Here is a 72,089-nt window from a genome sequence, read left to right on the forward strand (position 1 = left end):
ATGTACAAGTGTGTTGCAAAAAAACAAAAAAAAAAAAAAAAAAAAAAAAAAACGAGTATTCTTTTTCTTAATGAACTTGTTCCGCTCGGTATCATACATAGCTACGATAACTCTGTCATCTTAACTTTGGTTTGGCAATAATACAAATAACTTTTCTGCCTCTGGAACAGCGGTTTTAACGATTGGATATTGCGTATGGGCACGTGTCTAGTACACATATCGCAGCATGTCTAATAATATCTAAGGAGTCTTTATTGACTGACATCATGCTGCTTACTTACTTCTTATTCATTATTTCCGATTCAGTAATTAAAATAACATTTACTGGTTCAATAATGACGAAGTAAACAGCTATTTATTTCCGATTCAATGAATTCACATCGAAGTGAATACCTATATCTCATTCACATCTAGTTATCCCTTATTTAGGATTCGATTTATAGCCAATTTAAAAAAAAAGAATAATACATCAAATTTGAAGACTCTTCTAGACATTCATAGCAATTATTCTAAGATAAATTGTAGAAATGCGAGTGTACTCTTTGGTACCAAATATATAAAAACCGGATACAGAGAGTTCACCGATTATACAAAAACATTCTATGATGTGAATTGTTCTTTAAAATGTTTTCAACCAAAGACCTCTCTGACAGCTTTTAGTTAGCGATCTTCTCCAACATTAGGTAAAATTTACAGGTAATTGGTTGAACAGGTTGCGATACACACACACATTCACGCGTACACACGTACACACACACACACACACATGTATAGCTAAAAGAAAGCTGTCAAGATTACTCCGTCAGTTCATAAGTTGACATTTGGAACATCCCCTCCTTCAATGAATATGATACGGACTGATTTTTCAAATGTAATATCTAGAGATAGTTTCAACCCACAGTCGAAAATGAGAGAAATAAGAGTGTACTCATCGGTACCGGCTATGTACAGAGGGTGGATAGTGGACCGATTCTGTCCAATTCTTGTACTAATTAAACTATTATTTACCTAGCACTTTCATTGCAACCCTTCATTAACAGTATTTAGTTTCGGGCCTGCTCAAATAGCATCAGCAATATTAAATCAGTATAGTGTACAATGAGTCAACCTGTCTAATTAATTGTTATTTGAACGCATTTAAAACATTCAAGGTAGATATTTTTCCTTCAGCAGCAAAAGTCTTGAAAAACTTGTTGGGTCCATTTAGAGAAATAGGGGGCTAAATATACGGGTGGAGGGCAGTCTGGGCGAAAAATGTGACAGAGACTGTAAGGTGAATAAATGTTACATATCTAACCATGAACAGATGGAGGGAATGTGATAAACATAGAGTATGTGTGATTGGTATTTACGTTTAATTAATTTTTAATGATTTTTTTGTTTGAATTTGGGGAGCTAGCTTCGGTAAGATGTTCTTCAGACAGAGTAGTTAACCAATTTCTGATACCAGACGTAGTAATCAACAGTTTTCACGACACATTATGATACCATGTATTAGTTTCACAAAATGGACCCTCCCTAATTACCTTAAAATAGGTAATTCTCTGATCATTTTACGTACCCTGCTTACTAATTTCAGAGAGAATTACTTATTTGTTTTAAGTGTTTGGATCATATGTCGTGGAACATGGTGGCACGTTCCAATAGTCTCTTTAGAAAGGAGTACTCATGCGTTATACAAATGTGTAACGACAAACGTGTCAGCTGTGAAATTAGTGTCTCGTGATCTGCTGTCATTAGGTTATTCAAATCATTAGAGAAAATTATTCGCGATAAAAGGCACTTCATTGAAAGAATTTCGAAATTTGACACTTATCTCTCGAAAGAAGTATTGACGAAGTTCGTTTAGATTAGTTGGAGAACAAAGCTGGTATTTATGGATGCCGACAGTATTAAACAGTTACAGTCTTTGGCTTGATTATAGCCAGACTCTGCAGGGCATGAATGCCTAAATGGAGATTGTGAGTTCAACACCTGTTTGAAAGTTCTTATTTAGGGATTCTGTTCCATTGGTGCGGAAATTATATAAATATCCATTGAGCCGTTTATGAGACATTGTGGGGCTGCATATATAGAAGGTTTTAACACAGGCCGTAATGTGTCATTTATCGTACGTATACACATATAGGCTCTAAGATCCCTTATTCAGTGGATTTGAATATGGGCCATTCTTCAAGAGTTTACATCTAGTGATACTCTCAACCCACGAAACAAGTCTAAACGAATTTCTTCGAGAGCTTGCAGCGAAATAATGGGCATCTTATGGTTACAAGGAATGAAATGCAGGTACAAATATTTGAACGTTTTAGCTGTGAATTTGTTTTGTTGATTCTCTTTGTTGATGTTTATACATTTCCTATTGGGCTGATATTTATAGAACGTTAACGGGCGGATATGCTGTGGATGTTTTTGTTTTGTCTTACTTGTTGTTTCTGGTATTTGGTGTACTTGTTGTTTCTGTGCTTTTGCTATTGGGTTGGTACTCTTTTGTACACGTTGAGGGCAACATAACATTTTTGATTGGTATATTTGTCCATAGAAATATTTAGATTATAGATATAAATCGCCTGCATCTTTGGTGGCAGTCATTGCTTTTGTTGTATTGTTTTTGGTTACAAATGACCATTAGCCTAACGTACAACATACAATCATGGACAAAAGTTGAGCACACCATAGAGATAGATATACATAATATACAAAAATATTTATTCTTTTCTGCTAGGAAAATAACCATCCACCGAGTCAATAAATGGCTCCATAAGGTAAATGATGCAGAAAACAATATACTATAGCACTCTGGGACAAATATAACTGTCAACAATGGAAATAAACGTTACTTCCACTATCTTTGACTATGACAGCCTGGCAACACAAAGAAGTTCTGACGACAATAGGAAATAAAAATACACCTCTGGTTTGAAAACTGACACTCGGTCGACAATATGAAGATAGCATTATTCAAAGGGTTTAACATGTACTATGACACTCTTGCGACACGGGGAAACTTAACGCTAAATATTGTATAGGTTAAGTAAGCATCACAGTACTGTGGTGACAGCGTATTCTGACAAGGCGAAATGTAATGTTAAAACTATAGTTATTATCCAACACGCTGTTTTGGGTTTCAGTTGCAAAAGACACACACAATATATAAATAAAATATGAGAAATGATTGAGTAGCATATTAGGGTTTTTGAGAAAAATGGATGGCCCTGAAAAGGGGCCTTGGAGTTGTTGTCCGGCTCATTTATATTATAGATACCCAGTACATATTCATCTACGGACCAAGTCGAGATCTGGTTTTATTCAGTCAATATTCCAACGAAGACAACGAGTCTATAATAATGAGTATCTGCCTCTACTGATCAATGCTCCACTTGTGGAATCAACGGCTATTCTGATGACTGCTGCAGTTTCTGCAGCTCCAGTCCAGCTCGATATTCTCATATTTTTGTTCTACTATTCAGAAGCAGATCTATAAAACTGCTAAGAAGAATGTTACTTAATTTATGCAGCAAACACAACCTACTATATTGCTAAGATCACTCAAAGTTTAAGCTGGAAAGTGCTTTTCGAAATTCCGAACAAGCCTATGTCAAGAGATAAATGTACATCACCTCCAACGAGCTTCTCTCTGGTCGACCTTCCATACCCGATTGCAAATTTCTTAAAACTAATATAGAGATTAGATCCAATATCGTCTTCACAACCAATGCTATCAATACTTTTCTCTCATCCTGGGAATTTCATAATATTTGAAAGCTGCCTTTGTAAATCCTACGTTGAAGAAACTGACTCTTGACCAGAACGATTTAAAGAACTACCGCCCTGTTTCTAACCTCTCATTTTCGTTTAAAATGTCTTAAAAAAAAGTTGTTCTATCTCAACGTATATCTCCTCTGAATCCAGTCATTTTATTTTAGCAATGTACAGCATGCATATTGTCCTTGCCATAGTACTGAGCTGCCATTCTGTTAATAGCCTTATTTCTGATTTTGAAAAGTGTATATATTAATGTCCTTACCCTCCTTGACTAGTCTACGGTATTTGATACAAACGAGACGATATATTACTTCACCGTCTCCAGCTTTTATAAGGTATTTACGATATAGCTTATTATGGTTCAAGTCCTACTTAGTTAACAGGACACAAAAACTGTGTCCGTAAGCGGAAAACATTCCAGCCCAGTCGATCTATGTTTTCGTGTCCCCCAGTGATCTGTTATTGGCCCCTTTCGTTTTATTGTATACACTCAGCCGCTCTCAGTGTCATTGATCGACATCCGCTGCCTCATCAATTGTACACGGATGACAGTCAAATATACAAATCTAGCTGTCAAAATGAAGTTGGGGCTGCGATCCAAAGAGACGAGAGGTGCAATTACGAGGTTAAGTCGTGGATGATATATAACAAGCTGCAGAGGAATGATGATAAATCTGCAGCCATCCTGATCGACTATTGTAATTCACTTCAGTCTAGTTTGTCTTAGCATCTACTACAAAATATTTGAAAAGTTCATAATACGGTTGATTGGATCATCCTTTGAATATAAGAACTAAGCACAATTCCCCTGCTATGTAACCTTCAATGGCTACCCATTCATTCGATCCAGAACAAAACAAAAAATATGTATACTATTATACATTTCGTTGACTGCCTCCAATCTAATATACCTATGTGACGTCACCTATGAGAAGAACCTATCCAGAAACTTACACTCCTCTTCCGGCAATCGCAATATCATTGTTTCCAATTTAAAACGAAGTCATACGGATAATGCTCTTGCGCGTACCAGGGCCCAGCTACGTGAAACTAATTGTGTACAGATCCTAGACACAACGACGATGTGATCACATTCAAGAGTGCTTTCAAAACTCACTATTTTGACAACAAGAACAAGCTCAAAGACTTAACATTTACTTCCTTATTTATTGTCGGTATGACTTGGTTTGTAATTGCATGGTGTTTCGTTTTGTAATCTTGTCGTTTTAAATGTTTTATGTGCTATCTAGTTTTGTGAGGCGTCTTAAGATTTAGCGCTGTTATGTCTACATTATTATTATTATTATTATTATTATTAAGATGATGGACCCCTGTAGGAGTAAGGGGAATTTAAAATTACTGTATATATGACGTGGCGTCTTACAATTTTAAAAATGTGGTGTCCCTTTGTTTCCTTACTGTAGAGCACAATTTTGTGTTCTAACCTCATTTCATCTGTTTAAAACAGAATGCAGATTTAATAAGAAATCATGTATATATCAGGTGACTATAACATTGCTTGAATAACACAACCAGTGTTTAATATGTTCCTGCATTTGTAACATTTTATGTTGTATTACCTCATGGCAAAGAAGAATTGCAAAAATTAAGTTTAATAAAGGTATATATGATTTAAAAATATTTTATCCAATGTATCCTACTTTGGAACTCTTTCTTAAACCTGTCTGGATTTTGTTAACGTCACTGCGCCAAAATTAAACTATATTTGGATATATTTAAACTATTTAGACTTTATTTAAATGAGCCTTCTTTCAAATATGCTCAGACGTATGACAATTTATTCTGAATAGTAAATTTTCGAAATGATTCATAAATACTTTCTTAGCAATTAACCTTTATGCTTCTGGGCCTTTTTTCAAATGAGTTCGGACTAGACATTCCCTTGTTGTCAAATGCCTCTTGGACTAACAAACATCAATTAATCTTCGAACTTATAACTTCATAGTCTTAAAACTAGCAAGCCTTACAAACGAGAGAACTTTTAATTTACATATTCGGAAAAAAAGTTATCGTACAAGCATATTTTGAACTTAGGAACATTTGGACAAATCAACCTTCGGAACATCGTTCAGTTATCTGGATATTGTGCCGTGCTACATATTATCTATCTGAACTATCCATTAGTAGAGTCTCTCTCTCTCTCTCTCTCTCTCTCTCACACACACACACACACACACACACACACTGGGAGAAAGCTGTAATGTAATTATATATAGCTTTGTTTCATCCTTTGCTTTTGCGGTTAATTCACCGTGTAATTCGGATACATTTTTTGAAGGACGAAAATTTCTTTCTATGCAAATTTTAGCAGTTCTCGTGAGAGACACAAACATTACAATGATTTATAGAGGGGCCCCAAGAGGTGGAGTGGTATAACGCGCTCTCCGTTACGGATCACTGCCATCTCACCTCTGTCTGCGTGGGCTCGAGTCTCGGATTCAGCCAATGTGGGTATGTGAGAAAGCTTGCCAGTAGCTTCTCGTGGGTCGGTAGTTCTTTCCGGGGTTTTCTCAGGTTCATCCTCCACCATTAATACTGGCCGCCATGTATAGCAGCCTATCGTGTGCTGAAAATTGGCGTTAAATCCTACAACAATAACAACATAGATTTATAGAAATAAAAATATATGTTACTATATTTTTTACTTCAACACCAAACTAAGAAAAGAAACAGGCCTTCACCGAAATCCAATTCACACCACAAGAAAACAATCTGCAGGTAAATTTGCACTTGAACGCACTGTACTAGACACGCGCATGGTCCATGACTTTATTGTTGGGAACCTAACTAAAATACTATCACACCAGAAACCGACCTTAACGTAATTGAAATTTCCTTCGATCAGAAATCATTGTACAAATTTAAGGCTTTGAGACCTTTTTTGTTTTGTTTGTCGTGGTTATAATAGTAGCATCAGCAGCAGAGGTAGCAAAAGTAGAATTGATGCTGGTGATTGTTGCATGAGAAGCAGAGTTATTAATAGGAGTAGCTGTAGCAGTAATATTGAGGAAGTTAGGAAGGGTTGAAATTATTTTAATTATGTAAACCAACAAATGTTTATATGTTAATGATGCAAAATTATGTACAATCAATTATACATCGAAACATAAATAAGTTGTGTCCATTTTATTTTATTCTCCCAAATTTACACAATTTAAAAGCACAGAATATAACACAACCTTAACAACGCCTCATACACCATATGAGCATAAGTGGGGGCAAACATGCGCGTGCTTTCACAAACGGCATGATATTAGTTGATTTTTACATCATTGAATAACCACATGATTTGTCGCAGATAATACTCAATCTTTTTTCCGATCTCTGTGGAGGCCCTGATTTATTCAGAAATGTACTTGCCTTTGCATGTAAAACTAATTCAAGGTTAAGAAATAGCTCACCGATCAAGATCAATTACTGTAATTACACTTAATCAATCTTCCGACGACATAGCTTGTAACGTTATACTTACAAAGAGACCATTGTTTGTTCAGAGATCAAGTTACCTTTATTGATGAAAAAACATTCTGACTCACGTGATACCTCAAAGTTGGATTCATTATTGAAGCAGTACAAATATCCTTACAAACAACTGGTATCAAAAGAATCATTTCATTCACCTAATTGACAAATGATACCGCATTACAGCCTGGATACGACTGAGATCAATCTTCTTTATTCCACTACTAACATATTTCATATGACCATAGCACTGACATGTAAGAAAGACTTTTGTTGAGTTAGTTTGACAATTTAAGTGAAACAACTTTGGGATAGTTGTGATAGTATTGTTCCTTGTTGCAACAAACGTGTATACGACAACATAACTCATAACCATTCATGTCGTGTGTGAAGTATTTTTGTTTAGAAAACATACCTTAAACTATGTATTTGTGTTGATTTATTGATAGGTTTCCTACAAGAACATGAATCAAAATTGAAGCTGTTAAAGTTTGGGCTAGATATTTTATTGGAAAACTAATTTCATAGATGTGAACTAATAATATACTATACTGCTGTTGGTATATGCAGTTGTAAATTCTTTTCCTTTATCAGACAGAGTTTACATTATCTGAGACACAGAATGTTTGACAGTTGAAGCATTTTAACACACGTGCCGTAAAAGACTAAATGACTATTAGCTGTAGAGCACTGTAATGACCTCAGAAAATATACAGACTTTGGAGTAGAATGCGGAAAATTTGATAATGTAGCTGACTATAGTGTATTCATGCAAAATAAACAAGAAACTTTAAGAAAATCTCTTTATAGATAAGATGAAATCTCGGAAAATTGTATAGTATATCACTCATGAGGGCTTTGTTAATTTTAAAGAAAATGGTTAGATTCTAATGCCGCCTTTACTGAGACACGGGCATTGATGCGATGTATACTATAAAATCTGTTTTATAATTGTCTATTACAGGTAATTAACAGCTTTTAGAAGAAACAAATCTTGTTTAAAACATAAGCAATACATGTATATTAACCCGAATTTGCGTTGCTATAACTTAGTGTTATATCGGATCATGTTCACAAAGTTACCCATGTATTGTCTGCATGAAAAGAATTGCACCAAAATAACATCTGATACAATTTTGGAGAATATGCCAGACAAAATGTAATGATCGGTATCTCGACAGAACAATTTACTGCTATTTGAGTTGATACATTTTGTCAACAGGAAAAAAATGCAGGTTTGGCTGATTCAAGTCTACCCGAATATATCCTGTTTTTTACATCTGATATGATTCAAGTATGTACTAAGCCAAGTATCTTTGATCAGTATGACATTGACAAAATTGACCCTTGCCATTTTTCCACGTAACATTTATTATCTGTTTGCTTCCCTATGTTTCACGTGGATGATTCGGAACACATCTTTAGCGTGTTGTGCGTGTATTGTGTGTGCGTGTTGGGATGACTCGTACTAAATATTAGAAACTGTTTTACTCGTGACATGTTTGAAGAATAACAGAAAAAATATTATTCTGACAAATGTGCAATTCAACAGTACAGTGAACAGGTAAGTCATTTTCAAAACAGAAACTGCACACGCACGCACATATATATCACACGCATATACCTTCACCCACACTATTACGTCGCACATAACATAGATTGCAATATAACGTATCATTTATTTTCAGAGGTGCTGTGAGGGGAGGGAGAGGAAAACAAGAAGTCTTGGGATTAAGTAACCACAGGTAAATTACAGTTGTTTAGATTTTGATATTCAAAATGGGTAACTTAGGCATCCTAACATTGTATGATTTCTGGAACTAATTGCCTTAAAACTTAGTAAATGAAGAAAGGTTGGAAAATAAGTTATAATTTGGTTTTATCATAATATAAATCATTAATATATACATGAGTCGTATATCAGCGTATTGTGGATTGAATAAGAAACAAATATGGTAATATTAGGATCTGTCCTCATTAACGTACCATATTTACTTACAAATAAGGCATATCTAGCTGGAAACTCCACAGATCATGATCTACTGTCGCATAATGTGCCAGCAGATCAGAGACTATGGAATTTGTTACAAAGAACCAGAAGAACAATTATGATAAACCCTAAAATGCTATCACATTATGTGTTGTTGGAAGTTGAATTTGATTTGTAAGTGAGTATCTTCGATAATTAGTATAAACTAACTGGTTTACAGCATAAATTCATTTATCAGATGTCGTTCTTAGATTTTACTGGCTGGAATTTGATTCGAACAAAATTATACTGGCATAAAGTTAGCTTTATAGGGGGAAAGACAAATGAATAAAGTTTAGGTGAACATGTAATAATAATGACTAGACCTCATGGATACGTATCTTTTATTGTATATAGCTAGCTACCATTGAAGATAATAACGTTGTTTACAAAGGTATACTCTGAGTTACCTAAAAGCTTGGATTTGAACAATCAATTTTAAATTCATGTCTCTCCTTTCTCATATTCATGAATTATTTATTTGAAATCAAGCATCAAACATGTTATTAGATTTTAAAAAAAGGAATTGTTAATAATCCAGAGGATTAATCATACTTAATATTTTCCTTTGCTACATCAAAATAAGAAGTGAATAATTAACTTGATAACCTATTCAGACAGCTACAATTGGTGTGGATATTGCAGCCCTATATATGTATTTTGTCACCATTCATGTGATACCTCAAGTATGGATCATAAATTAAAGATAATCTCGCTTGAAGAGGAGCTTAAAAATTAACATTAAATATGCAAACATTCAGGTAATTGATAGTTTAGAATCATTGCTTTACTGGAGGGAGCCACGATAACTCAGCAGGTACAGCATCGGACTCGTAATCCAAGGGTAGTGGGTTTTATATGTGTCCAAACCAGCCTGGTTTAGCTTTTTACTGTGCCAGTGAGAACGGCATTTAGCTCCCATTTCCTGAGCATGATATATTTATTATATGTGTTGAAATTGCTGTTAAAACCAGCCTTACACGAGCTTTACTGACCAAGAAAAAGAACTGAATAAAGATGTGTTTATTTATGTGTACGTGTTTACAACTGAATTATACTTATTTCCCAGATTACAGTATTTAACCAGTTCGTACACTAGCTTTAATTTCAAGACGAAGGGTTATATTTAAGCCAGATCATTAAAAATGATGTGGCTATAATCAAGTGATGTTTATCTTTCACATTGCTATGGTCATCTTGAGAGTATGTCAACAGGATTGTCCTAACCATGGTTCCTTTGAAGATACCGAGTTATCGAATATCTAAGAAAAAATCCCAATCCCTCTTTTTAAGTTCCAAACTATATATAACATTGGATATCCCTAGACCATTTTGATTTTTGATTCTGGACTTTGTACCTAGGAAAGAGGCTCCTGCATGTATTTTATGGCAGTTTTTGTTTTCATTCAGATCAACATCGAACTATCTGCTTGCTGTCTTTTGAAGTCTTTTGATTTCAAAGAGAGAGAGAGAAGACAGTGCCTTCAGCAGATGTCTTTAGTACTGTCAGTTTGTTAAGGAGACTGTGTCAGAGACATACAAAACCACCACACACTAATTAGGTGCTAAAACTTGTTATAGCGCGTGCAAACATTTCTGTTTCGTCACAGGCATAGCAGGGGACTGTTATATTCACCTGTAAAGAATTGAAATAGAAAATGATATAACGATAAATATGTATAATTAAGTATCAGAAGCTGTACTCGTTTGTCCATGGATTTACTCTTTTCATATCATAGACACCTTGATCAAGAGACTTTCAGTTGAAATTATTTGTTCTGTTTATCTTGCATTTGTTTCAAGTTCTTTGTTCTATTAAACTTGCATGTGTTATACAATTGCCATCTGGTTAAATTTTGTGTTGTTTAAAACTCATAAATACTTTTCTCTGCAGTTATGAAATGATTTTTAAGACAAACATATTTACTTAACAATTAGGGATAAATTACTCTTGTGCCTATAAATAGCAATATCTGGTAAAGCTTAAAGTGCAGGCTTTAAGTCATTGTGATTTAGGAAGAAAAATGGTTTCATCATTGTATTTAATATCATTATCAGGGGCTGAAAATTCACCTGCCTGGTTTGAAATGGTGAATGAAAATGTCTGACAGTCGAGTGAATTTTCTAATACCTAAACTCATCTAACTGACCAGGTGCTGCTTAGGGGCTAACTAGTGTTTCTTTTTGATGCAAAGGGTTTTCTGTGAAGAATATTTCCAACTTTTTGCGATGAAAATCCATACGTTCTACCCTAATTATTTTTCTATTTCTTTTCACCAAACGCCAATAAGCACTGTAATTTGGGTAAAGTCTTCAATACTAATACTGCTTTCAAGACTGGTTTCAGTTTATAATTACTTACATCTGGTGTTAGAAGCTCACATTTTAAGTTCTAGAAAGCAATCTTTCATACAATCAAATTAATGTCATTAGCCTTATTACCTTGACTATTTCTATAAAAGACAGATATAAATAATAAAACTTTTTCATAACAAAAGGATAGAATTTATACACGTTTTAAATGAGATGACATTAAATTTACATAGTTTCCAATTTCGAGTTATGCGATTTCGAGTTACGAGATCATATTTGGTAACGCACATATCGCTTACGTCGCATGTTAGCTGTACTTGCCTGATGGCTTGTATTTTGTGTTGTTTTAGCAGTACTCTTCGGCTTAACTCAGAGTAAACGGCTTTTAGTGTAGAAACAAATTTCTTCATTATTGGATCCAGAGCTCATAAGAGCAGCTATGTGTTTATTTTAACTAATCAATTTATAATGTCACAAGTGAAACATTTATTGCTGGAACCAGGGATCTCACGAAGACTATATACGTACCATACCCATTGCGTCGTCTGTGCTGATGCACCTGATTTGGTGCTACAAAATAGTCACATCGCTTTTCAGAGATATGTCTTTGTGTCTTGAAATCAGTTACCATGCAGACTTACCTTATAGGATTGAAAGTTAAAATCTTTGAGTGGTATAGTCCTTAATGTTATGATCCCAGCGCTGTCACCAAATTTCACATCGAAGAATATTTGCATATTGACTAAGTCTCAAATTCAGGACTTACATAACTCTACACCGGCACCATAATACATGAGCTGTCCTAGGCTATGTACCCAATCGAGAAATTCTTGTGAATGCTGAGAGTTGATCAATTGTATCAGTTAAGATTGATTAAATATAAACAAGCAAAAAGGTTTTGTAATTAACAGTACCCTGTCAAACACTTGATAACATAAGAACAAGTGCTCCAGGTGTGGCCAGGTTAATCCAAGTAAACAAAAATGTAATTTAGATGTGAGGTTGTGCTGCTCTATAATTGTGGTCGGTATTGATGTGATATATTAATCCTTTTGCTAGGGTTGTATGCATTACACCCGTTTCTGACCCAAGTATTCATGCATGGGAGAACAGACCTTCCGTACTTAATAACAACATATTTGATCATCGGAGTTTCCTACTAATCAGTTTGTATTCAAGAAGAAACACTTTGAGGAGTAGAACATTTTTCTCATCACGTAATGTTGTTTTTATACAAAGTATTGATTATGGCATGTGTTAAAATAGCAAGAGAGAGAGAGAGAGAGAGAGAGAGAGAATATCTGCTGTGTGATTTTTATCTCATTTGTAGACTTTATAAATATCTTTACTCTGATATCAGATATATAAAAGAGACTTTACATGGAACATATGAATGTAACTAGCTTTTGCCATTTATATTCATCCATCACTGCTTTACTGTAGAAGGTGCCTTTCGGAGTACGACAGTCTCCGCAACAGCAGACTCTAGAATTTTGACTCATTCAGTAGAATATAAACCATACACGGTGAAACATTAAGTACAAAAAGTACGGTTGTACTGCTATTTAGAAACAAGAAATAACACCTTTTTTAGAAGCATATTTGATTCCATGTCTATTTTCTTACAAGTCACGTCCTTCAGCAAATATTTTGGAACTAGATCTGCAATAGCATGATAAGCCATCAGACTGGAAATTATGCTGTTATGTTAATTACTCCTAACAGACTGCACAGACCTAGATCTGTCGTGACGTTATGTAACAGAAGATCCGAGTCTGTGCAGCTTGCAATTGGATTCAACATATGAGTACACTTTTGTATGTTTCCGAATTAAGATTATACTGTCTTTTAATTTTTTATTAGAAAGAATTACGCTGATTTTGTAGCACAGATGCAATAATAAGCACACAACATCTCAAATCCCGCATCAGACTGTTGTTGATCGGGTTGAGAAATGTTTTGGCTTAATATCACGACGGGTTCCGGGTGGCCGAGTGTTCTAATGTGCTTGCCTTTACGGAGCACATGTTTCTCACAAATTGCTTTGTCCCAGATCTGCGGGACTTTGTGTGGCAGCAGAGCTGGGTCTGTGGAGTTTGCAGTTGGACTTGACTAATAGCGGGTATATACAGTGTTTTGCATTATATTCAGTAAAAAGACTTATATAATCTCTAAAACGTTTGTATGGCTTTTCCTTATTCACGTTCACCAATTAGTTTTTCATGAAATGTGTTACTGTATTTAATGTGACAGTTGCTAAAGGAGAATAGCCAATAATGATATTAATACATAATGAATTATAAAGTTGACTATTTCATTATTCTATTGCTTTTCCTGGACATATAAATGTTTGTTAAAGCACATATAATGCTAAGTATCCTTCAGTAAAATAATTGTCTTGCGTAAAGCAAGCAAAAAGGATCTGACATAAGATATCATCAGAGAGATTCTCACTAACATTTTGCACTGATTTTCTTTGTTAAAGCATTCTAATTCGTAGTTAACCCAACGAAATCGAAAATGTTTTGATTTCTTGGAAATACCAAGACTACAGCAGCACATAAGATCATTTACCTTCAGTGACAATAATTTTAATTCATGTTGGTACTATATTAACCGCCTTCGATGATGTTGTCAAACAGTGGAAGACCCGTTTGCTTTTACCATGATCCTTTCACTAAGTTGATATGCTTCACGGCCTTTTTAACTAGTGAATTCTGAATAAAATGGGATTTCAAGAAATCAAACCATGTTATTATATTTTTCATTTTCTTGGAAATGCAACATTTCAATGTCAGTTTTTTATGCTTTATCATGTTATGCTTACAAACGATACTCGCTGATAATACTTAAGCATAAAATTAAACTAATTACAATATTTAGATGTCTTGTCAAGTGAAACTTGCCGTTGTTTGCAATTAGTTAAATACAAAGAATGATCTGATGCTGATATAACTTCAGAATGAATTTGAAATTTCCCGTTAGTTTCATTGCTTCGAGCCTGAATTGAGGTTGGTAGTACATTACACATTTCAAAACCTTGTTCAGATGAACAGGAAGTTTTATAGTCCAGCCCACTTCATTTTAGCAGATATGAGGAAGAAGTTAATGCTATGGAGTTGGTGGTTCATACAATGTCATATTAAACAAAGCAAACATCATCGCGCGTCACGGGCTAGAATCGAAAAGGTTCTTTTATCATCTGTAACATTCTATGCTTAGAATTCCTCCTTTTTCTTTGTTGTTTATATCTATATTGTGTGTTTAGCCTTTGTTCATGATCGTGCATTGTACTTTAAGATAATGGTCATTTGTAAACAATGTATTAACATGACTACATTTTGTCCATGATTGCAAGTTTAAATAAGAAGCTGACATAACTCATAAGTTCGGAACATTCAAGAAACAGACTTGTTGACTAGCAAATGTTCAAGGTCAGTATTGTTTCATAGGAATTAATAAGTGCTCATTGATTCAGATTAATAAATTAGGCTGGAATTATTGTAAACTCATTCAAATACATTCTGGATTGCATTATTGTGATACTTCAGAACATCCAAGACATCTGAAATTCTTCCGGAATATTGGATACTTTAAGGCATTAAGGAATATTTATAATTTAATTTTCAATACTGTGTTTCCTAAATTTTTACTTTGTAAATTAATTATATACATTTTTCGTTGATTTTAACAAAGTTGATGGATTCACGTCTTTATGTTACATAGTTTAAGAAATAGAGTCGTAACTTCATGAGCATAATCATTCAAACATGAATCATTTAACAACACAATGTAATAGTATGTTACACATTAAGGAATGTGTCCGTTTATTGATCAATAAGTGACTGTACCTTGAAGAGAAAGTTTGTTTGGCGCATACAAACGGCACGAAAGGTCTAGTTGAGCCACACTGGTGAGAACAATTAACTTGCAATCACAGTGTTTAGGCAGACTTATGCACATTCACGAGTAAAGAAGAAATCTCTGTACAGGTGGCCACAAGTGATAAATGAGCATATCAGATTATCGTCCATGGTCTATAATAATACAAAACATTGGTCTGTTTTCGTTTCGTTACATGAGTCAAAATGGAATGGAACAGTTTCAAACTTGAGAAAATGCCAATTCAGCTAGAGGCTGCTGCAATGTGTTCATTAATACATCAGATAAAGGCAGCTATGAAAATATAGCAGAAAACATGGTATTCAGTGCAAACATGCTTACATGAATGTAAAATTTGGAAATACAACTCGGTCAAGGTCTCAACAGCATAAGGTTGTATACCATATATGGTTATTTATGACAGTGAAGCTATTCCTCAGAAACCAAGCTGTTGATGGATTGACATATAAATGAGCAGTATGACTATTACAATAATTCACCAAAATAAATTAGCAGGCTATAATTCTTATTTAGGGCTAATGTTACGTCCCAATTCTCATTAGGGGGGCAAACGTTTCTCATCAGAAATTATGTCTTTGAGACCCTGATTTGTTACTTCAGTATTATATAAATACATTCTTGTTGCCTATTGAATCCATCTCAGATGTCATACTATTATTTAATTATCTAAAGATTTTAACCTACTCAGTGCACATAATTGACTGAATATAAATCAAGCAAACCCTTTTGTATTTTTTGACTATCGCATCATTCCAATAAAGTGAATTTATGTTATTGAATTATCACTAAATACAAATTATCGTCGTACGTATTGGTTAACGATGATAACACAATTCACATTGGATAATGGTAATGATGATGATAATACAATTCTCACTGGATAATGGTAATGATGATGATAATATAATTCTCATTGGATAATGGTAATGATGATGATAACACAATTCTCATTGGATAATGGTAATGATGATGATAATACAATTCTCATTGGATAATGGTAATGAAGATGATAATACAATTCTCATTGGATAATGGTAATGATGATGATAATATAATTCTCATTGGATAATGGTAATGATGATGATAACACAATTCTCATTGGATAATGGTAATGATGATGATAATATAATTCTCATTGGATAATGGTAATGATGATGATAACACAATTCTCATTGGATAATGGTAATGATGATGATAATACAATTCTCATTGGATAATGGTAATGATGACGATAATACAATTCTCATTGGATAATGGTAATGATGATGATAATACAATTCTCATTGGATAATGGTAATGATGACGATAATACAATTCTCATTGGATAATGGTAATGATGATGATAACACAATTCTCATTGGATAATGGTAATGATGATGATAATATAATTCTCATTGGATAATGTAATGATGATGACAATACAATTCTCAATCGATAATCATTATAATAGTAACCAGGACATTCAGAAGGCAAACGTTTTTCTAGATATTAAAAAATATATTGCCGGAAGCTAACAAACGTCTCCTTCATTTTTATATATATGACGAAGGTGAGATAAGATTATTAGTATGTACCATTTTTACATATTGTTCTAAGACCATGATGAAGACCATGTTGGCTCAAATATAAATTCACGTCACACTTTTTATTTATATATATAGTTACTAATGTTGAAAAAAGCTTCAATGATTTTCATGGAGTTCGCTGACCTATTTTGATAACTTCCTTCTTTGTTAGTGACTTGAATGATTTTCTAGTTTATTAAACCTGAACCGGATCCCTGGTCTAAAGCGTTCACCTTAGTTTACAGATCACCGCCATCTCACCCTGCGTGGGTTTGAGTCTTGGGCTCGGCCAATGTGGATACGTGAGAAAGTTGCCAGTAGCTTTTCGTGGATCGGTATTTTTTCATAGGTTTTGCCGGGTTCTGGTTCTTCCTCCACCTGTATTACTGGCTGCTACGTATGTCCTATCTTATGTTGAAATGTGGCGTTAAACTCTTCAACAACAACATTAAACCTAATAATGCAAACTAGTATTCTACCTACAGACAGTGTACATAACTATTTACATGCATACCATCCCTTATCTACCCAACAAAGAGTTTGTGGTTACATGGCACTTCACACATATGCATGACAAAGACGTGTGGAGCGAACAATAAAAGGAGTGTTGGAGTGTAATCAAAGACATTGGCCAATATAGTGCGATCTTTATCTCCAACCTACACGGAAAGACAGCTCAGAGCTTTATTTTGATGATCTCACCAACTCTACAGGGTTGTTTGGCTAGCTACTTTACTGAATAATATAGCTGAGTGGTCTCTTGTAAAGGCATCTTGCAAAATATACACTAAGTGCAAAATATTTACATGCTGCGAGGAGATGTACGAAACTGGATTGATGGATTCTGTTTTGTAAATATAATTTTTTAAAATTTATCCAGATAACCGGAAAAAAATTTCTTATTCATTCTAGAATCAATATGTTACAATTTAATTAGTGGACTACAGGTGGTTCTAATAAGGGAAATTTATTACGGATGCTACGATATAAAAGTATCATTATTATTTTGTTTATATATGTGCTACATTTTGCTTTGATTTATTTTAACCTTGGAAGTAAATATGTGTTCTAGCTGGCAACAATTATTTATATAAAAGTTGCCTGGGTACAATTTTTAAAGATTTCTATCACTTTGTACTAAAAATGCGACTGTATGTCTAACACTCCCATAGTATTCAAACTCCACTATTATAATTACGGTCAAGTAGTAATATCTTAATGTAACATGATTTTTATCAGCTATAAGATGCATAGTGATCACCGTTAAGGGCCATGATTTTAAGATACATGTTGTTGACATATGTAGCTATGGCAACAATAAGAAAACACGCATGAGCAGAATAACGATTTATTATGTCTTTCAGTTTTATATCACAGTGTACACAATTTTGTGTATGAGTTTTGAGAGTTTTCCGCGGATTAATATTGAATGTTGTTTTGGTTTATTGCAAAAATCAATCAGGTGAACATTATGAATAATGGTTTTATTATATTATTGTTGTTGTTGTTTAATAAGATACATTACTGCGTAATCACTAAATATCTCACTACATTCTGGTAAGTCGACTTAAATTGCAAACTGCATGGGCCCAGATTTCACATCCTATAATGTACGGATATATGTGGGTCTGTGCATTTTATTAGGAGTAATCAGTGGAATAAACAACATTGGCCCAATCTGCGGTCACATTATGCAATGACAGATCAGGATCTATATGGTTTGCAGTTGGACATTCAGTAAATGAGAATTCAGGCAGGGAAATAACATTACCCTTGCTGTAAAGAGATTTGTTGTAGTCATTAGGGGCACTTTTTCAAAAATTCCCAACAAGGGATATTTGAATAAAAAAGAAAAAAAAATCATTTGGGTGTATACTTATATACTAAGTATATAGTTTATGATTTTAAATTAGTCAGAAACTTTTATTCAAATAAAATTACAAAAGAAAGAACGCAATGCAATTATCAGTTGTTCTTTTTTAAAAAAAAAAAAAAAGAATATATATATTTATACATGTATGTTGTTCAGTGTTTGTTTTACTTCTTCGGTATATGTTAAAATTGAATCCTAACATATTGTATATAAGATATTCATCGTATTTTTTGTTGTTGCCATTGATAAATTGGAATGAAAAGATTATGTTTTCATCTGTTAATGTATCCCTTGCCATGCAAACCTAGCATAGCACACATTTAATTTTGGTCCTTGTGGTATTAAGTCAGAAAAGCAGCCTTTAATGAATACAGTCCACTGAACTTCTGGCTAAGTTCATGATTAAGGGTAGTATGAACCATTTAGTCCCAGGTTGCTTCTTTAATAAAAAAATTTCAGTAATTAGAGAGTGTGACAATTTATGCAACGATGTACCACCATCATGTTCACACTGGAATAATAACAAATAAAATACCTTTTCGAGATGCACAATTAAAACAGTATATAATAGTGACATTTTATGATTTAAAAAAAATAAAACACTTCAACCTAAAACAGTTTTCATATGAAGCAGTCTGACATACACAACTCTGGTCATTTACAATTTAATGATAGTATAGGACTGTTTTTATTTGGCCATCATTCTGACTTTATGCATGATGGACAGTCAGCGGCTGAGGTTTACAACATTGACCACAGACCTTGGCATGCCTCTGGAAAGTATTGAAATTTACTAAACTCTTCGACACACATTAAGGGTTTTGTTTGTTAATTAGTTTTATCTCTGCCTACATATGGGCAGGAAACTACTCAAGCGGTCCTTTCAAAATTTCAAAATTATGTTTTTGTTTTGTTGAGAAGCAGGTGATTAATGACGAATTAAGAATTAAGAAATAGTGTCATTGGCTGGATCTGGCACTTGCAAAAGTACATCTAAGAGACACGAAATCTTTAATATATCAAGAATGCCACGACCAAATGGGAATATAAAAATTATTACAAGTGAAACCATTCTTTAAACAGTTTCCTTGCAGTCTTTGATGGCAGATTGAATTTACTTTCTGGTTTCTTGTTAATCATTATTTTGTTGCATCCACATGTGGATTAACAATAAAAGAGGACTCAGTTTTTAAACAAAATGCAAAGACAATTTGTAGTTGATAACTGTACAACAATACTAAAGAAATACATATCTGTATATATGGTGTGTTCTTTTATATCCTTTTCTTCATTACTTGGAGACATTGTACAGCCTCCCAAAATAATTTTAGTAGCAAGTTTCAAACTGAATCTAAATTAAGAAAAACAGAACAACAATAAACCTTACTTTTATACATTTTAGCTGTATTACAATAAAGAGTTTTTATTTTTATGTCTAATTGTGATTATAGACGAACAACTACTCCATCTAACGGTAGGACATTCTCTTTTACTTATTTCTTTAAAAATTAATTAAAGAACAATTTACAGACACAAATTCAAAAAACAAAATTTTGGGAAAATAATGTTTTGTTAGTGACCCCTAATGGAGTTCTGCTTCCTTTATCAGTTTATCAGACACATGGGAGTTTAAGTTGACAAAACTCATCTGTAACTTTTTTTCATGTTAATGTTTAAGACACGAGTACATAAAATAGCGAGCTTGTCTTGATTTATTCATGGGTCAAGCCCATCTATCAAGATTCTAAATAATGTTATAACTGTACATTTCTTCACTATATTTACAATGCCGTCTATGGGGACACTAATGAGACTGTGTACACCTCTCTTTTGTCAAATTTATTAGATAATTTTTAAATCGCCTCTTTAATGCTGCACCAGTCAATTTATAATCAACGGTCGTTTGAAGCCGTTTACTTATATCACTGGTCAACAGTGAAATCATTACTGACTTGAAAAGGCCCTAATCTGTAGTATTTTGGTGTGCCGAACACGAATATAACCGTGAAAAATTTGTATTGGCTCTCGTTTTGAAGATATTCATATACCTCATTTTCTATGTTTCACTGTGTAAATTTCTCCAGTAGGACTGCAGCAACATCCGGAATAATGATGTAACATTGCATAATACCATCATGCTCACATCATCCACAGTTGATTGCATCATTTTCTGATGCAATGCAATACTAATGCCATGCGGCTGCTGAAGTAAGTTGACGTCAGCAGTGTACTATACATGTGTAGGCCTATTATACTAATGCCAGGCGGCTGCTGAAGCTGACGTAAGCAGTGTACTATATAAAGCCCAATCAGATAGGTTCAGCATTTAAAATATTTTAGACGTTGTGCGAGACAGTTCAAGCTACTGTTACATAAAACTTATTATTTTATCCATTTACGTACAATAAAGAACAGTAATGCCTCGAAAGTGTGTTAATACCGCGGACAATTTTTGCTATATTTGTGGGGAAGTGACATTTGCCAACCAGAAGAAAAGTATCAATTCTCAAGTGAAGAAGGCATATCATCTTTACTTCGGATGCAAGGTTGGTGACCAAGACAAGCCTTGGGCTCCGCATATATGCTGTGCTACATGTACAACACAGCTTTCACAGTGGTTGAATTGCAAAAGGTCATCAATGCCGTTTGCAGTCCCAATGGTGTGGAGAGAGCCAAGCAACCACCTAAATGACTGTTACTTCTGCTTGGTTCCTCCTCTTTCCGGCGGAATAACGAAGCGAAAGAAGTCGAGAATAGTCTACCCAAACATTCCGTCTGCATTGAGACCAGTTCCACATGGTGAGGGACTTCCTATTCCAGAACCTCCAGCAGAATATTCTCTTGATTCATCTGACGAAGACAAAGGTGAGTCGACCTGTTCTTCTCCTGGTCCATCAGCATGCAGTGATCCAGATTTTCACTGTGGTGCATCATCAACCCCACACAGAATAACACAGGAAGAACTAAATGACCTGATTCGTGATTTGGACTTATCAAAGAACAAGGCAGAATTGCTAGGATCAAGACTCCAACAATGGAATCTTCTAGAAGAAGATGTCACAATTACTGCATATCGAAAGCGCCACCAGCAATTGGAGCCTTTCTTCAGAAAGGAAAGTAATCTGATATTCTGTTCCGATATTGAGGGCCTCATGAATGCTTTAAAAATCACTCATGACCCACAAGAATGGAGACTATTTGTGGACTCTTCGAAACTGAGTCTCAAGGCTGTGCTTTTGCACAATGGAAACATTCTTCCATCTATTCCAGTAGCGTATGCTGTCCACATGAAAGAGACATACGATAACTTAAGGCAGCTACTGAATTCCATTGAGTATAACAAGTACAGCTGGCACCTCTGTGGTGATTTGAAGGTAGTTGCCCTTTTAATGGGACTGCAGCAAGGATATACAAAATACATGTGTTTCTTATGCGAGTGGGATAGCCGAGCAAGGGAAATGCACTACATGAGGAAGGAATGGACTCACAGGCAGAATGTAGCCATTGGAGAGAAGAATATCCAACACCCAGCTCTGGTTGAGGCTCAGAAAATCTTGCTACCACCCCTTCACATCAAACTAGGTTTGATGAAGAACTTCGTGAAAGCCATTGACCGGACTTTGCCAGCATTCCGATACCTGCATGAAAAATTCCCTCGACTCAGCGAAGCAAAGATTAAAGAGGGAGTTTTTGTGGGTCCTCAGATTCGAGAGCTTTTCAAAGATGACCGGTTCAACAACTTGCTGGAAGGTGACGCGAAACAAGCATGGGATGCTTTTCGCCTAGTTTCTACAAACTTCCTCGGAAATGTTAGGGCAGAAAACTATAAGGAACTAGTAGAAGACATGTTGATGAAGTATAAGAAACTTGGCTGCAATATGTCTCTAAAGATTCACTTCCTTCATTCCCATTTGGATTTCTTTCCTAGCAACTGTGGTATTGTTAGTGATGAACACGGCGAACGTTTTCATCAAGATATCGCAACAATGGAACAAAGATACCAGGGAAAATGGTCCACTACAATGCTGGCTGACTACTGCTGGACACTCCTCAGAGATGCTCCCGAACAGCTGTACAAGAGACAGGCGAAGAAATCTAAGATGTAGTCAATGACTTGATTTTTTATAGGTAGGCTATTACAGTTGACCTTTTACTATTGGAATGCATTTCGTTATGTAAACATTAATTTCTTGCAGATTACAAAAAAACTAGAGCCAATTTTGCAATTTGACTGTCATATTCGTGTTCAGCACATAAAAATTGATAAGAATTGACTAATTTTATTTCAGTAACATGACTTTTGTAAAAATTTGTTGTCCAGTGTATTCTACCAGAAATACCAAAGTTCAGAAGGTTTTTAAGACAGTAATCTTCCAAGAATAAAGACTGTTATAATTGGTAAAATTACACTTCATATAGTGAAAGAATTCATGTTTTTCAGGAGTCAGACAAATGTAGCAAAATTCGCAGGACAGAGTAAATTGACTCAGTAAGCCTGATAATTATTTCATTTATTTAAAAATACACGTAAGCTTCAACTTGCAATGAAAATATTTTGAGGGCATGGCTATTTTTTCAAGATCACAGTAACTCAAGATCAGCAGTTTTTATTACTGGTATCATACCATGTTTTTGTTGCTTCAGTACAGTGGCCCCTCTATATAAGGCACATTAATGTAACATGGCCTTTGTTCTATCAGGCACCTTAGTACAAAACGGTCCCTATGGCTATAAAGTACCTTAGTATAACATGGTCCCTTTTGTTTTATAATACCTTAGTATGACATAGTCCCATTTACTCTAAGGCCATTTAGGATAATATGGTCCTATTTATAAGCACATTTGTATAACAATCTCCATTTTATATGACACCTTAATACGTGTAGAACATCGTTGCTCTACTATTCGGAATTGTTGCATAACGCGCTCGCCTTTATAAAGCACTTAAGTATAACGTAGTTCCTTTTGAAAGAATAACATAGTTCCTTTTGAAAGACACCTTTCTAAAACAAGACCATATTATACGAAACCTTAATACATGTAAAACATGGTCCCAATTACTTTAAAGCACTTTATAATAACGTAGTCCCATTTACCATAAGGCACTTTAGTAAAATATGCTCCCGTTTATTATAAGGTACCTTAGCAAAACAAGAACCGTTTGTCCATATAGGACTTAAATATAACATAGGCCCATTTACTATAAGACACCTGAATATAACATGGTCCCATTTATTGTAAAGCACATTAATATAAGTTGGTCCCATTTAATATAATGCACCTTAGTATAACATGGTCCCATTCGCTCTAAGGTACCTTAGTGTAAGATGGTCTAATTTACTGTAAGACACCTTAGTTGGTCTCTTTTACTGTAAGGGACCTTTGTATAACATGGTCCCATTTACTATAAGGCACCTCAGCATAGCATGGTCCATTTGCTCTAGGACACCTTAGAATAATTTTGGTCCCATTTACTATAAGGCACACTAGTATAACATTTTCTCATTTACTCTAAGGCACCATAGTTATAACATGGTCCCAGATAATGTAAGGTACCTTAGTATATTTTGGTCCCATTTACTATAAGGCACGTAAGCATAGCACGGTCCCGTTTACTACAAGGCATCTTAGTATAAAATAGTCCCAATTATTATAAGTCACCTTAGTATAACAAGGTCTCATTTTCTCTACGGCAAATAAGTATAACATGGTCCTATTTACTGTAAGGCAACTTAGTATATTTTGGACACATTTAGTATAGGGCACTGTAGCGTTCCAAGCTTTACGTCTGCACAAGGTCAGTTTTGACTAGATGTCAACTTGGGATTTTTATCACAAGACAGGAAAGACCACAAAGACCGAATTGGACCAACATTGACAACGGGTTACAAACCCGGACGAAGTAAGCGTCAACCACAATCACCAAAATTAACAATATATTAATAATCCAAAATTCACTAAACGTGATATTAAAACATTTTACAGTTATTGATTGTGCCTAGCAACTCTACAAGTACTTTATGTCTTCATGTATGTATTAAAACATATCCCATTATGTTGACCATTGATACAGACACGAATCACTGAAATTAAATATTTAATGATGAGAAGTATGAAAATTATGTTTAAATGAGCCACACACTACTTATATGTATAAAACCAGAATTTGTCACATGCACCTTAGCATAACATGGTCATATTCACTATGAGCCACTTTAGTATAACATGTTCCTATTCACTATGAGCCACTTTAGTATAACATGGTCCTATTTACTGTAAGGTACTTTAGTATAATATGGCCAGGTTTTAAAAGGTAGATAAAGATATAGATTCCATGATTGTCAAGCTCAATATAAAAAATAATTTTGCATCAGTGTGCATGTCTGTCCGTGTGTCCTTACAAACCTTTGATTACCATTGGTGTTAAATTTTAGATCAACTCTTCCATTGAGTAAATGTACATTATTTACCCTATTATAACCTATATTTACCTGTAACATTGTACACTATTGAAAAGTGTAATAGTTATGCATTCTGCATATGGTTGTTTGGAAGCCAGTTATTGTTTGGATCGCGTTAAATCTCTCTCTTGCCTTTAGTTGGTATTTTCAAAATAGTCATGTGTAATAAGTATACCGAAACCAAAGGGAAATTGCAGTGATAATCTATTACAGTACGTTCTCAATACATGATCTACATAGAACCACATTACAGCTTGACGTCCTTATAATGACGTACATGTTTCAGTACTCCCTCTCAATATGTTGTTCATGGGAACCACACTACAGTTAGACTGTCTTAAAATAAAGTTCATCTTACAAAACACCCTCATTATAACTATGTTCACTGAAACCACTTTATTGTGTGACCTCATTATAATGAAGTACATATTAATATGCTCCGTTATTTTAATGCTGGGCATGGAAACCAAATTGCAGTGAGACTGCCTTATAATGAAGTACATAATGCAGTATTCCCTCATTATAATGCCGTACATGGGAGTCATAGTGTATACTGCCTTATAATGATAAACATTTTATAATTATGATTTTGACGCAACAAATACAAAAGAAAATAATGTGCGCAATTGTCAAAGGGGAGCTTTAAAAGATGCAGATGGTTGGATTCTTTAACAAACATACTAAAACAGTATTGGGGCTACCGATCTTCTTTGCAATAATAAAGGCCTGTGGAACATCACCCTGTATTTTCACCTGTAATTAACTTTATCACTATGATCTGAAAAGGTATGGATTAAATGCTTCTTCAGCATTAACATCAGCTTAAGCCAGAAATCCAGGTATCAGACTGGATGAAATTTACGTCAGACTTAACATGTATCAAATATCTTCATATGAGAATAGACTTTAAAACTAAACTTTTCGTAGTCTTGACAACAGTGATTGGTGATTAATTATGATTGCCGTATATAATTTGTATCAGTCTTCTTAATTTGATTCAGATTGCTTGCATGGTAAAGCAAAACAATCTTGTAAGAGTATGATCTGCCATATCAGGTAGTAAATTGATATATCCATCCCAGTGTAATTTCATATACATGTAATTGGATGCAAAATGGCAAATTGTCACAGGGACGTTTGAATATATATATATATATATATATATATATATATATATATATATATATATATATATATATATATATATGTGTGTGTGTGTGTGTGTGTGTGTGTGTGTGTAGGTATGTATATATGTGGGTGTGTGTGTTCTGTAAACTTGGAATTATATGATCCTGCATTTCTGGAAATGTTATTTGTTTGGATATATTAAATATATTTCAAGATTTGCTTTCCATTCCATTGGCATTAAAAGTAGCAAATCATGGTAAACGTTTATTTCATAGAATGTATAGAATGACAATTTTTACATTTGTTAGTATTGATTTATCGTGCCTGATAATTTATCATCCTAGCACGTGGACTGGTACCAAACTTAGTCATGGCCAATGATCGTTTCTACGAGGGTAGTCTTACTCTGATCTGGGCTCAAGGGATTAAATATCGAAGCCCATTGATATATATATATATATATATATATATATATATATATATATATATATATATATATATATATATATATATATATATATATATATATATATATATATATATATATATATATATAATTTCCTTCTTTAGTCTAACTTCAAACGACATTGATCTTCAACTGGCATGACATAATCTACCAGCAGATCTTGGTCTATGCATTTTGTTAACATTAATCAGTAGGACACACAAAATAGATTCTGATCTGTCAGACCATTATGGGACGGTTTATAAAGGTTTATATATTATTTTCAATTAGACTCGACTTATAAGCAATTACATATTATAAAAACATGTGTTTTCACAACCTAAATACATATTTTGGTTTTGAGGTCATCAGGCGAATAGATAATCTGAACATGGTTGTCAATTTCTGTCCAGTCACAGAAAAAATACTTTGAATGAAATGAACACAATTTATGGATGAAAAACATTTTGGAATTTGTTATATCAATGAAATACAACTTAACAATCAGTGATGTGGTTGAAATTATCACACTTAGTGTGAACTTCACGGTCATAATTTATGAAGTTACATGCAATTAGAATGTACAGGTGAGAAGATTCTGGTTATAATGGTACAGCTCAAGGAAGATCAAAGAGGTGAAGGTTTGATTTGCTTAAGCAAGAAGGTAACGTCAGACTTATCGTATAAACCTCTTCAAAGAAGAATACTTTGTGTATAGTCTAACTGATTGTATCATAGACCCATTAATTGGCAATGTTCTGTATGAAAGAGTGACAGCTAGGGCAAGAACCGTAAAGCTTACCACATATATTCGCATTTAAGTCGGATCCAACTCCGATCTTTCATCACATAATGTTATAGCAGATCAGGTCTGTTCTACTCATTACCTTAACAGTCTGCATATATTTATGTTTGATGATAAAAAGTAGTCAGTCTGATAAGTTAACTCAATGCAAAAGAATTATACAATGAATTTTGTTCTTCTTCAGGTTGGTAAGCAAGGAAGGGAGGCTGTAAACCCCATAACTCAGACTGGCCTAACGCTTTCTGTATCTTAATCACTACAACTTGCTGGATCACTGATATGTCTGAATATCTTCAGACATGAACACTAAATACTGTCTTATAAACAGTAGCAGAGTTTGATGGGGGTCTGTTGTACATTATCTACACCACATGACATAACCAACAAATATGTTTATCACGATCATTCTGAAACCTTTGGTGGTCTGGAGTGTATTGTCACTTTCCTTTGTAAAATGTGTTCATGGAAATCTAGTCTACACTCTGCAGGAGGAGCTGCCGGGGATTACCATCCTTGGAAATGTAGCGCGTGATTCAGGTCTTCGAAATCAGACAGGTATTACACAGAGGATTTTCCAGAGTTTTCAGTATGTTCTGATCACATCTGGACACTTGGAGCTGTCTAGAATTTTTGAAGTTGAACCGAGTACATCAGTCTTGAAAGCCAAAGGAACCATAGATCGTGAGCTGTTGTGTCCAAATTATGATATTTGTCTTCTTTCATTCAAAGTTGGTGCAAACTCAGTTACAGTAGGATTCTATAAAATCATAAATATCACCGTTAATGTGACTGATGTTAATGATAATGTACCAACCTTTCCTCTCAGTTTAGTGGAACTCACAATTCAAGAGAACACACCAATAAACGAGTCCTTTCCATTGGATGTTGTGGCTACAGATCACGATGCTGGAATGAACTCAGTCCAGAGATACCAAATACTTCCAGATAGCGGAACGTTTGGATTAGAAGTTAATTATGAAGAAGGTGGACCACATTTTCTTAGCCTGGTTAACAAACAGTTACTAGACAGGGAAACACAGGAATTTTACCAAATCTATGTTATTGCTCTTGACGGAGGAACGCCTCCAAAGACTGGTATATTAACAATAAATATTACGGTCACTGATGTCAACGACAATCGCCCCAGATTTTCCCAAGACCCCTATTACATTACAATAGACGAACACGTAACCATCAATTCTGTTATTTTACGGGTGAATGCAACAGATCGCGATGCAGGTAAAAATGGTAAAGTTACGTATTCCCTTACATTAACAGATCCACCATCTATGGCATCATTTATTGCACTAGATACTTTCACAGGGGAGATAAAGTTGTTAAATACACTTATATATAATCCGACACTTGTATACAAAGCATATATTCATGCACAAGACAGTGGTTCACCAGTTAAAAGTGTTCGGACAGTTGTGCTGATATATGTACGACACAGTACCAAAATTGCACCAGTCATTAATGTCAACTTTTTGTTCTCAGGACAACTTTCAGAAAATGCTTTGGTAAATGCAACTGTAGTTTACATTGATGTAACATATGCTGATCGGCTCCTACATGCACAAGGGAAATGTACATGTAACCCTTGTGGCACATTTGAGATTAGACAACTTGGGACAGATGCCTATACACTTAATGTTGGCAAAGAATTGGACAGAGAAACAATATTGACGTACAACGTGACCATCACATGTTCCGATAGCGAAACCCCTTCTCTTGATACCAGCAAAAGCTTCTTTATTGAGATAAAAGATGAGAATGACAACGCACCTGTGTTTGAACAGGCAGCTTATATAATAAATGTTACAGAAAACAATGCTCCTGGGGCAAACCTGCTCCAAGTTAAAGCCACAGATGCTGATGTGGGTGCAAATGGAGCAATTCAGTACACTATCGGATCTGATTTAGGAAACACCGGCTTCACAATCGGACCAAAAGATGGTATGATTCGTGTAAACATTCAGTTGGATAGAGAGACCCAGGCTCAGTATTCTTTCTTTGCTTGTGCCCATGACAGTGGCCAAGACAAACAGCTGACATCCTCGACCCTTGTTACAATACATGTTTTGGATCTCAATGATGTGTACCCAACATTTAATCAAAGCAGCTATACAATGTCTCTTATGGAAAACGAAAACTCTTCTGAACCAATCTATATCGGACAAGTGTTTGCGGTAGACACTGATGAGGGAGAGAATGGGAGGCTTTCATATTTAATACCAGCAGATTATGAATTTCTACCTTTTAGAATCCTACAAAATGGCATCATTATTGTAACAGATTCACTGGACAGAGAAAAGATTAGTAACTATACATTTGAAGTCATAGCTTATGACCATGGAAATGTTCCAAAGAGTAGTACTGTTTCTGTGACTGTAAACGTTTGTGATATAAATGATAATGAGCCAATATTTGTATATCCATCATATGACAATAACACTATTAGGATAGAAATGTCCACTAAACCAAACACTATAATTGCTACAATCATTGCCAGCGACAGTGATATTGGAAACAATAAAAAACTGTCATATGCTATTGAAGCTGGCAATACACATCGGATTTTCCAGGTAAATAAAAATACTGGAGACATTATGCTTAGTACAATTGTCCTAGAGTCCTACCTGGGATCTCATGATTTGACAGTTTCTGCTAAAGACCACGGTGACCCTGAACGTTGCAACCGGACAGTATTGAATGTGGTATTTTTTAAATCAAATATTACTACACCATTGGCAAGTTCTGACCTTCCTACGACAGGGCAAACTATAGTGATTGTCATTTCGATCTCCTGTGTAACTTTTGTTCTATCGGTCGTAATTATTATTGTAATTTGCCTCATCAGAAATACTAATAAGGACAAACATGTATACAGTCCCAGAATTTATGAAGAACAAAAGATGATCAATTCTTCTACTAGTGATAGTAAAAGATTCAATGTATTCCATAGATCAGGAGAAGAAATGATTCCCATGGCGAAAGGCTTTGAAAACAAAGGCAAGGAAAAGGACATGAGTTTTCTTGGAGACGATATGGATGGCTTTAATTCCTCCTCATTAGCTGATACATCATTTTACAACACAGCCATGTCTACTTTCAAGTCCTCGCAGAAACATCTTACACAAACCCAGGTACACTCATAAACAGCCGTTTATTTTTAACTTTACTAACTCAAATGTTTTCTTTTCTAATATATCTTTATTTGTACAATCGTTAAAATGTAACTAGTTTCGAGAAGTGCATTACACATATGATATGTACCCATATCTCAACTTCTAATTTGTGGGTAATAAATTGATGGGTTGTTAATCTCACCCGTGTCAAACTATTGAGTACACCTGGCAACTTATTTGTGCAGATATCTCTCTATTGTAGCTTTTTGTTTTGAAAACAAATAAGCAGCGCATGAATTAAGATATGTTTACAGTTTGCTTCTATGTAATAACTTTAATTGTTTTTAAAAACGAAATTGGAGAAATATGAATATATCCCATTTAAAGTTGTGCAAGTTTGTTTTCGATAAATGTAAATACGGACTTATATATACGTATCTGTAAAAAAGCCATTAAACACATATTTTTTTAGATAAAATATATCAAAATAGTTCTAAAAATTAATGAAAAAAGTATTAATTGTTTTGTAAATATCTACACTAATAAAACATTAAAAGCATGAAAATTTACATTTTCAGGCTTTATTATTGAGAGCGGGAAGTTTCTTTAAATCATAAATATTTCAAGGAAAATTGGTGGTTATTCAAACAAATTTGATAATAACACTTATAAAAGACAATTTTAATATCAGTGATATCTTATCCGATGATAATACATAGCTGGTACTATACAGGAGGAATATATTGACCCAACGAGGGAAATTCTGTCCTCCCATTTAATGAACATCCGATTCTTCCAGAACAGTGAATAAACCATTACGTAAGCGCCACATACACTAGTCCAATACATATTTTTGGTATATCAAAACCTGTTTGATGGGGCTTTATTTAGGATTTTAAGACGTAAATCAGAACGTGTTTACAGGTTTAATCAATTTACGTTTCTTACCTGTAAATGTCAGTAGATTATATTTGTTGTTCCATCTGTAATCAATAACACAATTTCTGTGCTGTAAGGCTAGGTATATTAATTAAATTTCCCCCTCCTTATATTTTTGCAGTCTATGGACTTACCAACCAATTATTACCTGTAACATGAAGTGTGACAATTTTTTTACGCTGTAAGCAGGTCGCACATCAATCTTTATTTGCATCGATTGTAGTGTGTTTGTCAAAATCTCAGGTTCATTTTACTTTTTATTTCGAATAACCTTCAACGATAGATTCACTTATATTAGCAGTCTTAAACTACTGTTTATTTGCCACGTCCTTAATAATCCCATCCTTAGAAAAGTCCGGTTAACTTATACTAGTCTTTATGTCTCGAAAGTTTTGCATCGCTTCATTTAATAAAATGTTTTTAATGAATCACTCACGCAATAACGTCTTTTTACTGAGTAATTATATTATAGTAGACTTACTCAATGGTTCAAATGGTTCTTTCAATGTACTTGTACATGAATGCTTCTTTCAACATATTTATATCATGTAAAATGTGTAAGTAAGGTGTGAGTAAGTGTGAAAACGGACCATCTCCTTGGGACATATACCGGGCATGCTGATCCTGTTCACTCTGTAAGAGAACAAAGAGCTGTCCATTTGTAGCATATGGTCCGATGAGATATATCATCTCTCCGAAAGTTGACAAAAACGTGGAAGAACGTGTCCTCATCTTTGTCAGGCTTAGCCGGGTACTCTGACTTTGAATCCTTCAGGTATAAGAGAAAGATTAGCTAAGTCCCTTCGAAGATTCCTATGATTAGTTGGCCCTATCCTAGGGGAATGCATAATCGGGTGAAGAGTGACTGGTACCCTCTCCATACGGGTGAAGAAGTATCGTCCCCATTCATTCAGAGCTGAGTGCGAATCGCGCCCTTCGAAAGGAAGGACCATCCCCATATCACGTCAAAATGGGCAGAACACGAGTCGGTTGACCCACAGCTCGGTGGAGGTTGATTGTGAGTCGATTTCCTCCACGCCATGTCACCTACCGTCAATGGAGGAGCTGTACCCTTCAAGCAGCAATGACCAGTTGTTGACGACGCGATATAGGCCGCTGGAGGAGTGCTCAGATCTAAGTTCATCAGATTTTGATAGATCTTACTACAGATCTCACTCGCCTGCTGAGTCCTTGCCAGATGACCGCTAATCTTCCTCTCTCAAGACTTCCTTTCTCTAGACTAAATTTAATCACACGGGGGACTTGGAATTTGATCACTGACACCATTGCAGGAGGTCGGATCGGCATCAGCCTTTTCTATCATTCCTATTAATCTCTATGAGATGTGTGACCTTCCTCCTCAGGGATGTGGCTGACGCTTTCCATACATGCAGCCGTGGACGTTTGTACCTGATCTACATAGAACTGAGGTCTACCTGCGAACTGTAGACCTATTTCAAAATAGAGGGAGGGGCTTAGACCTTTCCTAGGACGCTATAGCGAACTGCCATATATCACGAACTAAGACCACTAATCAGATAAGTTTTATTCTCCAGTTCAGCTTTCTTCTCCTGCTAAGTCTCCTCTGATCCATGCTGACACTGACTCACACTGTCTTGCATCCGAAGAGGGAGAGATTGCAAGATAAGGATTTCTTTTCTGTCTTTTTTGAAGACAACGAGGATGAACCAGAGAAGTCCAGCGTCGTGTTCCCTCCATTTGGGTCACCTACCCTTTCTCAACATTCGGTTATGAAAGCCGAGGACAGGGAATCCTGTTCATTTGATAAGGTGATGAATGTAGTTTACCGCCTCTTACCTAACGATATGTGTCCTAAACCTTCACGATTTGTGACTCCGAAAAACAAAATACTGGTTTAGAGAAACTCTCCGGATCAAACTGACGTCTAAATTGCTTGTTCCTTCCTCACTCAGTTATGATCAGTGAGCTTTCTCAAACGTTTAGCAATGGAGAAGCCTTTGCTAGAGAACGTAGTGGTGGTCTATCTGCCTCTACTTTACGACCCCTGGTAGCTGCTTTTATCTACAAAGTTCATATTGTTTTCTAGCACAATAAAATTCCCACTTTAGATGCGGAGCTATCCTTCTAGTGTAAACACTGGAATCATTAGAAAAAAGACTAGGTTATTAATAACTGTAGCATATCATGCTGAACGTTTCAGCATCTTCGTTCAGTATGATGAAGGAAGAATCCCTGTCACCAATGGCTCTAAATCATCTGCTGGAAGATATGTTAATAACTTTAAGGCAGGCGCTGTACTTGTTCATGGCCCTGTCAGTGGAGCTTCTCCACCTCTGTAGGGATGTTGTACTGAATTCTTCCAAGTCATTATTACACCACAGTAAGATACTACTGAGGCCTGCAAACCACCGAGGGATGAGATTTTTGGAGGGCTCATCCTCTCTGTGGCTAGCTTGACTGTGAAGAACCTTCAACACTAGTCCCTTGCATCCACGCCCAAGGTACGGAATCATCCTTAACACTCTCAGAACCCGACGGCTAACTTATTTAAAGCCGTGAGCCCTAGTCGGGAGGTGGGCGCAATAAGTGCACACCATAAAGGCCCAGGACAGGAGTTCGCTGAGACTTTACTCTTTCTTACAAATAATTATGGGCATCCCTAGGTGCTCATTCCCCCTTTCAAATACCATACCTGAGACCTTTCTACCGTAAGAGATTGTTAACGGCTTCGGTTCCATGCTCCATATTCTCTATCAAGGTCCGTGATTTGTTTCTGTTAGATATGGGACCCAATTAAAGAACTAAATTCATTTCTTTCTCCGGAAGGGCGCAGTAAAGAGGATGTGAACAGAGATATCTCTCGTTTACTATTCCCGGATTTTCCTGGTTTCCACAAAAAGGGAGACTTCTGGTAGCTTATATTCATTTTGTAGTGCCATTTATGCTTCAGTAAAACAAGAACAGAACATGTACTTGCATACGAAAGGCCATTTTATGGAGAGATATTTGTACAATATGCGAACTAATTTTGAAATGAGTTCCTTAAGAGTAGCTGTTACTAACTCCTATTTGTTTATCAAATTTACAGATTTGAGTTTTTCTTTAAATAAACATTTGCCGACGATTGTAAGGAATTGTGGACGTATCCCCACTATTAATAGTTAACCAGACAAGACACAAATAGACCAGTATTGGAAGTTTTATGATAAAGTTAGCAAATAAATATAGGGATGCCCTTGCTGTTCACATTGTGCATTATCCAGAACAACATTAATCATCAAACCGATATTGGTTAGTTATTCCTTATTCCGATTCAATAGCTAACAAGTACTCAGGTCAATAAAGAATAAGAACCTAGTACCCAGTAGAATTAACCATAATTTACATATTATACTGCATATATGAGGTGATTTAAAATTATTTTCTTTTAAAGATTTTTTGGCTTTATTTGTAAACACTGACAGTTTAAAAATATTTAACATAGTGTAAAGATCAATGATAGAGCACTGGACTTGTAATTTGAGTGTTTCGGGTTCGATCCCACCTCAGCCTGGTTTGTCTTAGTGTGTGCTTGGGAAAGCACTTTGCTCCCATTTCCTCAGCACGATTTTCATTAATGAAATGATGATGTTGTTGTTTCATTTGTACTATTGCACATTTTGAGGTCTATATTTGTTATACTTGTATTGCCAAAATCATTAATTTTAGTTAAACAGTGTATGTCCCTTCTGGTCTGACGCACCCTTCTGTGTGCTTTAAGAGGCAACTAATAAAGGCAGAAACCATGTTAACTAAATGGTTATCATCTCAGCCTCGTTGCCAAAAGGATGAGGGTTCAAATCTCACCATTGCACAAGTCTGTATTAGCTGCAGTGTTGTGTCCTTATGCAAAGCACTTTCTTCCAATTGCTTTCTCACTAAATAAGCTACTTGTATCACTGTGCCGTAAAACATCAAATCGAACAAAACGCAAACCTAACCTCTAATGGTACCCTCTCCCCCCAAACATTTTGATAGTCTTTACATCATGATGCACACATCAAGAGTGACCATAAACATGCCAATGTTTCACAAATTTCTTCTAAAAGTTTGATTTTTAAAATCTGTCTATTTTTATCAAACATTGTAACGTTCATTTATTTCTACAAACGTTCCTGATGTATTCTTTATTATTTCCACTTTTTTTAAATCCAAGTTTCTTCTTGCACTTTTATTTAATATTATCTTCTACACGCTCATTTTTAAAGCGCTGGAAATGAAAATGGGCGCAAACAAATTATAACGAGCCTGTGCTCTTTAAAAGGTAACAGAAAAGTGAGAAACGGGAACAAGCTTTTTTAAAATTCAACACGAGTTTATTTCCCTAGAATACAAAAAGAAATATTGTAAAAAAGAACTACGAATTAAATCACAAATACACATGGAATTAAAGACACAAATCATAATAATTTAAAGTCCTGAATACAATTTAGTACAAGTCCAAATTAAATCCAAAACTGAAGGTGTTGATGTGTCTCTTGTAGCTTGTAGAGTGCTGATGTGCCAATAGTCTTTTGTTGAATCACAGTAATATATTTCCAGGTTTGAATTCACTATAAATTTTAGTGAATGTCTCTGTCCAAGAATTTTATCAGAGCAATTTTGTTTTTTCCAGAGAAAATAATAAATCTGGAAACAACTTGATTGTGTTAGAACTTAAAGCACGAATGAAAAATCCTCTCAGTTATCATATTATATAGATCTCAAATGGACCTCAGGTTACAATTTGCTTTGTCTAAAAAGCTATTACCTAATGGAAAATTACCTTCAAGGATGATCCTGATGTTTACCAAATAAAATTGTTAGTTATTATTAGAAACCCGAACCTGGATTATGTCAAATACGCTAAGAAATTCTGAAACCTTGACTTAGACCCAAATAAACATATCTCCTTCCATTACTAATAATTCTGATTTTAGACCCATACACATAGAGAATAATTTAGCTATGTGTTAGTTATTTACAAAGAATAAAAAAGTTATTTAAAAAATAAATAAAAGGAATTTATTACTGTTTGTCAATATCTTCACAAGATCTTTCTGTGCTTGTTGCAGGGTCAGGCACGTCAAAGCACCAGTCAACCTTTCAAAGGCAAACACAGCAGTGAAGGAGAGAGAGATTCCCACAGGGAGGATACATGGGAGATGATTGCAAGTGATAGTGGTTGTGATGGAAGTGATGAGGATGTTAGAAGTAGTACGACAAATTCAAATGAACCAGAGATAAACCACTATGAAACGATTTTTTAGAGGGACTATCCAGTACGTCTATCTTTAGAAGAGAATATAATATTTGTTTCTAAAACGATCTAAATATATTATAAATGTTGGTATTTAATCTTGTTACTGTATCATTAAAAGTTAAGAAATGCAGTTTTCTATTTAAATTGTGATGTAAGGCTCATCAATAGTAGCGTGTGCAAAAAATACATTGCTGTTTGTTTTTGCACCGTTTTCTAATAGCATAGTTTTATAGCAGGATACCATTCGTGATAGCTGTATTGAAATGCCCCAAAAGTTACTTTTACAAGGCCTCCTATTTCATTAAGCTTCATTAAACTGTTCATACAAAACATTTGTTTTACAGGACAAAGCAATGAGTTGCAATTTGAATCTAATTACCGTTGGCAGTGGGGTTATTTCATTCTAGTTTTATTGTTATTCTTGTGTATACTAAATTATGTTATTCAATAAGAGTTTTTAAATAAATTCTTATTCCACAATTGTATCAACACTTCCTCTATTTAAGCTTGTTGTATGGTATAAATTAATAGTCTCTTTAATACTCTTGGAATAATCGTTTCATTCATATATTATATCATGGTTTTCAATTGAATGTTTGTTATCAAGATCTCCAGTCTTAACGTTCTATGGTTTTGAATGGATTAGAATCTTTGTTTCAGGTACGCATGTGATATCTCACAGTGTGAGAAGATAATCCAACATTTTTTGATGATATTAGTTCACTCATTTCTCATAGAAATAGATTTATTATTTGTATGTCAGATAAACGAAAATAAAATACAAAGTTTCCATCTAATCTATATCTCGTTTCCCATGCCTTGGCCCTCAGGATACAGGCAACAAACATAAGCAAAGTCATTTGGATTGCGATGTACTGAGATACAAGGAGACAAATGTAGCTAATGATATCAAAGATGATGTTTAATCATTTGCTTTAACGGAACTAAATAAATGTACTCTTTAGGGATATACAACGCCATTGGCTGGTTGGTCAATGACATGCGTCGATAGAAACATTTGTGAGTGATAGTTGACATCGTTGTTTGTACACCGTTTCAATACACAGATCACTATGTACATGCACAGTGTAAGAATGACCATAAAATCAATTTTGTTAACATATTAACCTGTAACACTTATCCACCGGGTAATCAGGGTTTTCTGTGAATATTGTTGTTGCATACGTGAAATAGAGGAGAGTTAATTGTCTTTATAATCAAGTAAAGAATATGATATGATCGTTGTATCGGTCGTTGGTTCTTGCCGATCTCGAGAAGAATCTTATCTTTTGTCTCATCACATGCTGAATCATTTCTTTTCTTTTTATAAAATGTCATTACTTTGTTTTTCGACCCTGTTATCTGCAGAAAAACACTTTGGATCCTAGAGTAATTGACATATAATGCATGATACTGTTTACCTTTCTCATGTTAGCAGGAAGCTTTAAGTCATTGGCATTTCGCTTGGATCGTTTTATGAAGTTTGTAGCGGAAGCTATCGCTTCTCAGTCCTTCATCGCATATTCTGGGTAATCGTCCATGCAAGTTTTACCCACTGCAAGTCGTCCAATGACATATTCATTCATGTATCCTATCCAGTAAATCAATTCAGATTTAGTGTATCCACCCGTCATATGATCATATATGATTTTTGAGTGAATATCCATTTATCACATAGGTCAAAAATCTTCTTCAAAACGTGTGACAAATGTCAGGTTGAATTTTAACAGTTTGAAAAGGAGAGGAGGAATGCTGTCTTGAGAAAGTATAGGAGTCCTCTGGCTCCTTTCTGAGGTTCCACAAATATATATCGACCGAATTAAATTTTAAGCGTAGATAGGGTAGTAAATTTCAGGCATACCTAATTAACAGATATTGCAACGTGCTGTACCTGGTGTCACAATAATGTGACTGGGTGGGATATCATGCTACATGTCTGTGGCATGATGCCCCAGTGCTAGACATCTCTTTAACATTCTGCAAATTAAGATGAAATATAAATGAAATATGCTGAAAATCCTTACAATATAGGACCACAATGTATTATATATTATTCTATATCCATAGTCAGGTTAGAACTGAAATAAATAATTATTAAATGAGATTTCGAATTCACTTTGAGGACGATAAGATTTGTTCGTGTTCACTAGTTTATTTGTCGATTCCACATGCAACTAGCATAGACCCTGGTCTACGGTCGCATCATGCGCAGGCAGATAAGGAGGGATGTTGTTGTTTTACTGATTACTCCTAGAAAAAAGAGTAGAACATGATCTACCGGCAAATTTTATGTTACGGTCTGAAGTTTGCAGTTCTACACAACTTGTAAGCGAGTACGTAATATATACTGCCAGAGTTTAACCGAAAATTGACATTTAAAAAATGATTAGATATTAAAGATTATATTATATCTGAGAAATTAAGTTCCTTCCTTGTGCCTTCCATGTATCTTGTTATTCGGCCAACCTGTTCAATACGAACCATATACAAAGGATGCAGCCCCAGATCAGATGGGAGAAAATAACACCAACAGTAAGTACTAATGTTGAAACACGCACGGTATTTGAAATGCGAAATTTCGCGGACAAATGTGAAACAAACACGGTGTGGTAAAATGAAAGGTAACAATACTCTATCATCAGATAGTAAATTGTATTACTTGAATCCAATGTGTGAACCCACATATTAGCGTTCGTCTGAAATTTGTATTCTTGGTAACTGTTCTGTTGTTTGACCGAGTCTGAATATATATATATATATATATATATATATATATATATATATATATATATATATATATATATATATATAAAAACTTTTTTGTTGTTGCTGGTGTTTGATATATTTTGGTGAAAGTGTGTCGCAAGGTCACTGTATTTAACTCAATAATTGCAGCGTTATTATAAGGGAGATAACTATCCGGTCTCGATGTTTTTGAATTTGCTAGTCACCTCCCTTCACTAGAATACCTCTGTAGTCTAAGTAAACATGTCTTATAAATGTCTAGTTGTAAGTTCCAACTGCACATTTAATAAATTAAAGTAATTAAATTCTGTTAGGAAAATGTAAATATTGAAATAATTCGTTCAGAGTAATCATGAAAAACAGGAAGAAGAAGAAGAATGAGGTCTTATATCGCTTAATCTGTGAAAGTTCTAAGCGCTTTAAAATATTAGTTTGCACATACAGATTTTTGTTGTTGTTGTTGTTGTAATGCTTAACACCATTTTTCAGCACAAGATAGGATGTATTTTGTGGCTGGTATAACGGGTGGAGGAAGGACCCTGGAAAACTCCAGGAAGAACCACCGACCCACGAGAAGCTACTACTGGCAAGATTTCTCACGTAACCACTCACACAGATATATATATATATATATATATATATATATATATATATATATATATATATATATATATATATATATATATATATATATATACATGGCTTTAGCTGATCTTAAAATAATCCATTCTGAGAGGGCATCAAATATTTTATAAAACTAAAATAATTCTGTTACGAAAATAAACTAAGAAGATTTCTTTCCTGAGAGAGATAATGTTTTGTTTCCGCTTTGAATTGCACATTTGGAGGTTTACTTATTAGTTGATAATCTAATAACTCATAAATGTATGAATTGTTAGAATCGAACCATCGGCTATCAGCTGTCAGTAAAGTACTGGTCAACTGATATTCCAGTTGCCCTGGACAATAGTCAAAGCAATAGATAATGATGTTGTTGTACTAAACTTGTCAGACTTAGAAGACTAGTGCAACTATGAATGGTCATACACCTGGCCACCATACACAGTGTCACGCATACATTCAGCACGCCTTCTTGTGAGATGCCATTATCAGCTATTACTTTTCTACTTAGCTTAAAGTGTCATGTATCATGCGAGCACCCAATTGTTATCCGGGTATTTATTGTTTTGCTTTTACCTTAGATTTATTCTTCCTCCAAGAAAGTTCACATTTCCACTTTGGTTTTAATTTTATCTATGTTGAAATATATTCCATAATTTCCATATTTCCAAGCAATCCAGATGCAAGCGTGTTGCTTTAATATTACAATATATTTCATTCATTGCATCCGTCCTTACATTTTCATGCAAATACATTATATATCTTCGGTGTAATGTTCTAGATGTGTATTCAAAGCACATAATTTAAGGTGGTAAATAAAACGCTATATTATTTCATCCATCCTGTCTTTCTTAAGGAGAAATTAGTCTTTCAACAATCATTTTGATACAAAGTTTTATGACAGAAAGGCGCCTTGTTGAAAACTTCGTCTTGTTCACAAATTAGCGTCCCTTTTCTAATTTACTAGTTATTGTATCAATTAGTTTTCTTCCATTAATTTGATCTTGGTGTATGGCCTTATCTTTGATGTCTACCTTTTGTATTCCTGTGTCATCCTGATTAACAATTGTTTGAGTTAGGAGAAACATTTAACTTTTGTACAACTATTGCACATACATTTGTATTGCTATTTTTCCCTATAAAATAGCAACATAATGCATTCACATTAGTTTCTAAGTGAAGCTTAGCTAATTGATATGTCTATAATGTACGTTAAAGGCGTTTTAATTCATTCCTTGAATATTTGTGAGTTTAAAAAAAATATGATCATCATTTAAATGAACACCAATTATCGCTTTCATAATTTTCTCATCGCTATCATCTACCTTGTAAACAGAGTTTTAAATCTCTGACTGAAATTTTTAAATAGCCTATTTATCAGAGAAGATAAAATGTAAATATCTTATTACCCTTATAAATGAGTATTTTAAACTAAGAATTGAAAAAATTAGTATAGCAAATGAAACTGATATTTAGAGTTAAAATTTCACTGATAATTGGAATAAATGGACATGAAATAAATCAAGGTAATATGCTAAATCGTTTTAGTACGATATCAGCAAAAGTATCACATTCATTGTCAAATGTACGCATCTAATGTTTGGTGGGTACGTTTCTATCCATTCATGTCTAGAATGAGTTACAGCGGTGAAAGAAATTACATAAAATGAAATAAAATCAATAAATTACTGGGTTTCATTTTTGAAGCTGTGATAAATATGTACTTGATTCTTTGTAATCTATATCTTAAAACGAAAACGAGAAAGTATGGAATAGACTAAAACAATTAATTTGAAATTCCCCAATAATAAACTCTGCAGCTTTAAAGCTTTGACTTTTCTAACATGTTTCCTTTGTTCTCTTTTCATCGGCATTATATAATTATTTCACTAGATTTCATATATCTGCTACTTTTCCAGCGAACATATTTTATATGCTGTTTAGGGTCAGATAAACTTAATTTAAACCCGTCGAATCACATTTTTCTTTATCGTGGTCTCATAGGTTTGAATTGTTTCATAAATTAAGTAAATCTTTGGCTCATCGATAGTTGGTTGGCGCTTTCCTATCTCGACTTACCTATATTTAGAAGCTCAATGTACCATGGCTCTCATAGTAATGGTTTGGACGATATGCATTAGAACCAAGCAAACACTACAGAGAGCCATATAATATGTATCTCTGGTCATCAGAGCATCATACAAGGTTGCTTATTACGAAGAGGAGAAAACAATTAGCATCTTCAACATCAAAACTGAGTACATTGTAATACGACACGTTTATAATAATAATGTTACCACTGTCATCGGGTTAGTTTGTAAACCATTCTACGGACATTTAATACTGACCAAGGGAAAAGGAAAGCAAATCATATCAATATGGTATTATATTGCAAAAGGGCTCTTTGCACTTAAATAGACTAGGAGATTATGCTACTGATTTTCGAGTGAAATAGTGCACATAAGGTGCTTGCTGTTCCATGTACTGAGCACTGGATGATTCATGTTGACTTGAGATTTTTTCAAATTTATTACAATTTCTTTTCCAAAAATATTATGACCTTGTACAATATTTATTTCTTTATCATCATATTGTTACCTTTTGTTCTATTTTTCTCTGTTATATTTCCTGATCTTTCCGTCAGATTTGATCTGTTTGTCATTGTTTCCTCCACAACGCCTTATTTTGTTTTTGTCTATTCCTTCTTTATGCCATCACCTCTCCGGTGGCCTAGTGGTTAGAGCGTCTGCCTCGGATATTAGAGGTCGTGGGTTCGATCCCCAGCCGAGTCATGCCAGAGACTTAAAAATGGTACTAACAGCTGCCTCGCTTGGCGTTCAGCATTAAGAGGTTAGTGTTAGGACTGGTCGGCCTGGTGTCAGTATAATGTGACTGGGTGGGACATCATGTTACATGTCTGCGGCATGATGCCCCAGTGCTAGACATCACTAGCGATATGACTGAAAAATTGTTAAAGCTACGTTAAAAATAAAAATCACATCACATCACATCACTTTATGCCATCCAATTACTGGATTGTGTTTTTTGGCCATTTTCCTTTCATATCTTGTCTGGCACGTTAGGATCTTCTTGACCTTTTTGTGTATATTGATTTCCATGAAGGTTATATATTTGCAGAATTCTTTATTTATAGTACACCAATATTGGGAAATTAATATAGCATCTGCCACCTGGATTTTATTTAAAACTTGAAGGTCTTTTCCATTATTTTATGTGGCATTTTATCATCCCTTCTTGCCTTGATGACAAATAGAAGATTGTTATTATGAATATTTGTGAGGGATTATTACGATACAGTTTAAAGACGGGGATGATTTGAACTGTCTATGAAGAACTAAAATAACATTAAATTCATATTCTTTAATATACAACTCTATTCCGAAATGTGATAACTGCGAAGGAACATATTGGCTGTATGAATGAAACTTAATCCCTTTTTATCTAACTCAAGATAGCTGAAAACTCTACTCAATACTAATGATAAAATTCACCATATAGAGAAACCAAGAAATGTAATACTGGTAATACGTTAATTCTATATACATGATTCCAAGTGCGATATTCATAATTTCTTACTCAGATATCGAGAATGAAATGACACCGGTCAACTGTGATTATTTGATTATTGGATGTGATATTAAGTTAGTCATGGATCTAAAATGTGGTGCCGATAATTATAATATACTAATAAAACAGGGTAGGAGTGGTGATTTTTGATGTATTAAATATAATATATAGGTGAAATTTGACGAGAGATAACTATTGATGCAAATATATACATCTGGAGAAATAATGACCCAACTAAGCAGGCCAGACTAAACAATTTCTAATTTTAGAAAATGTTTTTGAAATGTTGGGGTATCCTGGTCTCAGAAATGACAGTTCCATTGCAAAAGTAAAATGTTTCGAAATTTCAGAACATCATTTTTAAGGTATCCCTTTATCCCTTTTTAAAGATACAAGTTATCATTGTAAAAGTCATTATATTTGCTCTAAGTAAACATTTAATTTTGATTACACCACGGTTTGTAGAACTATTTTCAAAACAAATTATCAACTGTTTGAAATGATTTTGTTTGAGACTGATGGGAACATTATATCCTAGTAATCACTGAACGATAAGTGACTTTTTCAAGTGAAGACACAGCAATTACAAATTCTAGACAGCAAAGAGGATCGTTTGGTGGAAACTCTCGGTGCAAAATGGAATGGGAGAAAAAGAACGGGTATCATATTACTTTTAGTAAAAACAAAGAGACACTACATCAGTAAAATGACGCCTAACTTATCAAAGTTACATGTAAACAACTAACACTTGTAAAGGAAACAAACTTATATTGACAGAAGCTGTACTCTTATCATTAGCTAGATCATGTCATTATGAGGTTTGCTTCAAATATGGGAATATTCCATAACATGACAGTCCACAGTCCATGACAGTCCACATAAAGAATCTTCGACTGACCCTACATCTTTAACTTAAGCAAATACAGGAATAATATATATACGAAATACCACACACCCGGGACTAACTGGGCTTTCATTTTTGTGTATTAAGTTATTTAGATCCATACTGGTATATACTAGCCATCTCAATTAATTTAGACAAAATCACATCAACATTTAATAGAAAAAGAATAATGCACGTTCTTCCATAATAAGAATGCTTGAATTGGTTTCATGAAGGAAATATTCATGATATAAAATAATGGTCTTAAGCTTTCTATAAAAATTTTAATACCTGGAGTTATTTTCTAAACATACTTTGAAAAAGTTTTAATTGCATTTTTTACTATACGTATAGTCACTTTTGATACTACAGGCTCATCAACAATTTCATATTGGAATGTATTTGGAACACTGCTTGAATTTGATTGGAACTTCATACACTTGGGCTTATTATAGTTCTTTTAGAAATATTTGGGATTTATTTCACAATACTGTATGTTCTTTTTTATATTTCACTTTTTATTTTTAGAGAAATCAATTATTTGATGAATTATTTTGCAAAACTTGTTAGTTTTCGATTTTTTCCGTTACTTGGTTTAAAACAAAAAAGTCGTAATAGTATACGTACGTACACGTTTGTGTTTACACGTGTGTATGCTGATATAGCTAAATATATGAACTATACGTTTGTTTAGATTTGTACATAAATGAATGTATGCATGCATGGGAGACAAGTTGAATTATGTGATTGCTTGAAAGCAGAAAGTTAAGGATATAACAAATGTAATAAAGACTATGCACACACATATTTGTTATGTAGGCAAATATCATGTTTCTCGTACACACAAAGCTTTCAGAAACGTTTGCACTAGCTACTCGTTATTCTAATACTTTTAATAGACTATTAGACTAATTTATGTGACTCATGGATTGTTAACTGCGACTTCAAGTCCACCTTCCGTGGGATCACGCTGTGGTAATAAAAACAGGTTTATTTCGGAGTAGTGTTTTAGCATTAAGCCAAGAATGTGGCTGAAAGCGTAATGCTACATCTAAGTCAAGAAAGTGCTTGAAAACATAATGCGGCATCTTTTTAACTACTTAGTCATATAAATGCAAGAAGAAAAAATCATTCATGATACAGAAAAATATTTTCGTGATATTTTGAAAACTATTCAACCACTGATCATTGATCACCTTTCACAAGTGGATAAAATGCGAAATAATTATCACTTGCATATCGGACATTATATTTAAGGCTAGGATGTTCTTTAATATTATATTGAAGACGGGCATGCTATTGTATTGTTATGATGTCAACACATGTCTAGAACATACTTACATTCTTTAGTGCATAAGAGTGGAACCGAACTGCTCTAGATACTAACAGGCTTAAATTAAGAATATAATAACAATCATCAAGATAAATATAATTTTATACATTATCATGCAAAGTTTCTATTATCTCCCTTTGTCTAAGGTCTATATTTTGCTTTTTTGGCACCGTATGCATTATTCTTGTTGGAGCAAACGTTCATTGATCAAGCGTGTAATTTTGTCTAAACATGGAAACAAGATAAAATTTAAAGTAATCAAGAATGTGACTATGAAGTTTTTCCACAATGGCAATTTATACGTATTTTTAATTTAAAAAAAAAAGAATATTAAACAGTACGAAGAACGAGGAGTCCACGACAGCACACTTCGAATTAACTATATTTTATCATTTTTTCTTGGTGCAACTGTACAAAGATAAATAACATTAGAATAGCTGAAAGTGGTTGGTAAGGGATCATAACTGGCAGCATTAATAACCTAGACAATGCCTAGAGATTATCATTCATCTAATGTCAGAAACATCAGAAAGTATCTATTTACACCACCTTCCAATTGATCATCGTGGAAAATCATTTAATTGAACGCTTTGATATTCATCCCAGTCCCAAGGAACGTGAACAGAGCCTCGTTCTCAAAACGATTTGGAATATATTGATGGTGTACCTACTATAACTACATGTATAATGTTTGATCAAACATATCTAACAATGTGTGTGATTTGGATTTTTAACAATTTTTCAGTCAGATGGCTACGATGTTTGCGGTGTGGCAGCTTGTAGTGATGTCTAGCACTGAGGCATCATGATGTCCCACCCAGTCATATTATCTGGACACCAGATGGACCAGTCTTAACACTAACCTCTTTATGCTGAGCGCCCAGCGAGGACGCTTTTAGTACCATTTTTATAATTCTTTGGTATGACTCGACCGGGCTTCGAACCTGCAACCTCCTGCATTCGAGGCGGAATCTCTAACCACTAGAATACCGGAGCCTACATTACGTTGCATGGGAAGCAGATAAAAGTACAACACTTTTTCATATGGCTGCTATATGGATAACTTAATTCAACGTTTGATGAATTTCCACACATTGGTTTAGAACAATACAGAATTAAGGTCAAACTGGCAAACTGCATGACAGACTGAGGTTGTCATATGTCCGTGGGGCTAAAAGTGGATATAATTAAAGAACTAATTTCAACATCATTTTTGTAAATGTTCTGTTTGCTTAATGAGCCTTAACGAATATTTTCTTACAGTAAATGCCTACCACTATAGTTACGTTTTAGACGCATCCATAATCATGTCTTTGTTGTAAAATAAATTAAGTATTAGTAATAATGTATGCATCAAAAGTGTTTTCGATTTCATTATGGGATGCATAGTTTCACTCTCATCTATATTTTATACACAGATAACAACAAAATGGCAGTTATCCTTCAATTATTGGACACAATTAAGAGAACTGCAGCATTTGACGGATTTTGGTTTTACCTAAACAAACCGGTTTAAAACAAATTAAAAATAATATATACAGTGCTTAGATACTGAAATGTGCACGACAATTGATAATAATTAGTAGAAATGTAATTTAAATGCTTTAGGATTGCACCATTGGATTATGCAAGCACCGACATTGTATTTGGAAAAAAATAGTGGTACTTGCTGTAATATTATGGAAATGCAAACATCATATAGGTGTGAACGTCAAAATAATAAATACATATAACAGTTTTGTGTTTATCAATTTCATATTCATGTCATGACGTTAAGTATTTAAAGTCATGTTCTGCATGTACATCTCGTCTATTTCTCGTGACATCGATGCATATGTTTGTCCGCTCACTGTTGAAACGGACAAGATTTTCTTGATCAAATATTAATGTATGTGACGCAGAGAGTTAGGTACTCCAGGATGACGTCAAGGCAGAATCAGTATTGAAGCTAAAATAGATTAATACAGATAATAAGCTATTAACGAGATATGCATAAAATGATATATGCCGTCGTACTGGCATTTGTTCCTAAAGAATGACAGTTTCTTATTTCAAATTCCGAATTAGTTACACAATTTAAGTATGCATAATTAGAATACATTATATAAATTATTATTGCGTGAGCATAAAATAATAATTGCAATTACGGCTGACATGAACATGTATGTTGTAGATAAAACTATTTATAGCGAAAATCGGATCAGATTCATAGACGTCATGCATCTACTATGATATTTTGTATCGATTAAAGCCTTATGTTTTTGTTCTTAAAAAGAAATTATTCGAAAATGTAATGCAATATAAAACAAAAACAATATGATAAAGCATTGAAGTTTTAAATTGAGGAGAAAAATAAGTTTCTTACAAAGTTTTCTATAATTTGCAGTCTCCGAACGCGCATTTGCCTGACAACAGACTGGATGGCTACATCCCTGTCAGTCTTAAATCAATCAAGAACACACTGTAAAAACGCAAAATAGGCCAATGCGTTCCGCACCGTTTCTGTGAAAAAAATAGGTAACACTTACCCATTGTAGTTACATTAAATAACCGTCGAGGACATAAATATTGCGCTAATTGCTTTCGTTGATAACAAATAATAATACAACTTGTTTTGATTCACGTTTCATTCTTATAAGGAATGAATATAGAATATGAGAAGTTCTAGCATTGGATAGTAAAATGTGTATAGATTATGGACGAGGTTTCTAGCACTGGATAGCAATCTGTACGCAATTTAAGAACAACTTATCTAGCATTAGGTAGTAACATGTACATAGTATATGTTTGCATTACATGAAATTAATTTTGACTATATGATTTGATAGACAGATGAGTTTAGTTCCAATAGGGTGGTTTTGTAAATGTGTACTTTTTCTTTGTTTTTTAAACTAATATCACTGAAATAAATCCCTGCCACTTATTTACAAACGGCGCACGGAAACCTTTCGATATTTAACCCTTTTGATGCCTATATAAATTTGCTTACAAACAATGAACTATTATGGATCGATGTTCTGATTGGCGTTCCCAATTCTCCACGTCCTCGAGAAAGTTTAAAAATAAGTGTGCATTCCCTGGAGTTGTCTCTTGGGACTTCCACAAATCGCAAACAAATGGATTTACTTTCAGGGATATCTCCTTAATTGAAAGAATAAAACAAAACTATCATAAAGTTATATACAAATGTATTTGCTTAACTTGATCAATATATATATATATATATATATATATATATATATATATATATATATATATATATATATATAGCCATTGTAAAGCCTCTGCTAAAGAAACCGAACGATTTAAAGAACTACCGCCCAATTTCTAATCTCCAATTCATATAAAAAATTCTTAGAAAAGGTTGTTCTATCTCAGCTTGTATCTCATCTAAATTCAAACAGTCATTTTAGCACTGTACAATCTGCATATCTCCCATGCCGCAGTACTGAAACTACTGGATAGCGGAAAGATTACAGTCCTCACCCTCCTTGATTTGTCTGCAGCATTTGACACAATAGACCATGATATATTACTTCACCGTCTCCAGCATGTATTTGGCATTAATGATAGAGCCTTATTGTGGTTCAAGTCCAACTTGGTCAACATGAGAGAGGTATTAATAACATTAGTTAGTGAAGGAAATACTGGATCTAAGCACTCAAGCAGCAGTGATGTTGGAATTGGATCAAGTTCACGTGACTTTGGTGCACTCTTCATCACGACTGTACGTACGAAATCCATAGAGACAGGTTCAAATGCTGATAATGGTTGCCGCTCAAATTCTGTATCCCAACTGTATGGTGACGACGAGTCAACTGAAATTGTGGTGTCAAGCTTATCTCTAATGGTTTGTACTTTGTCACGGAAGAAATTTGCAAACATGTCGACTGGAGAGAAGGTAGTTGGAAGTGGTGTTGGTTTGTTCCTTGACATTAGCTTGTTAGTAATCTCGAAGAGCTCTTTGCAGCTGGAACTTTCCATGATCTTAGTAGTGTAGTGGGCTGATTTCGCTGCATGGACTATATTTGTAACATTCTTCTTAGCGACTTCATATATTTGCTTATGAATAGGGAGTCTGGTGGAAAGCCAGAGGCTCTCAGCTGTACGGCGGTATCTTTTAGCAGTGCGAAGCTGGTCCATAACACTGCTATACCATGGAGAACACTTTTGAATTGATACTCTGCACTTGGTAGCTGGGGCATGTTTGTCAAGTAATGAACGCAGACAGTTATCGAGTTGTTCTGCGGTAGGAGGTAAGCAAGTTGTTAGGTTAGCTTGGATGTCGTGCATTAGTTTGGTTTTATTTATCATACGGAGGTTTCTGTTAGTAGCAGATAAAGGTGGAGGGTTAGGGACTGATACGTCAAGATGGCATATAATGCAGAGGTGATCTGATGCAAGGTCATGGGATACCAGGGAGGACCGTAGAATGTTATCATCAGGTCTATGAAGAATCCAGTCTAAAATGTGACCATATTTATGAGTGGGTTGGTGAACTGATTGTTTGAGGTTGAAAACATTAATGGAATCTATGAGTTTTGATATATTTGAGTTTCCGGGACAGTCAAAGTGAAAGTTGAAATCTCCAAGAATAATCAGGTTGCCACCTATCGAATTTCCATAGTCCAGGAGATTCAGAAACTGCTCCAAAAATAGATAGCCAGCTTGTTTTTTCTACTAGGAGGAGGGCGGTATAGGCAGAAAATATGGACTAACCTTTGCTCCAGTGTGAGTGTGCTTGATACACGTCTACCTCATTTGATACAAACTAGATCAAGTTATATCATCAGATCAATACATAAATACAGCAAGAAATTAATAATGTTTATATTTGCAAAATAACAATTTGCTCTTTATTTATCTTATGATAGAGCGTGAATTATTGGATTGTCTGAGAGAAATAATTTTGATATTCTACTGGAGTGAAATATTATATTATTTTGTTTCACTGGTAGTCTTTAGATACGGACAACATTATAACCAAGAAATTTTAATTCAATTCCACACTTTTCACTGCGGTTCTGTCCGTAGGAACCAATACGACATTATGTAAGGAAATGAAGCAGTTGGCGATGAGACTGCTTTTATTACGATGCTGATGATATAATACATCTTTCTAAACAATATTTCATGGCGAATGCTGACATATGTTATGGAACTGATACAAGTGTTTGTTGATACAAAAAGTCTTATTTATTTTTTTCAAATCGGTAGATGAATCATAACAACAAACTATAATTCACTTGTTACAAATGATAACGTATAGTTTTTTTATCTCGTGGTTAAAAAAGGTAAGTATTTGCTTTCCTGGTTTCCTTGTAGGTAATAAAGTATTTTGTTTTACTCATGACTTATTCCACTGGACTAGTTATATCCGATATTCACTTGTTTAAAGAAACTGTCATCTTTGCTTTAAAAAATAATTTCCTCAAATAAATGTGAAGAAGTTGCATACTCCTGGCAAAAATGAGATAAGATGACGTGTGGACTTTCGGATATAAGTTTCTTACAGCACAGTCTCGTATATTTTTATGTAATACATTTACTTCCATAATATCCTGTAGATCATCCGTATAGGCAAGTTCCATTAGTTAGATTACATTTGCCGCGTGTTTAACTGCAGTTCTGTCCAAATAATCGCACCGCGCAAGCTAAAAGGTCAAATAAAGTTTAATAGAAATTAAAGAAGTACTAGACAATGGTTTCCTTTAAATACTTCGTTGTTGAAGAGATACATACAATTAATAAAACTTAGCAATGCATTCATGTATCGAGGCCACAATTGATCTTATTGACAATTGTACATAAATATGTGCTCAGAACGCAAAGTAAATACCTTAATGCAGTAAAGTGTATGCATTTAGAAAATATATATTGAAACAATTTAAAGATTACCCCACCTGAACTTGTTTGTGTAGCAACCATCTTCAGTGTAATAAAATCCTAAAAAATTACACCTATTACTGAAATAGTCGGTGATGTATGCGTACATGATCTATGCGACTTTTACTATAGTCGTTTAGGATTCTCTTTTCCTTCAGGTAGACAAGTTACGTTATAACTAGAAAATCTAACACATAAGAGCACATAGTGTATACATATTCGATAACAAGCAGATCAAGTGGTGCGTAATATCTCCTCAAAAGAAATAAAATGTTAATCGGATAGTTGACTTTTAAGAGACGTTGTATATATAATCATCGTGTCACACAGAAACAAACATTATCCATTAGGTTTACATGGAAATGGCATTTTCTTTAACATAGGGATGCTATTTTGGGATATTAAGTGTTTATATGGGTTAGTGCGTTTATAGAGTCAAACGTTTACTAATGTCAAACGTGTCGATGGGGTTTAACGCTTAATAAGCTCAAATGTGTTTATCGGATCAATGCGTGTATAGGGTCACAAACAGTTTTAGAAGCACAAACTTAAATCGTAACGATGGAATGTGTATCTGCAATCCAACACACACCTTCGGAATCCAACACACACAATCCAGCAATTTGATTACTATCCAACGCCCACCCCTACTCTCCAGCAACTATATTTTTTTACAATCTAAAAACACATCTTTACTATCTAAAGAAAAGGGTATTAGCGTTTATACAAACACCCTATACTTTCATGCACTCAGGTCTACTATGACATGCACTCTAGCACAAACATACTATCACAATACAACATGTAAACGAGCTTTAAGTTTTAGTTGTCACCAACATACACATGAAAAAACACATAAACGTCCATAAAACAAGACATTGTTCGGTACATAACGGTAATATTTCTCTTTTCTAGTGACCTGGGTTACCCAGAAAGGGACGGTTGGGATTTTCTGTCATGTGTCTGTTTTAGTTTATACTGTACCTCCCAATTCAGGCACCACAACCTGCATACTTTTCAGCCATGATGTTTGTCTTGAGACCACGAGAGAAAAACAAGGCATGTCGGCCTCATTTTCCCAGTTTTATTGGTTCTTCTCCTACGACATCCATAATGAATGACCCATTTGTGTAAATAATCACTTGGATTTTCATCCAGTTGTCACTGACCGTGTTGAAGTCAATCTTCTTTCTAAGTATTTCACTTCTCAAGCGTCTTTCAAGCAAACTATAACTCACAAACAGAAAACCAAAGGAAGCAAATCCCACGGACCTAAAATAAACCATTTTTCAGACGGTTTCTTAAGGTTTCCATTAGGGTAAGGGAGTGTTTATAGACACTAATATTCCCACACCAAAACACTACACCAGCATATATACTCAATATACACAAGAAACACGAATTTTATAAGGAAACGGGGTTTTCATATCTTTTGGTGGGTAAGTTTAAGACATGCGCAAATTGAAAGATAGAAACAATTTCAGTGCAAAATTATTATCATCTCTCTTTCTTAGTGATTTGGGTGTCTATGAAAAAAGAAACCGTTTATTTTTGGGGAGTGATCCCACATTGTAACGACTGGGAGGACGACCGCATCTCATCATAGGCTTTACCGCACCACAAGTGCGCTTCATTGTGAAGAAGAAAGGAAAGCCATATGTGGCCATTTGGCACTCCATCTCCTCCTTTGCTGCTGCCATTCCTGTTAATGCTGAGATATTCCTGTCTATTTCATCATTCTTCCTTGTCATTTTATAACTCCTCTTTCAGGATATATTCCAACTGCTCGTGTTCGCTTTTCAAAAGGTTGTTGGTCCTCTATTCTGTCCCGATCTGAAACAAGTGTTACCTTGCTCGGTGCATGTGTTTCTAAACGTTTACTAGTTTTGCGATTCTGATAATTGTAGATATTAGCAAGCCATCGACGGGTAGCAGGACGGATGAACACACTGCTTTATGCAGGTAAAGCACGGTCGTGAAGAACAAATATGGGCAAGATAGAGAGGAATGTGCAAGAGCATGAGCAAGAGTATGTCAATACAGTTTCTTTTTAACTCAATAAAACACAATACAACGTCATTGTTTCATGATAAACATGTGTAATAATAAAAGCTGCTCTAAATTATAACATGACTATAAGCAAATACAGAACATGAAACTTTAAGATATTTTAAATGCTGACAACATTATGAAGTCACACCTGACAACCAATGACATAAGACACTGTCGTTTTATCATCGATTCAGACTATATTTCTAAGCCAAAGGAAAGTAGTAAGTAATTGGTCACAAAATATATTTATATTTGATATCATTTCTAGAGCATTTGCGAGCGAGACAAGTCACTAAATTTTCTCAGGTAAATCATTACTGCTTTGATGAAGACAATACACATCATGGAATATGTTGATTGTATTGATTTAAGCTGGTACAAAATATTTCGTTTCCTTGAAGTAGATGATGTAGCCTTCAAATTGAGGTGAGCTACAAGAATCAAAATATTTCACACTCATCATTGGGAAAGTAGACAGCTAGCCACCTAGTCCCGGGCCGATGATTGTCGTCTTTGTTGATGATATAGGCTTGTCCAACTTTAGATATGCAGTGGGTATGTTCATCTTTACCACTCGCCACACTATTCGAAGAATCTTTTTAAGAACTGAGTCAGATGGTAATGAAGTTCCCGTGTTTCAATCATTTTTTGTTTGTCTTCACAGGTAGAAATAGGATGTAAATTACAACCTGTAATTTTCTTGGATAGTTCTATCAAGTAAGCTGATGAGCAACGAATATTACTATGTAGCAAGACAGTTTCTATGATTTTGGTCACCATAAAAATAAATAGAAGTAAGGAATAGTCACAAAATTTTCTCTTTAGAGATGAAAGTGCACGTTTCTTCTAAATACTCTTCCAACTTTTTTTCTTGAATCGGCATCCGATATTTCTTTTTCTAAGACGATCAATTTGACATGCATAGTGAAATTCTCTGGCTGGAACTGTACTCTTTCAGTCACGTAACGATTAAAGCAGAAGACTAAATATTGTTGTCGTTCTGACATTATTGATACCACAACTGTATTTATTGAACTGGATACAAAAGGTCAGTATTGCCTATCTCTATAGGTTCTTCGTGTTTCATATTTATAATATATTTGCGCAAAATCATTTTTTTCAGAGTACTGTCAAACTCTGCATACAAGATGATGTTCACTGTGTTGGTCAGTGTAACGTAGTCGAGCTGACCCTTTGAGACCGGGCAGGGTTTTAAAGAAACAATAAACACGTTCGTGGATGACAAATGACAATATATTAAACACTGGTACTAATGATATGAAAATAACACAAAAGCATATAAAATGAATATAAAACATATGAAATAAACTTTGACTACTATGTCACATTCAAGTAGTCAAAAAGTTCTAGAAACTCCATGTAAACTTCATGTACACAAATATCTCTAGCAAACTTTCATATAAACAAATACTTGTTGCAAACCCATATAATCAACTACTGGTTGCAAACATTTATGTAGTCAGACACTACTGTCGTAATTCACATGTAGTCAAACCACTACTTGTTATTGTTCTTTTACTTGTAGTCAAACCACTACTTGTTACTGTCCTTTTACTTGTACACTACTTGTTATTGTGCTTTACTTGTAGTCAATACACTACTTGTTATTGTCCTTTACTTGTAGTCAAAACACTACTTGTTATTGTGCTTTACTTGTAGTCAAAACACTACTTGATTGGAAAATACACGTTGACACGGCCTTCTCTCTGGCATGGTCACTTTCCCCTCCGCACATGTACCCGTACGCTGGCACTGAATTGGTGGGTTATACTAGTAATGGTACACCAGACGTCATGGTATTCACAAGCCCATCCGGCTGCTCATAACCGGCGAGCTGGATATGGAAAATAAACACACCTTTCCAATAGTCTAATTTAATTGGAATAGGTTTTGTTGCAGCTACTTTAAGAATATACGATAGGCACGAAGTATGACATAGGAATGCTATGCAATAAAAACAAATATACGTAATGCTATGACATTAATATATACATAATATGTTTTCGAAATTAGTCGTGATAGCGACTAGATGAAATTAACTCGTTACTACATTGCCTAGGTTATATCTTAATAACCTGAATTGCAAATACGATAAACGATGTGACCACATAATACAACAATGAACGTGCTTTTACGAAACTGAATAATTATTGTAAATAATAAAAAGAGTTGACTAAAAAAACATTCGACTCACCCAACTGTTTGGCTTTAACGAAATTACAATGGCACCTGCCCGACAGCTGAATATGTTTAAGAGCTTCCCTCTGTATTGGCTGTGCCCTTCAATAGCTCTACCCGATATATATAGTAGTGCGCAATAATACATTATTTCGCACGTGCCGCGCGAGCAATAAAAGCGTCACGCGATACGACGAAAAATTACATTTACAGAAATATTACGGCGCGTGAAACAAGACAACCTGATTAAATGAAAAGTATGGAAGACTAAATGAGCCATATCGGGCATTTCGTAACAGTCAGAGCTATTGCAAACTGAAGTTCCACACAAACAGGGACCAATTTCATAGGTTCAAATGTCCTTTGTCGCTGCCTTAGTCTGAAGTGAAATCAAATCTCCACAATCAATACCCTTCTGCATACTCCTCTAACGAAATGCAGAGCATGCTGTGGCTACCTAATTATAGCTTCAAACATTGTCAAGTAAGAATGTTTCTGGGCAATGGTAGGTTCAACGTGTCTGATACATATTTACCAATCTCTAGTGACTTCTACTCTGGGCACGTTAAAGTGTTGTGATTCGAAAGGACTTCGATAGCTCCATCAAGGGCTGTATTGCTGGCTATGTAAAAAAGCAAAATTCTGGTATATGTCCTAGGAAACACGATATTCGAACTCGATTAGCAATCAAGATGCAATGCTGAAGAGTGTTTTACTTACACTCGTTGTATTGGATATTTGGCAGGCGTTCTGCCCAAAGTTTGACTGATGTCATTTCTCACGTTATATAAAACGTCCACACAGAGCACGTATAGTCTGGCGTCTGTTACGATTATATATATCAAAACAGTATGTAAGAGAAATAATTGAAATCAACAATTTAAGTTAAGTCCACAAGTTATATATGTCTCAAAAGCACAGAGTAAAAATTAAAGAGACTGTTACATTATAGTAACATTAATCTCAAATATTTGTAAATGTACTGTCAGAAATTTGAAAATATATAGAATGTTCCAAATGAATTCCAATAGCCTTTTAAAGGGCCTCATGTAACTCAATAATGTTATTCAGAAAGTCGTTGACTGAGTTCACAATAGTCCCAAATTAATATATTAATCCAAAGGTACTGAAGCGAATAATTTAAATGAATAATTCCATTCGAATTATATCTGATGCTAACACCAACAACTGCAAACTCTGATAATAAATTCACACAGATCGATATAGAAGAAGATTAAATGATTTATTTATCAATCTGCTCTTTATACATATTTTCACTTGACCTAGACGTGAGTCATCCAATGGAAAAGTCCAGCATAATTGTAAACATAAATGAGCTCAGAATGTTCAAAAACAAAAATGCTATAGAAATATCGTATTTGCAATTTACAATCACGTACGCAAGTTAGCTTTGTAAATATTCTATTACAAATGAACATTACCCCTGAATACAACCTACACATGTTAAATACAATATAAGTATATATGTATAGATAACACCTCTTCTATGATACTTTTGTATTCATTAGTAGTATTCATCAAATAGAACACGGTACTAAGTGGATTCAGTCTAAGGCATACATCAACTTTGTTCAACAAATATTTATTTTGAATCCACATGTTGACATGCAAACGGTCCATCAATTCTAAACTGCGTGTTTCTTTGAAATTCTTGTCGGTGGTTGTTAAATCCAGCATTGTTCGAATCGTCATCTTCTTTCAACTCTGTTACGATCAACTTGTCTAAAATATCAAGTTTTAATGCTACAGAAATATCAGTATGTGTGTTCAGGGCGTCTTTTCGGAAGTTAAGAGATTCTTAGGGCACTCTCGATATGCACAAGTATCCATGCTGCTGTTCACCAACTTGATTTTTCAAGTACAAATGCACCTCATGTACATGAATATTTTGCGATGGAACTACCCTGGCATCGACTTTTAGGTACACGTTATTCTTTTTCGAATCTATTTAATCTTCGGTGTGTCCTTTGATATATATTGGGACTGAGAAGGTAAAAAACTGCACATTCTACCATTCTGTATCGTCTTCATTCTTTGTGGCATGCCAAACAGATCGAGTTATGACTTGGAATGTTTCCACCAATATCGGTGGTTCATCTTAATTTAGTTTCCATTAGTAATCAAGCGTATCTTTATACATTGGCAATTGTGTGGAATAGGAGAAAACGTAGCGTCTTGATCAGAAGTGTGAAGCGAATATTTAGGGATGTCTCGGTAGCCAAAGGGGTATTTTTCGGTTTGAAGCAACACATTTTTGTCCTGATTTTAAGATGGATTCTTTCAAACTTAATCATGGAGGACATTTAAAAAAATATTTTCCTGCTTAACAGTGGCATTTTTTAAGTTACCATCGGTTTCCAGACCTGTTCTCCCGTACGAAACACTGAGTTTACCATATCTTATAAACTATGTACTTTTTGTCGACATGTGGTACATGTGATACATCTTGTTTTATATAATTAGCATGATAGTTATTTTCAAAATTGTTGTTTCACCACGACCTTTCCTTTCGAATAGAATATTTTGTCCAAAAACATCCTGTATGATAATGTTGCACTGTAAAAACATGATTCACGGAAAGGAAGATAATGAGGATGTACACATTAACGGTGAACATAATATGAGTTTCCACCTTCCTCGTAAGTAGTCATGTCAGAATCCACTTTGGAATCACTGACCCTGAGTAAATGAGTAACTGTTTTCCACCACGATGCACTCGACTACATCCGCGGTCACAGAACATAAACTCCTCGTTCAATTAGACGCTTTAACGAAAATATATATTTAATCAATTGTTGTTCATTACGATGTGCAATTATATGGTACTCGATCAAGTTATTTTTGACTTTCTGAAGGCTTTGCTTAACTGACCATTGCAAAATACCTGAAATCGTTTCTGCCAGATGTTGAATATTACAATAATATCCAACAGGACGTATAGACAGTCTACTGAGGACTAATTCATCTTGTATCTTTGGATTGGTAAATAAGAGGATTATTTATGGCCAACTGTTCTTGAACTTGTTCGTTCAGGATATCGACTTTGAAATTGTTTTGACCATCACTGATATTGAGGACTTGCGTAAGATGAATCATTTATATCAAAGTAACATCACAGTGAACTTCATGATTGAACTGTACGGCTTTAAATAATTTTGACAGTTATTGTGAAATACATCCATAGAACTTTCAGTCCTTGAAGATGGTTCGATGGTTTGAGTTTCCGAGGAGACTGATTATCCAAAATGTTCAACAAATGTGGGTTGTTGCTGATGCTGTTGTAAGATGAGGATTTATTTTGGTGGCTATTAGTTTTCGTTGCAAGCCTACATATATGTTGTTGCTGTTCACTATATTTCAAGGAAGTACTTGAAAGCAGATAACCGATGCTACTGCCGAGTCTACATGTCCACAACGTTTGTCTCATTATTGAAAACGCTAATTGACAGTGGTTGCTCCGAAGACAATTCACCATAACGATTTGGAACTCGCTCTTCAAATCACTCGCACAGAGATTGTTTTTGTAGTCATTGACAATATGAACGCTGAAAAGGTGAGGTAGCAAGTGTGTTTCACGGACTTATGTTTACTGCGTCGTCTTTTATAGTCGATGTCTGATGAAACGACAATCTAAGGATGAAAACTAGGTGGATGTCCTTGCAAAGCACTTTCACATCTGCATCAACGTTTGCCAATAGTGCGTTTTCTTCGATTGAGAATACTTTCGATATCGTACACTTTTTTCTCTTTAGTCACTTTTTCTAATTCAAGCAAGAGCAATGTTTCTTTAAACACTTCTCTGTTCATGTCTTCCAATTTATAGACAGGAGTATCATAGCCACGTAATAGTCAGGTGACAAAGAGCAATTCGGTTGTCCAGTTTGGAAAATAAGCTTTGTGAAATGTTTACTTGGCATTTTCAATACGAATCCAGTCTCTATTATTTAAGATCAGATCATTTTTGGGGCGCTTTTATCTTAACGTGCACATCTGGTGCGGCCGTGGCACGAATGATTGTCGGCGTTGACGAGATAGGTTAACACTTCTATGCATGTGATGGGTGCGACGATGTTTAATATATATCCACATACGTTGTTTCAAAGTTCTTTGAAAAGGTTCCACAATACGGTGGAAACGCGAATGTGTATTTTTAAATTCTTCTTGAATAGCCTGGTTCAGAAATTTGGTGGATTTCTTTGTTTGCCGTTGTAAACGGTTGCGCCGATCTTTTTAAAAAACTAGTCGCAAAGCTAGCACGAGTTCTGTACTTGTTTTAGAAGTCAAATGATCTTCGCAAGCTGACTGTGTTTGCTGCCAAATGAGCGCATCATTTAAATTTACTTGTCATTATGATCAATGGATGATACTTTGGCTTGGTTTCTAGAAAAGGTCCTCAGATGGGTTTGTCTAACGTGTTTGTTGATTGGTCTTGTAACCATTGTCGCTCATCCATCCTTTGTTTGGAACTAAAGTGAGTTTTCGTCCTTCCATAAGATGGAATAAGTACAAGATTGATGTGTTTGATGTCTTTCCAGAAAAACAATGGTGTCTTGTTATCTTTCTTCTTTTTACCTCCTTACTTAATGGCTCGTTGTAAAAGTGGTTGAGATGGTATAGTACTGCATCTGTATGAAATTATCAGGTGCGAGTATGAACGTTCCTACCATTTTAGAATGATAGTAGGGTGAGCCTTTGGAATAGAATAAAAAGCGGTTCCTGGATAGTAGAGATATCTAATTGATATTAATACAAAATCTTGTTGCTGGACTGCAAAATTGTATGGGGATTATAAACTATTTTAACATTACCATTTCCGTTTATCCTAATGAAATGTTTGACCCGACAAGCACGTTTGACCTCATAAATACTTTTGATCCTATAAACACATTTGATCCAATGATATCATCTCCATGCAAAAGCTATTGAAAATTTTAACATAGCATCTCTCTTTGACCCCCAAATGCTATTTCCATACAAAACCCTGGGCTAATGTTAATTTCTACACGATTCCTAACAACAACATACAACTACTTTAGGCATTTTCTTTACTTCACAATTGATACAAAACTATTAGTACTATAGGAACATATACTCTGATTACTGATATACTTTAAACATTATAGAGTGATTAATAATATTATTGTCAATAGTTGCTAGCTAAATAATCAGCATAAAATGTAATAAAACCAAAGCACACATCGGCAATATAAGCTTACTTGTCTTACAAACATCACTAGTATAACTGCTTGCACATCCAGCTTTGCAATAGCCATTGATATGATTACAGCATGTACCAATGAGACAAAATCCACACTTTTCACTGCAGTTCTGTCCGTAGAAACCATCAATGTATTCTGCGAAGAGGTGAAACAATGGGAGATGTCGTTGATCTTATGAAATTGCATATGTTTTGGTAAGACTTATGAAACAAATGTACGAGCTAATGGGACATGCAGATTTAAATTATGTAATTGGCACGAATCTATCTTATTTAATAAAATAAGACTTATCGATAATTTTAATTAATTATAGAAATCACCATTTAAGAGACACATACACTAAATTTTTGTGCAGAACAATAATGAATATTTATTTATAAATCGTCAATAAAAATCCGGAAAATGCTAGGAAGAATAAGACAAGGTTGCACGTTTAGATTTCAGATAATGTTTCATTCAACACATTTACTTATGATATACTTAGCCCCATAATAGCCCGCAGAGCATCCGTTTAAGCAAGGTCCATTAGTTTGGTGACAGGTTATATCTGTAGCACATTTGCCAAATACTTGACTGCAGTTTTGTCCAAACCTTCCTGACGGACAAGCTGCAAGGACACAGCAAAACAGGCTATAGAAACGGATAAAATAAAATATAGTAAAAAAAAACTAAACATTTATGCACATTTTCTTGGATACTTTGGTATTCTCTTGACAAATGTTGATGGAAAGATAACATAAGAATCCTTGTAGAGAACTGAATGTAAGGATGTGCATTGAATACAAAAGTAAATATGTAAAGGATATGTTAGTCTTAATTACCTTGATAAATGGAAAAGAGATATAACAAATGAAGAATATTTTGTCGAGTAACGGAATCCTGCAATTTCTGGTAGGAAAAAGGACGAATGTAATAAATAAGATAACATCATATTAATTATTGTTCCTGTTGAGTTTAAACATTACATGTGTTGCAAACATCTCCTGTTTAACCAGATGAACAACCCATTCTGCATGTACCAGCTATGCGATCACATGCTGTGTCGCTGATGCAAGATCCACAATTCTGGCTGCAGTTCCGCCCGTACGATCCAGCTGGACAATCGAAAGGAGAGGAAATGCAAAGGATCGTTCGCAAATTGAACTTTTCTTACTTTCTGCTAAAGAATTACAATAGCAAACGTTTCAATTTACATTCCTCAAAATTCATGTAAAATAGTAATTTTACATTGGGAGTTTGTAGCTAAAGTTCTTTAGATACTTTAGTATTACACCATTTCCAATTTTAGTCAAACATGAATATAAAAGTAGACGCATTTAGAGGCTAGTTTGCCTGCCAGATGTCAGTTAAGTCTTCATAATATTGGATCGTTTTGACATGCGCACTAGGGTATTGACAGATATTAGTAAACTATTACCTATCCGTACGCTAGAGGGATCAGTTTCACGTATTTTTTGTTTGTTAATAAAATGTTTATTTATCTTTTGGGGAATGAGGATTTGTTGCAGCTATGAACAACGGATCACAACTAGCTTCTTAACCTTTGCGACCTAATCGTTGTTTTGAATTATGTAAAATAGAAGAGCACATATCAAAGTTCAATATTTAAACCTAAGTTACACAAAGTCCCTTTGTATACTGGAGAGCACCATATTGAGCATGTTCGATTGACATGATGACATGTTCCATTTCCACCACATTTGCCACAGGTTATAGTACAATTTTGTCAAAAGTATCCCAACGAAAAACCAAATAAAAACAAATGAACAGTACAATTTATTAATTTTAACAGCAGCTTTCTAAGAGGAATTGATAAACGACCAGTCTTCTCACTAGTAAAGAATGTATTTGAAAATGAATGAAAATTTTGTTTTTAAAAAATATGTGCTGTTGAAGTGTATTTGTAAGATAGCAAGGTCTGAAGAATAAACACATGCATAAGTTAGAGTATAAAAAAACTGATATGCTTTAGATGGCTTGTGTATACTTATCTATCACGCTTTCCTTGTAATATGCTGCATATATCTTTTTAATTGTCAACATGTTCATATTGAATCATCAAAGTGAAATATCACAATGAAATCTAATCTGTATTCAAATAAGATCAAACATAATTTCATTGCTATAATGATGTAATTATAATAGACACAGAATGGCACTTTAAACATCGCGAAATATTTTTTAAAAGAAAGATATCACGTATTTAAACATATTCTGATAAGATTGAAGGTATTCAAATGTAGGATAGATCATTCACTTATTAATGTTTTCCCCATGCACTTCCAATTACAGCTCTATACCAAAGAGTTAGAAATCGAAGTATTTTTAAAATAGTCTTTTCAACTAACTGGTAGATAAATAATTCACATTGTCACATCCACCAGTCGACTTCTCACTTATAATGACCTTGTATTTTTACCAGGACCATCATTCTTAGTCAAGGCATTTAAGAACAACTTCGACGGTTTAATTGCATTAAGGATTCTGCCACTAACTAGTACTGAGGGTCTCGTCCTCTTCAGTCCATACAGGCCAACATCCATATAGACATCTTCCAGTTATCCGGTCACAATATACATCTCCAGCACAGCTCCCACAGGTTTTATCACAATTAAAACCAAAGCAACATGGAAGACAGCATTTTAAGCATATAGCAACCTGTCCCTATCAGGCAACCAGTACAGTTTATGTCGCGCCCCATTTCCCTGTAGAAGACTGAAAACAGTACCCTTCCAATCGACAAAATGTAATATTTCCTTTACAATAGCCACAATGAGACATGCATGAAAGTCCCCACATTCTTGGCTGACATCCCTTTACATACATTCTAGTCCTTGTATCACACAGTGATCCTTCTTCACATTGTCCGCATAACCCGGAACATTCATTGTTCTGGTTTGTGGTGATTTATCATGTATTAAATGGTGATTTAGCATGTATTGAAATATTTGAGCTTAGGAGGGCGTTATCTGAAGTATAATACCGTAATACGATAACTGATGATTCAGCTCGCATGTGTCATTGTATGAAATAAATTGAATGTATTATGATGTACGCCATTTTCAAAGATTTATGTTTACCTATGAAGTATTTATTATTCTTAATCGCAATTTCCGCGAAATCTGCCAAAGTGAACAAAACTATTAAAAACACGCTTTGCCCTGTATTATCTTGTTATAATATGGTGCTACGTTTTACTTTCGTATTCTTCATGTTTTAGCAAATGATTTTTGGGCTTACTTCTTTTCAATACTGTGTTTTACATCTATTCTGGGGATTGTAATATATAATATGGTTTTGCTTGATTGGATAAAATAGATCGTTAATCCTAAAATAATACGGGCTGTACTGAAACATTTTGTACTTGCAAATACGTTTTAGAGATGAGATTTACATACAATTTGCAATACAACATGGTTGCCGTGCAATATTCCCTCTGTATCCTTAACATAAGAGGGTCTAAAATTCGGTGATATCTCAACAATTCTAATCTAAAAGTATAGTATGAACCACTAGCTATATATGAACCAAAAGTGTATACGAGACTGACATTTGTTTACCAAAACCTAATCATCGCAAAGAGTTATCCTGAATGTTATTCCTGGCAGCCAGATCATGACGTGACGCCCTATCTGTTTTGATGTGCACACAACATTAGTCACTGTATCAATACTGTCTTGAAATTTGTGTCGAAAACAGATCCCTGGAAGCCTGATCCATTTCCAAATCCATCTTCGAATCCTTTTAATGCAGCGAAGAAGCAGGATAATTGTTTGTCAGTTTGATATTGTGTTTTGGTTCTTTATAATATCACGTTTGAAAAATATAAATATAGCCAGCCTCATAAATATAAAGATCGACACAGATTTCCAAAAGTAAAGTATTGGCAATTTCTAAGTTTCATAGACCTACAAAAGTGAACAAAACGTTTCCATTTTCGGTTGTAACATCGAACAGTGTGCTGTTACATCATGCTCATTTCTACATACAGTCATATCGATAAATACATGCTAACTGTAATCGAAAGAATTTTGAGAAGAAATTACTAATACATAAAAGATTTTTTTATAACATAAACATATCATGCCTATCTCTACTTATTAAGTATTTTAACCTCTGTTTAAAAAATCATTTTTGTGTTGACATGTTCAAATTATTCATACATCTTAAACTATATAGTGACACAGAGACACCAAATAAGTACATTACTAAAATAAATCTATAACAGGAATAAAAAACAAAATAGGAACCAAATATTATAGAACATATTTTAACAACATCTGAAAAATAGTTTAGATCGGTTAATAGATACAGTTCAAACTACTAGAAAAGTGTAATTCCGTGTCATTTTTATTACGTGATTAAACCGTTACAAATAGGGCTAGGTTAAAAACTGACGACACTGAAAATTAAAAACACCATACGTCAGATAGATTTGAAATAACACGTCTCCATTTCCTCGGCGGTGAAGACATAATCCCACTGCCCTTTGCACATGTACACTGAGGTAATTTATACAAAATATGATGCAAAGTTTTGTTTTCAGATCTGTGTTCAGCTAGATCATCGTTTGCAAATATGCGAAGCTGAAAACTTTGCCTGCGAACTTGAGATTTTGCCATTTTATTAAAGAGTACCAAGAACTAAAAACTCAGAACGGTCATTAATGTGCAACACTGTTTATGATTTTTAAGAATTCAAACTACACCGGAGTGACAGAAGAGAATTAAAGGTTAATATTTCAAACAGGTAAAACTTGTAAAATTGGCGTACTTTCTACACTAAGCAAAAGTCAAGAACTATATAAATGTATTGTTGCATCTTGCACTTATTTGCGTTTATTCTTCGTTTTAAATATTTCAACATTGTTTGAAGTATATTTGCAATGATCTAGAACATTCATTACATTATATATTTTTCCTTAATCATGGTTCTTGTTTTTGTCAGTCTCTCAGTACTATACACATGATACTTCTGGTCGCTTTCGTCTACATGCAAAGAGAGGCCACCACACAGCAGATTGTGCTTCCTTTCCTGTCCGCACTCCAAGGTGTATGATACAGATAAACCACAATGTAAAACAGCAGTTGTAATGTCAGCTCACCGACTTCTAGTCTCATACAGGGTCTCTATGTGCTGGTCAGAAATTAGGTCTCATGCCCTCGGTTTGTTGCCTTTACCAAAATTATTCAGATCTGTCGGCTTCAGTTTTCGAACTAACTACGCTTGTCAAATTGAATGTCATTTATTATTAAAACACCATAAGACTGTGTACATAGCGACGAATTGATGCAATGATACATGTAAGTGATTATGGTTCAAATTCAGCAGCTCATTTTTGGCTGACAATTAAGATGAAATGAGCAATGCATATTTTTAGCTTTGCTCGAGGAATAAACTCTAAATAAAAGCCATGATCAGTTTCATGTCGCCTTCTGTTGTTTTCTTTGTGTTGATAATTGCATGTTCCTCCATTAAATCATCAATAGAATTCGCGTTCTTATAAATCTGTCACATTGAAAGATATGTTTGGATGGAATATTATCGAAATCCAATTTATTTACGATTTTAATCATTACCTGTTACATCTGACAGTAATAACTCTACTGCAGTGTCATCAATATCGGTTTTTACATTTTAAGTTTAGAAGCAAACAATATAGATAAGACAGAGAACATATAGAAGAAGAAAAGGTAGTAGAACATATTTTGATGTATGTTCTAACTAAAAAGTAGTTCCAACAGGGAAAAAATATCAAAACCCAACATTTTGTTTTAAATATTTGTTAAATATTTGAGCTACTTAAATCCTTAAGTAAATATTTTCGATCTTCGTGTTGAGGCTTGGTTTGCATATTTCAGGTTCAATTATATTGGCTAATAATAACATCAGTTTCGTTTGAAGAAAATGCATTATCTCAAGAGCATGCTGGTTGCTACGAACGACACCGCCAATAGCCTACTGGGTATTGTGCAACTGAAAAGTTACTTAAATCATTTCACTGTGAAATGTAGTGCCAAGCAACTCCTAGATCTATTTCGGAAAAGGCGTTTCTACTAGAAATATTTTATATCAAAATGTCCATCATTGCCATACTGTAATCTGTTTTAAAATTGTCATTTACTGCTAAAAGTTTACGAAGATTTAGAGTGCTTACAACAACCGATCCGCATTAGCTCATTTGGTAAAGCATTTGACTTCAAAGTTAACATGTCCAATAATCGCTCAGTTACGACATACGTGTCCCTACGAAAGACACTTAATAATAACACTTAGGAATAACATAGCCAATCATGTTCGCAAAGTGACGTTAAAAGCGACTAAACCAACTGACTGCATTACCTCATATGACGCACGTTCAATTTATTGTTATGTGTCAAGTCATTGCTGATCATCCTTGTCATAATTTAAAGCAAATCAGTCGCATGCATTTATTTTGTAATTTAATCTGTGTAAGACTTGCAATGTGATAAGATATTAATATAAATGCGTATCTGGAGGCAAGACAATGAATTATATAAGCAATCAGAGCTCAATCCTGTAAAACTGTTTTGTAACACCTTTCAAGAAGGTTTCCGTCTATTAAGTACTTTTACACTAAACTAAAAGCTTACCAAAAAATTATTCTTGATATGTGTTGAATTAACACTCATTGAAGTACAAAATATAATTTTCTTTGTACAGTGTATGGTCACACATTGTGATCAAAAGGAGAAAAAAAGATACAGATGTTTATCAATACTAATTTAAGACAGGGGCAGATTGGCCGATTGCACTGAGATCAGTTGACAACAGTCACAAACTGCTTCGGTTGTTTAAATTTTTTAAAGCATATTACAAGATATCAAATCTTTAAAAATAAACCTGGTATACATAAATACCGTTTAGGCAGTCATTCGAGAGAAAGAAAAGAGGAAAGAAACTATCGAAAAAGGAAGATGAAGAATATTATTCTTTCATTGGCTAAAACAAATTTAACTGAAAACACAAATTTTCATAATAATTTTATTTACAGATTAGCGAAGGGTAGATAAGAGCGGCAATTATCAAGTGAACACGGCGAAAAATCATGTTAGGTGTACTTTTAAATAGATAGGACCGCTGCCCTGTGTTCTAAGACAGGCAGTTTATTTTCAAAGAGTGTTCGAATATAATTTTGACCAAATAATGAGACTGATATAATATCAGTATCTAAGAATACGCCTCCCCAAAGTTGACTTGGCGTGAATGCTTTAAAATCCAGATTATTTGTCTGTTTGCCTGTCTCCATAATGGATATAGACAGCATGGCTTTAAGGGTGTTGACGTTCCAACAAATTACCTTTCATTTTATAACCCCCACAATTCCTTGTGCTAGCGATAAGCCCCTTTCACATACATATCAGGTTCATGTAATATCTGCATCAAGGTTCATGTAATATCTGCATCAATTTTTATGAAGTTAATACATTTAAATGCAATAATGTGGGAACTTTGTTATGATAGTAGTAAATGGGGCCAACCTAGGGACAATGGGACTTAGCATTAAAAACACCCCTGGGCCACTCTAGGGACAATGGAAATTTAACATGGAGAAAAACGCTGGGCCAGTCTAGGGACAAGGGGAATTAGCATTACATGGGAATAGAGTTTGGGCTTGTCTAGGGACAAGGGAAATTTAACAGGGGAATAGATCGTGGGACTGTCTAGGGACAAGGAGAAATTGAACATAGGGACAAGGGGAAATTGAACATGGGAATAAATCGTTGGACTGTCTAGCGTCAAGGGGAATTGAACATGGTGGGATTGTCTAGGGAAAATGATGGTAGAGGGTCAAACACAACAGAGACAGAGACATACATACACTAGTACAAGCGTGAGATTTATATATAAAGCATTACCACGACCTGAAATCTTGCTGGGGTGTTCAAAAATTTGCATAATTGTAATGATGCTATAAATAGCTATAATCAAGGAAATGCTCAACGACAAAATGGATGTGACTAAAAGTAACGGTAAAATGAGGAAATTGTCCCAGAATTTAAAGGAAAATAAACATATCCCCGAAAATTAAGTTACAATGGTTTAGACTAAAATGGATAAAATTAGTAACTACTTACAATATCAACTTCTGTGACGATCGTGGATAAATACCTATGTATCTATAATCAGCTGAAATTCCTATGAAATCCCACTATCTATTTATAGCTCCAACTTGAGTGACGTTCCTGTTTATGAATTCTAGTATACATGAATAGCTACAAAATGTGGAAATCCCCAAGTCGATATTTATAGTCTCAAAATTTCCAGCGTCAGTGACGTCACTGTACTGAACACTAGGGGATAAATGGCAACAGTGTTGCAAGTGGCTGACCTGAATACGCGCTACTGTAGGTAGGTAGGTAGAGTGTATCTGATAGGGATAAAGTGAGTTTTATAGGGACAAACAGAGACCAATACACACACACACACACACACACACACACACAACATACGCGCGCAGACACACTCACACACACACACACAGAGGAAAGAGGAAAAAAAAACCCCAAATATACTATCCACACTCGGGAGGAAGAAAAAAAAAACAACCAAATATACGATCTACACAACGTACGCGAACACACACACATACACACACACACACACACACAGAGGGAAGAGGAAAAAACAAACCCCAAATATACTATCAACACAGAAGGGAGATAATACAAACCCCAAATAAACTATCCACACAAACGTACGCGAACGCATACAAACCCGAAATATACTATCAACACAGAAGGGAGATAATACAAACCCCAAATAAACTATCCACACAAACGTACGCGAACGCATACAAACCCCAAATATACTATCAACACAGAAGGAGATAATACAAACCCCAAATAAACTATCCACACAAACGTACGCGAACGCATACAAACCCAAAATATACTATCCACACAACGTCGCTAACGCATACAAACTCCAAATATGCTTTCCACACTCGGGAGGAAGAAGAAAAAACAACCAAATATACGATCTACACAACGTACGCCAACACACATACACACACACACACACAGAGGGAAGAGGAAAAAAACAAACCCGAAATATACTATCAACACAGAAGGGAGATAATACAAACCCCAAATAAACTATCCACACAAACGTACGCGAACGCATACAAACCCCAAATACACTATCAACACAGAAGGGAGATAATACAAACCCCAAATAAACTGTCCACACAAACGTACGCGAACGCATACAAACCCCAAATATACTATCCACACAACGTCGCTAACGCATACAAACCGCAAATATACTATCCACACTCGGGAGGAAGAAGAAAAAACAACCAAATATACAAAACGTACGCGAACACACACACACACACACAGAGGGAAGAGATAAAAACAAACCCCAAATATACTTTCAACACAGAAGGGAGATAATACAAACCCCAAATAAACTATCCACACAAACGTACGCGAACGCATACAAACCCCAAATATACTATCCACACAACGTCGCTAAAGCATACAAACCGCAAATATACTATCCACACTCGGGAGGAAGAAGAAGAAAAACAACCAAATATGCGATCTACACAACGTACGCGAACACACACACACACACACACACACACACACACACACACACACACACGCACACCACAGAGGGAAGAAGAAGAAAACCATTATACACTATCCACACGCAGTGAAGAAATAACCCTTTATATATATACTATCAACAGAGAGTGAAGAAAATAACCCATTATATTCCATTAACACAGAGTGAAGAAAAAGTTTTTTGAAAGCACCTAAGCCCTCACCTGCAATGACCAACTCTGCCAAACACCTACACCCCACCCACCCCCACTCCCAACACTACAAAACCCATTTAACCCGTTATTTTATGGCATCAGTGTGTGATTTAGGAAACATCAAGACACAAAATGATGGACGAATAGACTGACTATTGTTTACGGACTTGCATGCCTAAAGAGCGTGCGTGAAGGAAAACATCCTTCCATTTCAATTCTAACTAAAACATGATCCAGAGGGATAGAGAGAGGTGAAAGAGCACAATTTCATAAAGTGTGAGTAAAAACAAAACACGCCATCCTTATTATACAATGTCAAGACCAAGAGACACTTACGTTTCCTTTCTGGTCTATTCTCTTTTAGAAGGTAGTATGAAATTTCACATCAGGGCCAACGCATCGGCTCACATTGTCAATTTTTCCATTTCCATGTTTTTACTGGCACAAGTTCTTCATCATCTTCAATTTCTTTTTCTTCTGAATCCCTCTTCTCTGTTTCGTCTTGTTTTTGTTTCTTCTCTTTTCTCGTAGGGCACTCTGAATTCCAGTGTCCTTTCTCCTGACAACGATATTAGGTATCTTGACTTTTGTCTCTCTTTCTTAGACGAAGCAGGTATTCTGGAGACAAATACCCATTTACCTTTGCAGATATAGC

General features: G+C 34.7%; 1 protein-coding gene across 3 annotated transcripts; it reads left to right on the forward strand.

Moving 5' to 3' along the window:
• Positions 1-1,848: 1,848 nt before the first annotated feature.
• On the forward strand, positions 1,849-38,337 carry LOC149797652 (protocadherin-11 Y-linked-like). Of its 3 annotated transcripts, none has more exons than XM_089962558.1 (4): positions 1,849-2,286; positions 8,934-8,990; positions 27,952-30,913; positions 36,910-38,337. In XM_089962558.1, exons 3-4 carry the CDS (start codon positions 28,157-28,159, stop codon positions 37,102-37,104), a joined length of 2,952 nt encoding a protein of 983 aa, XP_089818684.1. In that variant the 5' UTR covers positions 1,849-2,286; positions 8,934-8,990; positions 27,952-28,156; the 3' UTR covers positions 37,105-38,337. The 3 variants fall into 3 exon arrangements, with proteins under 3 accessions (XP_089818684.1, XP_089818683.1, XP_089818685.1); XM_089962557.1 differs by lacking the exon at positions 1,849-2,286 and adding an exon at positions 8,616-8,809; XM_089962559.1 differs by lacking the exons at positions 1,849-2,286; positions 8,934-8,990 and adding an exon at positions 17,769-17,906.
• Positions 38,338-72,089: the final 33,752 nt, after the last annotated feature.

The sequence above is a fragment of the Sinohyriopsis cumingii genome, chromosome 6, assembly GCF_028554795.1.
Source record: "Sinohyriopsis cumingii isolate HCF-2022 chromosome 6, ASM2855479v2, whole genome shotgun sequence".
NCBI lineage: Eukaryota > Metazoa > Mollusca > Bivalvia > Unionida > Unionidae > Sinohyriopsis > Sinohyriopsis cumingii.

Excerpts from the sequence above, each read along its gene's own strand:
- LOC149797652 (XM_089962558.1), top strand. The coding sequence starts at position 28,157 with ATGTTTATCACGATCATTCTGAAACCTTTGGTGGTCTGGAGTGTATTG. Across the intron at positions 30,914-36,909 it reads AACATCTTACACAAACCCAG|GGTCAGGCACGTCAAAGCAC; the intron begins GTACACTCATAA and ends TGCTTGTTGCAG.